The sequence below is a fragment of the Spinacia oleracea genome, chromosome 4 (genome assembly GCF_020520425.1).
Source record: "Spinacia oleracea cultivar Varoflay chromosome 4, BTI_SOV_V1, whole genome shotgun sequence".
Classification (NCBI taxonomy): domain Eukaryota; kingdom Viridiplantae; phylum Streptophyta; class Magnoliopsida; order Caryophyllales; family Amaranthaceae; genus Spinacia; species Spinacia oleracea.
Genome location: NC_079490.1, coordinates 22,654,828 through 22,726,916, shown reverse-complemented (window position 1 = coordinate 22,726,916; position 72,089 = coordinate 22,654,828). Strand labels below are relative to the sequence as shown.

General features: G+C 37.9%; 3 protein-coding genes across 3 annotated transcripts; 2 read left to right on the top strand and 1 right to left on the bottom strand.

Moving 5' to 3' along the window:
* The first annotated feature begins 43,689 nt into the window (after positions 1-43,689).
* Positions 43,690-44,758, top strand: LOC130471390 (uncharacterized). The gene is made up of 4 exons (XM_056841471.1): positions 43,690-43,767; positions 43,913-43,990; positions 44,145-44,198; positions 44,327-44,758. Exons 1-4 carry the CDS (start codon positions 43,690-43,692, stop codon positions 44,756-44,758), a joined length of 642 nt encoding a protein of 213 aa, XP_056697449.1.
* A 2,870-nt stretch (positions 44,759-47,628) lies between these two features.
* Positions 47,629-62,906, top strand: LOC110795699 (mitochondrial Rho GTPase 1). The gene is made up of 15 exons (XM_022000714.2): positions 47,629-47,802; positions 47,958-48,172; positions 48,567-48,699; positions 49,428-49,577; positions 50,416-50,592; positions 50,757-51,008; positions 51,616-51,684; positions 51,880-51,935; positions 52,034-52,115; positions 52,698-52,909; positions 53,112-53,181; positions 60,235-60,347; positions 60,457-60,607; positions 61,525-61,720; positions 62,463-62,906. The coding sequence occupies exons 2-15, from the start codon at positions 47,970-47,972 to the stop codon at positions 62,534-62,536; spliced, it is 1,938 nt and encodes a 645-aa protein (XP_021856406.1). The 5' UTR covers positions 47,629-47,802; positions 47,958-47,969; the 3' UTR covers positions 62,537-62,906.
* LOC110795700 (cyclin-P3-1) lies at positions 62,784-64,877 on the bottom strand. Its single transcript, XM_022000715.2, has 2 exons — positions 64,301-64,877; positions 62,784-63,414 (listed from the first exon to the last, which is right to left on the bottom strand). The coding sequence occupies exons 1-2, from the start codon at positions 64,705-64,707 to the stop codon at positions 63,216-63,218; spliced, it is 606 nt and encodes a 201-aa protein (XP_021856407.2). The 5' UTR covers positions 64,708-64,877; the 3' UTR covers positions 62,784-63,215.
* Between the last annotated feature and the right edge of the window lie 7,212 nt (positions 64,878-72,089).

Here is a 72,089-nt window from a genome sequence, read left to right as displayed (position 1 = left end):
GGAATACTCGACCCGGTTTGACCGGCACAGAGTTTAAGGGACTTGAATTGACTTATTTAATTTAATAGGTAGTAGTTGATAGTGGGGTATTATTTTAATGTAGTTAGTGGGAAATGTGTAAAGGGGTGGGGTTGGGGGAGAGTAGGGGTTGAATTTTTAATTATTTTTTGTATGGAGTAGGGGGTAGGTGGGTTAATAGGGGTGGAGTGAGAAATAATATAATATTGTTAGAATATTTTCATTTTTAGAAACAGGTCAAGTATTAAGGGACGGCCCGATAAGGAAAATAGGTCAAGTATTCCGGGACGGAGGGAGTAACTCTTTATAAGTTATAGTTACTCTACTATAAATATAGTTTCTCTTTTTAAGTTATAATTACTTTACAGTTAAAAAAGTTACTGTTTATATATAAAAGTTATTTTTTATTTAATATAGTTACTTGTTATATGTTATAGTTACTTTACTATAAATATAGTCTTCTTTACATGTTATAGTTACTCTACAGTTAAAATTGTTTGTGCTTATATGTAATAGTTACTCTTCATTTTATATAGTTAGTGTTTATATGTTATAGTTACTCTACAGTTACTATAAGTCCTGTGTATATGTGATAGTTACTCTACAGTAAATATAGTTCCTCTTTATATGTTATACTTACTGTACTTTAAATATAGTTTCTTTCTAATATAGTTTCTTCCTTTGTGTGATAGTTACTCTACAATTAATATTATTTACTTTTAAAAAGTTATAGTTGAAGGAAATAATTCCCTTGGTCCAAGTATGCATATAATGTTAAGTCTAATAAATGCGGTTCAGTATTAATTAACAAGATAATAATTCAGTGAGATCAAGTGAGCTGAATGCCTAGCTAGAGGCCGCTTCAGTTCAAGTGCAATTAATAATATTAATCCACAGCTTACTCTTGACTGAACCCGTAGGGTCACAACAATAGTACGTAAACGGATCAAGTATTTAATGGCATTAAATACTCCATCTATGGATATTCGGAATCGACGGATCTTGGTTTCAGTGGGAGCTAAGATCGTCAAAGGCAAGCAAATGAATACTCCGGAAAAGATGATATTGCCGGAAACGGAAATATGGATCGTATCTGAAATATAAATATTATCCAAGTCGTAGATGTTGCCGGAAACGGAAACATGGTACGTATCGGAAAATATTAATGGAAATAGAAATATTGCCGGAATCGGAAATATTGCCGGAAACGGAAATATTGTCAGAATCGGAAATATTATCGGAATCGGAAAATAATTCCGAAAACGGAAATATTAAATATTTGTTCGAAACGGAAATTAATTCCGGAATCGGAAATATTAAATATTGTTCGTATCGGAAATGAATTCCGGAATCGGGAATTTAATCGGAAAGCGTATCGTACGAATTAGCATCGGACGAGGCTTGCTAGACGAAGGCCCAGCACGAGGCTAAGCCAACGCCCAGCAAGCCACACGCCAAGTGCTCGACCGGGCCTAGCGCAAGGCCAGGCCCAGCCAAGCACTGGCAGGCGCGCACGAAGCTCATGGACTGCGAGGCCGCATGCGCTGTGCGCTCGGCGTGGTCCGCAAGGCCTGCGTACGGGCGTGCATGCGTGTGCGTGTGCTCGTGTTCGTAACGAATCCTAATCCTATCGAAATTCGTGCATTGATTAAATCCTAATCCTAAAAGATTAAATTTATTATTTAGAGTTCTATTAGGATTCTAATTAATAAATCCATATCCTAGTAGGATTATAATTCCTTTCCATAAACTCTATAAATAAGGGCCTAGGGTCACATATTTAACAGATGATTTTAAAGTATTCAAAGGTAAGATTTTTAAGCAAAAATCAGCCAAACACTTGCAACCCAAAATAGCCGAAAATCCTAAGTAACCTTAAGGGCGATTCTAGTTGGTCAAGCTTAAGGCGGATCTGGACGTGCTGTGGACTATCTACGAAGGGACGACACTTGGAGTCATAAAGACTTCTTCTTGTTCGGTTCAGGCGCAGCTAGGGAGGGCACGCTACAAAGTGTATGCATCTGAATTATGCTAAATGATTATGTGTAAATAATATGTTTCCTGGCTTTATGGTTTTTCCGCATGATTTATGTTTATTCATATGTATCATAACCTAACAGTGGTATCACGAGCCTCTTATTATTTTCATAATCTAAATTGCATGAACATGGTTAAATTTTACAAATTTGCAAAGAATTAAAGGGGTGATTAATTTTCGTAATTAATTGCAAATTGCGTTTATTTAATTATATGTACGCAGTTTTTCGGCAGTTTCTTCGTTACTCATCCAAATCGAGTGATTTTTATGTCAATTCCGCATGTAAAAGGCATTCTAAAATTTTGACAAAAATAATAATTTTCGGGCGAACCCAGAATTCCCAAATTCGAAGCCTAACTATGACTTTTCGGAGGTTTCAGTTTTTCGAACGCAAAAGTTTGTAAATTTAAGATGTTAAATTAAGTATTTGCGATTCTTGTTGATAAATCTTGAGTTTTTGATTGACCTACTATATATGTTTAACAATTATGAATGCCTAGACTTGTTAATTATACAACCTAATTTGTAATTATGATTAATTTGTTGAAATTCGAATAATTTAGAATTGATTTGTTTTTCATAATTAATTAATAATTTTAATTAGGTATCCATGATTAAAATCCACCATAAAAATTGTTAATTTATGTTAAATTTTTAATTTTTATGACCTAGATTTGAATTCATGTTAATCGGAAATTAATTTATTAATAAATTTTTGATTTTTCGCCCTAAAATTATGAAATTAATATGTTATATTAATTTGTAATTAATTTTAAATTAAAAATTTTAAATTTTTATGAAAACTCCCATAAATGTTGCACGCACATAAAAATTTTAAATTTTTATGAAAACTCCCATAAATGTTGCACGCACAAAGCAATGGAAGCTACGTGTTACCCTTAAGGGGTGTTGTATAGTGCGGGCACGAGACGACGAGCAAAGGAGCTCGTCGCCCGTGCGGTACGAATGCAGCGAGCAACGAGCGTGGCATGCGCAAGGCTGTGCGCCTAAGGGGCGTGTGCTACGCGTTTGGGCGATGGGGCAACGGGCGAGCAATTGCAGCGAGCAAGACAAGCACGCGTGGGCAGCGATGGATGCTGCGCCACACATGCGCTGCCTCGTTAAGCAGCACGCCAAGGCAGTAGCCAAGGCAGCGACAAGCGCAGCACAACGTGCACGCGGGCAGCGTTGGCTGGCCTGTCCAGCGAGCGTTGCCCAGCAGCGCGCCAAGGCGTTGGGCGAGTGGGCTGCGCGCAAGCGTGGCTCGCTGGGCCTGACGCATTGGTGCGTTGTTGCTTGGGCTTTGCGGTACGATCAATCGAGTGACAAGGGGTTTGTTGCTTGTTGGACTTGACGAGGTATGGGCGCAAGCCCATGGCCTTGTCTTGACCCGATTGGTTCGTTTTAAATTTTAATTTGAATTTTTCAGTTCGAAAATAATTTTAATTTACGTTAAAATTAATTAACTACAAAAAACCCCTTTGGAGTCGCCTCTTAAGCACCTATAGAGTCGCCTGAGGGGCGACTCCACAGGGGGCGACACTATAGGTACCCTCTTTACATGTCGCCTGTGACCCGACACCATATGGTGGTTTATGTGTCGCCTCTTATCTTGGACCCGACTCAAAAAGACAAAATTACATGTTTATATATTTTTTATGAGTCGCTTGCTTCTGTAGAGGCGACACGTATAGTAGTCTATGGTGTCGCCTTCTTCATATAGGCGACGCAGATAGTAGTCTATGGTGTCGCCTGTTTCTTTAGAGGCGACAAGTAAAGAAGTCTATGGTGTCCCCTACTTCTTTAGAGGCGACGCGTAAAGTAGTCTATGGTGTCGCCTGATTCCATAGAGGCGACTCCTAAAGTAGCCTATGGTGTCGCCTTATTCCTTAGAGGTGTCGCATAAAGTAGTGTACGACGTCGCCTTCTTTTTGAGGTGACACCTTTGCTATTTATTTTTATTTTTTACGGTAAAATAATTACAGCCTATGTAGGATTCGAACCTACATATATGTGCAATGGCACATTGCTCTACCAATTGAGCTAATAGGCTTTCAAAAATAATTGATGGTAGTAATACTTGAAATAGAACTATGACCAAATAAAAATTATTAGGCCTTTAAAGAGAAACAAGGAGCTGGAATAGAAAATAGGCCAGAAATTGTATAGTGTAAGACAATTCTCAAACACCAAATAATCACCAAGTATGTACTTCCACAGTTCAACTAGCAATTGCTAAAAATCACACATTTTTCATGCTCGGAATTATGAGAAGCTAACAAACAACTGGCCACATTGCAAGTAACCACTAAGTCCTTGCCTGATTAGACTACGGTCATCAAACATACTGTTTGGAGAGTAACAACCCAGCAAAAACTCCCAGACAGCACTACGGATCTATAGAGGGGTGGACACCCTATCACAAATAAAGATGTAAAGAACATAAACAACATTTAGTTTCAAAATGAGATATGAACAATTAATCTGCTACAAAATATAAGAGAAAGAAAACAGTATTAGTATAATTCACATTGCACAGTGAACAACCCAGTCAACAATAAACCAGTCTCAAATTACGCATAATCACCATAACATCCATGAAGAAAGACAACAACTAAAGTAGATAGAAGAAGCTTCCACACAAAATACCATTAGCAAAAGTAAAAGGGAGAAAAAAAGAAACCCTTTACTAACAAGGGAAGTCAACTGAACCAAAACAGGAAAAAGAACACATAAAAGATTTACCCCACATTCAATCTGTCTTGGTACTTTTGCAATAGAGAATGAAGCATGCCACCGGCCTCCTTGCGCTAAGAGTTTTTCCTGTATGTAGAATTGTATAATCAGATCATACTACCAGAGGATAAACACATCATCAGTCTTATACAAGACAAGATAGAGAAAATTACTGATACATTTAATCAATGTTAACCATAGTAAACTAAAAGCTCTCTACAGCTACGCATCATGCAAGTCTTATACCAAATAGAACATGAGATAGAAGTAGCCGTGCCATATCAATGCAGCTTACAAGCAAAGAAGACACCAATTGCAGATATTAATCGCTCAAAAGAAGTCAAATTAACTTTGGATTCTAACTCTCCTCAAGGAGAATTCTTAGCTCTTGATAAGAAAATGTAAAGTCACTGAAATTTATTGGACGGGTTCTTAAAATACAGAATCGTCTGAGCAGCACAACAATTGTATGAGGCTATGAGCTAACTCACTAGACTTTACTAGAGAGTCCACAACACAAGCTCCTAGCATTGAATTTCCATTAACCGGTCCTTTTTTTCCCGGGCATGGAAACCAAATTCATTTGTATTCATTGTCTTTTTACATGGAATACAAAGCTAAATACATACACAATACACTGGTTCAATTTAAATAATAGCAAATTTATTTTGTGACCATCACACCAAAGGTGTATAACTATTGTAAGTTAAGCCAATTGGACTTAAGAACAAAACAGAAGATCTATAGTTGTATAGCACCTTGTATACCTGGAATTAAAACGGTAAAACCTATGGATCGATGTTAAGTCGCTTTAGCGGTGGGTCTCTTAGTGAGAATCATATGAGCACACACGCAGTGCTCGGTTTACATTAGATTAAGTCCATGTGTTGATATATTGAGTTAAACATGCTGGTATGACAGATCAGAATAAGAACAATATCTGTCTAATGCAAAAATAGGATCAACAGATTGAGCTAAAGAGAAGAAAAGGAAAGAGAGGAGTTATACCTCCCCTGTAATTTGAGGTTCATTATTGTTCAACCTTGTCGCATACGTTGAGCTATCAAAACATCAACAATTAAGATCTCCCATAGTATAATACAAATGCTACTATAAAATAAAATAAAAAGCATACCAAATTAGCCAAAAAGATGAGGGAAAGTCATAAACTCATAAAAAAATATTCTAACCATATACCAGATGAATTATTCCCTCACCTAGCATCTTAGAACAACAAAAAAATGAAAAAGAGAGGCGTCAAAGATGAAAGCTTAATTGAAGAAACTACGGCAAGTGAAAGTCATGCTAATAACTTAAATACTTAAATGAAAATTACTGTTATTCTTCTTGTCTTTTCTCCATTCTGGTATCATTAACTAGAGAGATTAAAAACATGTGGAGGTTCAGAAATATATCTTCTAGACTTCTAGCAGCCACCAAAAGAGCATTCAACATACTGGAAGTAGTAACCCTCATTGTGTATCTGCCAAAGGAAATTATTATTCGAAATAAAGTTATCAAACGGTACAAACTTCAGAATTCACCATAATTTCCGGCCTTAGAACACCAATACCTTGAACAATTATAGACGCTTTCCAATTCAATAAACAAAAAATTTCAATCATCCAAACACTACTCTACCTATGTTTTGACTCTAGACAACAACCATTTTCAATCCACCAAACAATATTCGGTAGATTTTGTAACTCCAGAAAATAGCAATTAACAATGACACTAACAAAATTTCCATGGTGAAATACAAATTCAAATCACCAATACTCAGAAATCTTAGAATTGGCAAACAAGAAACAACCATATGTATCAACAATTAAGCTACAAAACATAGAAAAAATCCTACCCTCCACCATCTTTTCCTCCTGCAGTGCAGAACTTAATTTGATAAAAATTAAAAGTTCTGAACTTAATTTCATAGAAATACAAAATTAAAGCTCAATTTACAAGGACTAGATCATATCAATACAATGAAGTCTAGTAATTTTTATGGGGGGGGGGGGGGGGGGAATTGATGAGAGTGATACGAACGAAAGGGGAAGAAATTGTTAAAAATGTTGTTTACCTCCTCAATCTTCCTCGTGACGCTAATTTATTTGCAGAGCTGTTCTCCGACCTTCAATGCATAGCCAAACAAAAACGGTCAGATAATAAACACAGTCGCGAATTCGCAACTTTTTGAGCAGAAAAGTTAACATCATCGAGATCGAAATCTAATTAAAAAATTCACAATTTATATGGATTCTGGATTTTTAGATTGAACAAAAATTTTTTTTTTAAAAAATCATCATTCATTTTCATTTTCATTTTGGAAGGAAACCCTAACCTCCCTACTCTGGCCCTCGTTGCAGGACCTAAGGAACTTAGAGACGACATCGGAGGAGGTGGTACGACGTCGTAGAGAAGAGAGACGCATTGTCGCCGTGAAGAGAACTTCGCCATCTCTTTCCAGGAGATAGTATGAGGAGAAGGTGAGAGGGAGGGTTTGAGAATTCAGATGAAGATGTAAGCGAAAGAGTGAAGACGTCAAAAATCCAACCAATACCGGTAATTGATAGTCTTTGAATCTTTCGCTAGCGGTTTTGCAATTCATCAATTCGTCGGAGGGTTTCGATTTCCTGAGTATTAATGGAGGTTTCGTGGATTTTGTTGATGGTTCGCCGATTTCGTTGATGGAGTTTTAGGGTTAAGTTAGATTTTGATTAACGTTTTTTATTTTTATTTTTTAACAGTGTAGTTCTCATAAAATACTTTGATCAATTTCTACGGAGCATTTCATTATGGCCTTTTGTATTTTTTATAAATTTTTTTTGACAAGGGTATTTTTTATAATTATTGTTTTAACTAGGATCTCGATACTCTTTTTGATGCTAGTGTCGCGGCGCATATAAAAAAAAAGAAGCTATGGTGTCACCTGTAAACTAAAGGTGAAATATAAGGTCAACTCTATCGTGTCGGTTTTAATTTAACAGGCGACGTATACTAGGATCCCAAAACACTGTTTAAGATAGGGATATACGAATAAATTAAAAGAAACACCTAAGGTGTCGCCTATAAACTAAAGGAGACACATATACTTTATGGGTTGATTAAATACTCATAGGTGAAGTACAAGGTCAAATCTACAGTGTCGCCTATAATGTAAGAGGCGACACGTAAAGTATATACATCGCCTACTATGTAGCAGGCGACATGTAAAGTATACACATCCCCTTTTATATTACGGGGGACTCGTAAACTTTTACTTTCCGAGTCGCCTGCTCTATAAAAGGCGACTCTAAAAGCTTATGTGTCGCCTGATAAATTGCAGGTGATGTGTAAGCCTTTTGTTTGGTTTTCTATTTTGATTTATGAAGCCTTATGAGTCGCCTGCGCCATAAGAGGCGACTCTAAAAGCTTATGTGTCGCCTAATTTTTTGAGACGACTCGAAAAGTCCGACTCCGTAGGGTGTTTTTGTAGTAGTGGAGCAATTGCAGCGAGCAAGACAAGCACGTGTGGGCAGCGATGGATGCTGCGCCACACATGCGCTGCCTCGTTCAGCAGCACGCCAAGGCAGTAGCCAAGGCAGCGACAAGCGCAGCACAACGTGCACGCGGGCAGCGTTGGCTGGCCTGTCCAGCGAGCGTTGCCTAGCAGCGCGCCAAGGCGTTGGGCGAGTGGGCTGCGCGCAAGCGTGGCTCGCTGGGCCTGGCGCATTGGTGCGTTGTTGCTTGGGCTTTGCGGTACGATCAATCGAGTGACAAGGGGTTTGTTGCTTGTTGGACTTGACGAGGTATGGGCGCAAGCCCATGGCCTTGTCTTGACCCGATTGGTTCGTTTTAAATTTTAATTTGAATTTTTCAGTTCGGAAATAATTTTAATTAACGTTAAAATTAATAATTTAAATTGTTTTCTCGGGATTTAATTTTGATTATTATAATTATTATAAATTTTAATTTATACTAATTATTTTACTAAAATTAAACCTTGAATTAATTTAAATTCATTTAAATCAACTGAAAATAAATTAAATAAAATGGATTCAATTATAATTTTATATGAGCTTTAACTTTTAATTAAACTTGTATGTTTCCGGTTAGACTAGAAATACATTTTTATGTTTAAAATTAGTAAATCATATAAAGTTATTGGTTTAAGTGGGAGAAATTTTAGTCATAAACTCTTGATTAGGTCTACAAATCCTTTAAGGTTAAACAATTTGATTAGAATTAATAAGGAGTGAATAATTGGTAGATTATTAGTGCCCTTAATTAGTTTCTGCAAATATTTATGTGATGCATACAATGTGTTTTAACTAACCAATTATGTGGGCCATTCATGGTAATGAATGGATGAATGGTATGTATTGTATATGTACTATTTTGCAGGTTATGAAGTGACTAGTATGGCCCAAATAGGATAGAAAATATGGTTTGCATACCATTAATTTGAATGTAATTGGTCTAAAGCACCAAATTTATTTTTCAATTCAAATATGGTCTGCGTACCATCAAATAGTTGTAATTAGTTTAATTATAGCTTATCCTATTTGAAGAAAATGGCGCCTCCCACGGTGAAATTCAAGACGGAGTTTCCAAACCATTTTCAAGACGGACTTTGAAGTTGAAGCTTCAAGATGAAGTCGGGCCATACTAGATCACATTTATCTTATGCATGCTTTAAGTTATTTATTGCTTTTAAATATGTCTTAAATATGCATGAGATCGAAGCTTGATTATGTTGCATGATTAAGGATTTTAGTTCACTTAAAATCTAACCAACATAGTAAGAGCCTTAAGTTCCAAACTTAAAAATTGAGTTAAAAGGTGTCATGCCAAAATAACACTTACTTGGATATCCTTTACATCGATCTTAGTAATAGTTTTCCGCCATAGCGAGGTGTTACTTATCGACACTAAAGGGGTAAGGTACCCAAATAATTGTGAGTACATGTTAGTTTTGGTGAAACTCAACGATATAAGTAAGGAGTCCTTTTATGTCGTGGAAAAATCGATAGGTTTACCTAATAAGTTCTTAGACGTACCTATCAACCAAGAGTAGTTTCTAGACTATTAGCAAAAGGCTTTTGCTTACCTAAAAGATTTTAGAATTGAGTCTAAATACATAATGTGCTTAATTCTTCAATGGATTTTAGGATCTTGGAATCATTTTATTCACACCTGCCGGAACACATAACTTGAATAAAATGCTTAATGAACATTGAATTATGCATGTATGCTAGAATTTAAGTTTATTAAGAGAAACTGCGAATGATTATTTATTTGTTTATTCTTTTTCAATTGTAGGTTTAATTATGGCAAACAACAATTCATTCAACATTCGATCAATTCTCGAAAAGGAGAAGTTGAGCAGGAAAAACATCCTTGACTGGCAAAGGAACTTGCAAATAGTTCTTATGCAGGAAGAAAAGGAGTATGTCCTGGAAGAGGCGATGCCCGAAGCCGCAGGCGAAGGGGTCACTCAGGCAGCCCTCAATCGTTGGATTGATGCCAACAAGGATGTGAAATGTCTAATGCTTGCAACCATGAGTGCAGATCTACAGAAAACGTTCATCAACTCAGATGCTTTCACGATCATCAGTGAGTTAAAGAACATGTTCCAAGATCTGGCTCGGATCGAAAGATTCGAGACTCATAGGCAAATTCTTGAGACCAAGCTTAAGAAAGGCGAGCCCGTAAGTCCACATGTTCTCAAAATGATTGGACTCATTGAGAATATGAGTCGGTTGGATCAGCAGTTCTCTCAGGAAATGGCTGTAGACACCATCCTCCATTCTCATCATAAGGGGTATGATCAGTTCAAGCTGAACTACAGTATGAATAGTCAGGACAAAACGCTCACTGAGCTTCACGGTATGCTGAAGACCGCTGAAAAGACGCTCAAAAGTGATAAGCATGATGTGCTTATGGTGCGTGGGGGCAAGTTCAAGAAATCTGGAAAGAAGAGGAATGCTAAGAAAGGTGGCAAGAAGGCCAGCCCAACTAAGCAAACTGGCGCCAAGTCTGAAAAGAGGAAGGTCAGCCAACCCACTTCTGAATCTGAATGCTTCTACTGCAAGAAGAAGGGGCATTGGAAGAGAGATTGCTTGAAGCTAAAGGAAGATTAGAAGAACGGAACAGTCGTTCCATCTTCAGGGATTTTCGTTATAGACTGTATACTTGCTAATTCAACTTCTTGGGTATTAGATACAGGTTGTGGCTCACACTTATGTTTTAATTCTCAGGGACTAAGAAGAAGTATAAAGTTAAGCAAGGGTGAAGTCGACCTACGAGTGGGAAATGGAGCACGGATTGTTGCATTAGCTGTAGGAACTTATTATTTGTCGTTGCCCTCTGGGCTAGTTTTGGAACTGGAAGAGTGTATCCATGTTCCAAGTCTTACTAAAAACATCATTTCTGTTTCTTGCTTAGATGCTAAGGGATTTTCCTTTTTAATAAAAGACAATAGTTGTTCGTTTTATTTTAAAGAGATGTTTTATGGATCTGCTAGATTAGTCAATGGACTTTATTTATTAGATCACGACAAACAAGTTTATAACATAAATACCAAAAAGGCCAAAAAGGATGATTCAGATCTCACCTATCTGCGGCATTGTCGATTAGGCCATATTAACTTGAAACGCATGGAAAGACTTCAAAAGGAAGGAATTCTAGAACCATTTGACTTAGAGGATTATGGTAAGTGCGAATCATGTTTACTTGGCAAAATGACAAAGCAACCTTTCTCTAAAGTTGGAGAAAGAGCAACTGAACTATTGGGTTTAATCCATATAGATGTATGTGGACCAATGAGTACAAATGCTAGGGGTGGTTTCAGCTACTTTATCACTTTCACTGATGACTTCAGTAGATGTGGTTATGTATACCTAATGAAGCATAAGTCTGAATCCTTTGACAAATTCAAGGAATTTCAGAGTGAAGTAGAGAATCAATTAGGAAAGAAGATTAAGGCACTGCGGTCTGATAGAGGCGGTGAATATCCGAGCTATGAATTTGATGACCATCTGAAAGAATGTGGAATTCTATCAGAATTGACTCCTCCTGGAACACCACAATGGAACGGTGTGTCGGAACGGAGGAACAGAACCTTGCTAGACATGGTTAGATCAATGATGGGTGAGGCCGAACTTCCAATAGAATTTTGGGGACATGCACTAAATACAGCCGCACTCACTATAAATAGAGCTCCGTCTAAAGCTGTTGAAAAGACTCCATATGAGTTATGGTTTGGAAAGCCTCCAAAAGTGTCTTTTCTTAAGATTTGGGGATGTGAAGTATACGTCAAACGATTAATTTCAGACAAACTTCATCCAAAATCTGACAAATGTATCCTTGTGGGCTATCCAAAGGAAACAAAGGGGTATTACTTCTACAATACATCTGAGAACAAGGTGTTTGTTGCTCGAGATGGTATCTTTTTGGAAAAGAATCACATTTCCAAAATGACAAGTGGGAGAAAAGTAGACCTCGAAGAAATTCGAGTCGAACAACAAACTCTAGAGAATGCTCAAGATGACATTCAGAATGAAACTCAGAGATCTTTAGAAATTTCTGGTGAGAATCATGGACAATCTAGAGATGTAACCCCGCGTAGATCGCAGAGAAATAGATCTCAACCGGAAAGGTACTTAGGTATTTTGACGAACGAGAGCTATGATGTTCTATTACTTGAAAGTGATGAACCTGCGACTTACAAACAAGCTATGACGAGCCCTAGCTCCATGCAATGGCAAGAAGCCATGCAATCTGAATTAGACTCCATGTCTGAAAACCAAGTTTGGGATTTGGTCGATTTGCCAGATGGGTACCAAGCCATTGGAAGCAAATGGGTTTTCAAACTGAAAAAGGACAAGGATGGGAACCTTGAAGTTTTCAAAGCTAGATTGGTTGCAAAAGGTTACAGGCAAGTCCACGGTGTGGATTACGATGAAACCTTTTCACCAGTTGCAATGCTAAAGTCTATTCGGATAATGTTAGCAATCACTGCATATTACGATTACGAAATATGGCAGATGGATGTCAAAACCGCTTTCTTAAACGGCATTTTAACAGAAACTGTAATTATGACACAGCCTAAGGGTTTTGAGGATCCAAAGAATGCTAAAAGGTATGCAAGCTAAAGAAATCAATCTACGGATTGAAGCAGGCATCCAGGAGCTGGAATATACGTTTTGATGAAGCAGTCAGTGACTTTGGTTTCATCAAGAACGCAGACGAATCTTGTGTATACAAGAAGGTCAGTGGGAGCAAAATTGCTTTTCTAGTATTATATGTCGACGAATATTACTTATCGGAAATGACATTCGTATGTTGAACTCTGTCAAGATTTGGCTTGGGAAATGTTTTTCGATGAAGGATCTAGGAGAAGCACAGTACATATTGGGCATCAAGATTTACAGAGATAGATCTAAAAAGATGATTGGACATAGTCAAAGCACTTATATCAATTGAAGGAAATAGTGCACTTGGTCCAAGTATGCATATAATATTAAGTCTAATAAATGCGGTTCAGTATTAATTAACAAGTTAATAATTCAGTGAGATCAAGTGAGCTGAATGCCTAGCTAGAGGCCACTTCAGTTCAAGTGGAATTAATGATATTAATCCACAACTTACTCTTGACTGAACCCGTAGGGTCACACAAATAGTACGTAAACGGATCAAGTATTTAATGGCATTAAATACTCCATCTATGGATATTCGGAATCGACTGATCTTGGTTTCAGTGGGAGCTGAGATCGTCACAAGCAAGAAATGAATACTCCGAAAACGATGATATTACCGGAAACGGAAATATGGATCGTATCGGAAATATAAATATTATCCAAGTTGTAGATGTTGCCGAAAACGGAAACATGGTACGTATCGGAAAATATTATCGGAAATGGAAATAATTCCGGAAACGGAAATATTAAATATTTGTTCGAAACGGAAATTAATTCCGGAATCGGAAATATTAAATATTGTTCGTAACGGAAATAAATTCCGGAATCGGGAATTTAATCGGAAGCGTATCGTACGAATTAGCATCGGACGAGGCCTGCCAGACGAAGGCCCAGCATGAAGCCGGGCCATCGCCCAGCAAACCAGCGCGCCACAACGCACCAGCCAAGGCTGCGCCAGGCCCACCGCAAGGCAGGCCCAGCGCGCGCCAAGACTGCGGCAGCGTGTGGGCCTCGTGGCAATGGGCTGCGAGTGCTCGCGGGCTACGCGCGCGCGCATGGCGCCCCTCGTGGGCTGCTGTGCGTTCCTGTGTGTGTTTGTGTTCATATACGAATCCTAAAGCTATCAGGATTCGATATATGATTAAATTCCTAATCCTAAAAGGATAAATTAATTAAATAAAGAGTTCTACTAGGATTCTAGTTTAATTAATTCATATCCTAGTAGGATTCCAGTTCCTTTTCCATACCTCTATAAATAGGTGCCTAGGGTCATAATTTATAGACACAATTGAAGTATTCTAAAGGTAAGATTTTGAAGAAAAATCAGCCATACACTTGCACCTAAATAGCCGAAATTCCTAAGCAACCTTAAGGGCGATTCTAGTTGGTCAAGCTTAAGGCGGATCCGGACGTGCTGTGGACTATCTACGGAGGGACGACATTTGGAGTCCTAAACACTTGTTCTTGTTCGGTTCGGGCGCAGCTAGGGAGGGCACGCAACAAAGTGTATGCATCTAAACTATGCTAAATGATTATGTGTAAATAATATGCTTTCCTGGCTTTATGGTTTTTCCGCATGATTTATGTTTTGTCATATGAATCATAACCTAACAGTGGTATCAAGAGCCTCTTATTATTTTCATAATCTAAATTGCATAAACATGGTTAAATTTTACAAATTTTCAAAGAATTAAAAGGGGTGATTAATTTTCGTAATTGTTAATTAATTGCAAATTGCGTTTATTTAATTATATGTACGCAGTTTTTCGGCAGTTTCTTCGTTACTCATCCAAATCGAGTGATTTTTGTGTCAATTCCGCATGTAAAAGTCATTCTAAATTTTTGACAAAATAATGAATTTCGGCCGAACCCAGAATTCCCAAATTCGAAGCCTAAATATGACTTTTCGGAGGTTTTAGTTTTTCGAACGCAAAAGTTTGTAAATTTAAGATGTTAAATTAAATATTTGCGATTCTTGTTGATAAATCTTGAATTTTTTATTGACCTACAGTATATGTTTAACAAGTTTGAATGCCTAGCCTTGTTAATTATACAACCTAATTTGTAATTATGATTAATTTGTTTAAATTCGAATAATTTAGAATTAATTTGATTTTCATAATTAATTAATAATTTAATTAGGTATCCATGATTAAAATCCACCATAAAAATTGTTAATTTATGTTAAACTTTTAATTTTTATGACCTAGATTTGAATCCATGTTAATCGGAAATTAATTGATTAATAAATTTTCGATTTTTCGCCCTAAAATTATGAAATTAATATGTTTTATTAATTTATCATTAATTTTGAATTAAAAATTTTAATTTTTTTTGAAAACGCTCATTAATGTTGCACGCACAAAGCAATGGAAGCTACGTATTACCCTTAAGGGGTGATGTATAGTGCGGGCACGCGACGACGAGCAAGGGAGCTCGTCGCCCGTGCGGTACGAATGTAGCGAGCAACATGGCGCGCGCACGAGGCAAGGGAGCATGTGCATGTGTGCTGTGTGCTGTGGCGATGGGCGAAGGGCGAAGGCATGACACGAGCAGAGGCGCGCGCGCGCGCGAGGGCCAGAGCTGGTCGCCCAGCGATCGCTGCTCCGCGGACCAACATGCGTGGCCTCGAGGGCTTGCTTGCGCGCGAGCGAGCGAGCACTCCCATCGTGGCTGCTGCGATGCATGCGGGCGAGCAGGGTGCGCGCAAGCGTGGCTTGGTTTGCTGCATTTGCGCGTGGCTGCTGCTGCGATGAGCCATGGGCTAGCGATAAGTCGTGCACTCGACGGGGCTTGGGCGCAAGCCCAAGTGCTCGTCATGTTACGATTATCAAGTTTTAAATTTTAATTTGAGATTTTCAGTTCATATATTTTAATTAATTTTAAAATTAATAATTTAAATTATTTTCTTGGATTTTAATTTTGAATATTATATTTATTATAAATTTTAATTTATTCTAATTATTTTACTAAAAATAAAAACCTTGAATTAATTTAAATTCGACTGAAAATAAATTAAATAAGTGGATTCAATTATAAATTTATATGAGCTTTAAATTTTAATTAAATTTGTATGTTTCCGGTTAGACTAGAAATACATTTTTATGTTTAAAATTAGTAAAGCATATGAATTTATTGGTTTAAGTGGGAGCAATTTTAGTCATAAACTCTTGATTAGGTCTACAAATCCTTTAAGGTTAAACAACTTGATTAGAATTAATAAGGACTGAATAATTGGTAGATTATTGGTGCCCTTAATTAATTGCTGCAAATATTTATGTGATGCATAACGTGTTTTACTAACCAGCTATGTGGGCCATTCATGATAATGAATGGGTGAATGGTATATATTGTATATGTACTGTTTTGCAGGTTATGAAGTGACTAGTATGGCCCAAATAGGATAGAAAATATGGTCTGCGTACCATTAATTTGAATGTAATTGGTCTAAAGTACCAAAATTGTTTTTCAATTCAAATATGGTCTGCGTACCATCAAATAGTTGTAATTAGTTTTAATTATAGCTTATCCTATTTGAAGAAAATGGCGCCTCCCACGGAGATTTTCAAGACGGACTTTGAAGTTGAAGCTTCAAGATAAAGTCGGGCCATACTAGATCACATTTATCTTATGCATGTTTTAAGTTATTTATTGCTTTTAAATATGTCTTTAATATGCATGAGATCGAAGCTTGATTATGTTGCATGATTAAGGATTTTAGTTCACTTAAAATCTAACCAACATAGTAAGAGCCTTAAGTTCCAAACTTAAAAAATTGAGTTAAAAGGTGCCATGCCAAAATAACACTTACTTGGATATCCTTTTTTCATCGATCTTAGTAATAGTTTTCCGCCATAGCGAGGTGTTACTTATCGATACTAAAGGGGTAAGGTACACAAATAATTGTGAGTACATGTTAGTTTTGGTGAAACTCAACGATATAAGTAAGGAGTCCTTTTAGGTCGTGGCAAAATCGATAGATTTACCTAATAAGTTCTTAGACGTGCCTATCAACCAAGAGTAGTTTCTAGACTATTAGCAAAAGACTTTTGCTTACCTAAAATATTTTAGAATTGAGTCTAAATACATAATGTGCTTAATTCTTCAATGGATTTTAGGGTCTTGGAATCATTTTATTCACACCTGCCGGAACACATAACTTGAATAAAATGCTTAATGAACATTGAATTATGCATGTATGCTAGAATTTAAGTTTATTAAGAGAAACTGTGAATGGTTATTTATTTGTTTATTCTTTTTCAATTGTAGTTTTAATTATGGCAAACAACAATTCATTCAACATTCGATCAATTCTCGAAAAGGAGAAGTTGAGCGGGAAAAACTTCCTTGACTGGCAAAGGAACTTGCAAATAGTTCTTATGCAGGAAGAAAAGGAGTATGTCCTGGAAGAGGCGATGCCCGAAGCCGCAGGCGAAGGGGTCATTCAGGCAGCCCTCAATCGTTGGATTGATGCCAACAAGGATGTGAAATGTCTAATGCTTGCAACCATGAGTGCAGATCTACAGAAAACGTTCATCAACTCAGATGCTTTCACGATCATCAGTGAGTTAAAGAACATGTTCCAAGATCTGGCTCGAGTCGAAAGATTCGAGACTCATAGGCAAATTCTTGAGACCAAGCTCAAGAAAGGCGAGCCCGTAAGTCCACATATTCTCAAAATGATTGGACTCATTGAGAATATGAGTCGGCTGGATCAGCAATTCTCTCAGGAAATGGCTGTAGACACCATCCTCCATACTCTTCATAACGGGTATGATCAGTTCAAACTGAACTACAGTATGAATAGTCTGGAAAAAACGCTCACTGAGCTTCACGGTATGCTGAAGACCGCTGAAAAGAAGCTCAAAAGTGATAAGCAGGATGTGCTTATGGTGCGTGGGGGCAAGTTCAAGAAATCTGAAAAGAAGAGGAATGCTAAGAAAGGTGGCAACAAGGCCAGCCCAACTAAGCAAACTGGCGCCAAGTCTGAAAAGAGGAAGGTCAGTCAACCCACTTCTGAATCCGAATGCTTCCACTACAAGAAGAAGGGGCATTGGAAGAGAGATTGCTTGAAGCTAAAGGAAGATCAGAAGAACGGAACAGTCGTTCCATCTACAGGTACTTTCGTTATAGACTGTACACTTGTTAATTCAACTTCTTGGGTATTAGATACAGGTTGTGGCTCACACTTATGTTTTAATTCTCAGGGACTAAGAAGAAGTAGAAAGTTAAGCAAGGGTGAAGTCGACCTACGAGTGGGAAATGGAGCAAGGATTGCTGCATTAGCTGTAGGAACTTATTATTTGTCGTTGCCCTCTGGGCTAGTTTTGGAACTGGAAGAGTGTTTCCATCTTCCAAGTCTTATTAAAAACATTATTTCTGTTTCTTGCTTAGATGCTAAGGGATTTTCCTTTTTAATAAAAGACAATAGTTGTTCGTTTTATTTTAAAGAGATGTTTCATGGATCTACTAGATTATTCAATGGACTTTATTTATTAGATCACGACAAACAAGTTTATAACATAAATACCAAAAAGGCCAAAAAGGATGATTCAGATCTCACCTATCTGTGGCATTGTCGATTAGGCCATATTAACTTGAAACGCATGGAAAGACTTCAAACGGAAGGAATTCTAGAACCATTTGACTTAGAGGATTATGGTAAGTGCGAATCATGTTTACTTGGAAAAATGACGAAGCAACCTTTCTCTAAAGTTGGAGAAAGAGCAACTGAACTATTGGGTTTAATCCATACAGATGTATGTGGACCAATGAGTACAAATGCTAGGGGTGGTTTCAGCTACTTTATCACTTTCACTGATGACTTCAGTAGATATGGTTATGTCTACCTAATGAAGCATAAGTCTGAATCCTTTGAAAAATTCAAGGAATTTCAGAGTGAAGTAGAGAATAAATTAGGCAAGAAGATTAAAGCACTGCGGTCTGATAGAGGCGGTAAATATCTGAGCTATGAGTTTGATGACCATCTGAAAGAATGTGGAATACTAACAGAATTGACTCCTCCTGGAACACCACAATGGAACGGTGTGTCGGAACGGAGGAACAGAACCTTGCTAGACATGGTTAGGTCAATGATGGGTCAGGCCAAACTTCCAATAGAATTTTGGGGACATGCACTAAATACAGCTGCACTCACTATAAATAGAGCTCCGTCTAAAGCTGTTGAAAAGACTCCATATGAGTTATGGTTTGGAAAGCCTCCAAAGTGTCTTTTCTTAAGATTTGGGGATGTGAAGTATACGTCAAACGATTAATTTCAGACAAACTTCATCGAAAATCTGACAAATGTATCCTTGTGGGCTATCCAAAGGAAACAAAGGGGTATTACTTCTACAATACATCTGAGAACAAGGTGTTTGTTGCTCGAGATGGTATCTTTTTGGAAAAGGATCACATTTCCAAAATGACAAGTGGGAGAAAAGTAGACCTCGAAGAAATTCGAGTCGAACAACAAACTCTAGAGAATACTCAAGATGACATTCAAGATGAAACTCAGAGATCTTTAGAAGTATCTGGTGAGAATCATGGTCAATCTAGAGATGTAACCCCCCGTAGATCGCAGAGATATAGATCTCAACCGGAAAGGTACTTAGGTATTTTGACGAACGAGAGCTATGACGTTCTATTACTTGAAAGTGATGAACCTGCGACTTACAAACAAGCTATGACGAGCCCTAGCTCCATGCAATGACATGAAGCCATGCAATCTGAATTAGTCTCCATGTCTGAAAACCAAGTATGGGATTTGGTCGATTTGCCAGATGGCTACCAAGCCATTGGAAGCAAATGGGTTTTCAAACTGAAAAAGGACAAGGATGGGAAACTTGAAGTTTTCAAAGCTAGATTGGTTGCAAAAGGTTACATGCAAGTCCACGGTGTGGATTACGATGAAACCTTTTCACCAGTGGCAATGCTAAAGTCTATTCGGATAATGTTAGCAATCGCTGCATATTACGATTACGAAATATGGCAGATGGATGTCAAAATCGCTTTCTTAAAACGGCGTTTTAACAGAAACTGTGTTTATGACACAGCCTGAGGGTTTTGAGGATCCAAAGAATGCTAAAAAGGTATGCAAGCTAAAGAAATCAATCTACGGATTGAAGCAGGCATCCAGGAGCTGGAATATACGTTTTGATGAAGCAGTCAGTGACTTTGGTTTCATCAAAAACGCAGACGAATCTTGTGTATTCAAGAAGGTCAGTGGGAGCAAAATTTCTTTCCTAGTATTATATGTCGATGACATATTACTTATCGGAAATGACATTCCTATGTTGAACTCTGTCAAGGTTAAGCTTGGGAAATGTTTTTCGATGAAGGATCTAGGAGAAGCACAGTACATATTGGGCATCAAGATTTACAAAGATAGATCTAAAAGGATGATTGGACTTAGTCAAAGCACTTATATCAATAAGGTGCTTGATTGGTTCAAGATGGCAGACTCCAAGCGAGGCTACCTACCCATGTCTCATGGAATAACTCTAAGCAAGACTCAGTGCCCAAAAACATTTGATGAGCGTAAACGAATGAATGGGATTCCATATGCATCATTGATTGGTTTAATAATGTATGCTACGATATGTACACGCCCGGATGTTGCGTACGCACTCAGTGCTACGAGCAGATACCAGTCAGACCCAGGAGAGGCACATTGGACTGCTGCCAAGAATATTCTGAAGTACCCGAAAAGGCACAAAGATGACTTCCTGTTCTATGGTGGAGATGATGAATTAATTGTTAAAGGCTATACGGACGCAAGTTTCCAAACCGATAAAGATGATTTCAGATCACAGTCTGGGTTTGTCTTCTGCCTCAACGGAGGTGCAGTAAGCTGGAAAAGTGCTAAGCAAAGCACCATTGCGGATTCTACAACTGAAGCGGAGTACATTGTTGCACATGAAGCAGCAAAGGAAGCTATATGGCTAAGGAAGTTCATAGGAGAACTTGGTGTAGTCCCCTCCATTAAAGGACCAATAGCCCGGTATTGTGATAATAACGGAGCTATTGCACAGGCAAAGGAGCCTAGACACCACCAAAGAGTCAAGCATGTACTTCGTAGATTTCACCTTCTACGAGAGTTCGTTGAAAGAAAAGAAGTCGAGAAAAGCAAGATTGGAACTGATGATAACATCTCAGATCCATTGACTAAACCTCTGCCGCAGGCGAAGCACAACTTGCACACTGTAGCTATGGGAATCAAGCATATTGGAGAATGGCTTTGATGTCCTTATTTAATGTTTTAAAGTTTTAGAGTTTAATACTTTGTAAAACATTATTGGTTAATCATTCACAATAAATGAATAGAATTCATTTTCCATTTAATTTGTGGTTTATTAAATGATGAGTCCCTTCAATTTGACGAAATATTCAAGATAGACTGTCAGGACCAGTCCTGTGACTAAGAAATGTCTATCAAGTGAACTTGAATCTCAAAAGTTGAAAATGGTCCCTGGTCGGAGTTTTCTATAAAGATGGACGCATAGAAAACGTTAGACGACTAGAATGCAAGATGACTAGTAGTTCTGTTTCTTGAACTATGTGGACATGGCAATGTGATAATCATTTGCATAGATACTTACTTTGGGAAGACTAGTATCGGACAGACCTATGAAACTTTACTGTAAGAGATGAAAATCTGTCATAAGTAAATTTCATTAAAATTATTAGACACTAAATCCTCAATACCTGAGTGATTTGAGATTACTTGTTTGAGAACTGCTTACTTTGACGTTGACCAACCGTCGCACCGTAAAAGGAGGCTATAAAGGAAACACTCAGGTAATCACCTATCAAGCGAAGTCTAATCTCAAGATCGCAAGATTGGGATTGTCCTCCCATAAATCGGGATGAGATGCTTAAAAGTTGTACAAGGCCACTCGGAGAGCTAGAAACTGTAAAATGCATGGCCGTGCTCGGATGAATCATAGGATATGATTATCTGTTTATTTGATCAGTTGAACTCTGAAATCCAGAAACACCTCTGGACATAATAAGGATGACAACTCTTACCTTATGTTCAAGAGCAAGCATCGAGCGACAAAGGAATTAGAAAATGCACACTTTTCCCTAAGGACAAGTGGGAGACTGAAGGAAATAATGCCCTTGGTCCAAGTATGCATATAATGTTAAGTCTAATAAATGCGGTTCAATATTAATTAACAAGTTAATAATTCAGTGAGATCAAGTGAGCTGAATGCCTAGCTAGAGGCCACTTCAGTTCAAGTGGAATTAATAATATTAATCCACAGCTTACTCTTGACTGAACCCGTAGGGTCACACAAATAATACGTAAACGGATCAAGTATTTAATGGTATTAAATACTCCATCTATGGATATTCGGAATCGACGGATCTTGGTTTCAGTGGGATCTAAGATCGTCAAAGGCAAGCAAATGAATACTCCGGAAACGATGATAGTGCCGGAAACGGAAATATGGATCGTATCGGAAATATAAATATTATCCAAGTCGTAGATGTTGCCGGAAACGGAAACATGGTACGTATCGGAAAATATTAATGGAAATAGAAATATTGCCGGAATCGGAAATATTGCCGGAAACGGAAATATTGTCAGAATCGGAAATATTATCGGAATCGAAAAATAATTCCGGAAACGGAAATATTAAATATTTGTTCGAAACGGAAATTAATTCCGGAATCGGAAATATTAAATATTTTTCGTATCGGAAATGAATTCCGGAATCGGGAATTTAATCGGAAAGCGTATCGTACGAATTAGCATCGGACGAGGCTTGCTAGACGAAGCCCAGCACGAGGCTAGGCCATCGCCCAGCAAGCCACACGCCAAGTGCTCGACCAGGCCCAGCGCAAGGCCAGGACCAGCCAAGCACTGGCAGGCGCGCACGAAGCTCATGGGCTGCGAGGCCGCATGCGTTGTGCGCTCGGCGTGGGCCGCAAGGCCTACGTACGGGCGTGCATGCGTGTGCGTGTGCTCGTGTTCGTAACGAATCCTAATCCTATCGGAATTCGTGCATTGATTAAATCCTAATCCTAAAAGATTAAATTTATTATTTAGAGTTCTATTAGGATTCTAATTAATAAATCTATATCCTAGTAGGATTATAATTCCTTTCCATAAACTCTATAAATAAGGGCCTAGGGTCACATATTTAACAGATGATTTTGAAGTATTCAAAGGTAAGATTTTTAAGGAAAAATCAGCCAAACACTTGCAACCCAAAATAGCCGAAAATCCTAAGTAACCTTAAGGGCGATTCTAGTTGGTCAAGCTTAAGGCGGATCCGGACGTGCTGTGGACTATCTACGGAGGGACGACACTTGGAGTCCTAAAGACTTGTTCTTGTTCGGTTCGGGCGCAGCTAGGGAGGGCACGCTACAAAGTGTATGCATCTGAATTATGCTAAATGATTATGTGTAAATAATATGTTTCCTGGCTTTATGGTTTTTCCGCATGATTTATGTTTATTCATATGTATCATAACCTAACAATAGTTACTTTACTATAAATATAGTTCTCTTTATATGTTATAGTTACTCTGTACTAATATTGTTTGTGTTTATATGTGATAGTTACTCTTCATTTTATATAGTTAGTGTTTATATGTTATAGTTACTCTACAGTTAATATAACTCCTGTGTATATGTGATAGGTACTCTACAGTATACAGTTCCTCTTTATATGTTATAGTTACTGTACTATAAATATAGTTTCTCTTTATATGTTAGTTACACTACTGCAATTATAATATTTTAATGTGTGTACACTATTATAGCATCTATATTAAATAAGAGGATAACTATATTAACATAATAGTTACTATATTTTTATTAAGAGATACTATATCATACCTTCTTCAATACAATGATCTGCAACCATAACTTGCTGAGATGTGCCTTCATCTTCAACGTCGTATACTTCTCTATGATTCTCTAAAATAATAATAATTACGCAATCAGTATTAAAGTTATTATAATTCTTCGTAGTTACTAGGATTAGAATATTACCTTCATAATTATACAATTCTTCTTCTATTGCGCGATTTAAATCGATATTCAAATCGATTAAATCGTCCTCCATTGCTGAAGCTCGAAGAGAGAGAAGCTGTTGGAGGAGATATGTTTTAGGGTTTAGTTCAAAATTGGGGCGCGCTTTTTCTGTTTTTTTGGATCACGTGATATCAAACGATATCATCCTAATCAGCGCAGCCAAATTACCTAATTACCCTGGTCCATGCTAATCTTATGGTGGACCGGGTCCATGCAAGTGGAATTGCAATAAGTAAGGGTTGGCACGAGTGTATCACTTGTGATTTGTGTACAATAGATCATAGATTTGAGCTTCCATTTATAATTTGTACGTAGTATTTGTCATGTGGCTCATTTTTCACATACTTTTTTGAATAGTTTGTAGATTAATTTAACATGATCGACAAGTTAGCCCAATACAAATATTTTTCATATACACGTTCCGTTTGAATTGGTGTAAAGACTAAACCGTTACGTAAAGACTAAACCGAGTAACAAAAGAATCAAAATAAAGGACTAAATTAGTAATTTTTCATCCTTTTTGTAGGTAGAAAGAAATCTCGAATGATTCTCGAATTAATTAATTTTCAGAATTAAGATTTAAATAAAATCTACAACTATTAATACTAAACGATCGATATGTAAAGTAAATCTTACAGAAATTTATAATATTGTTATTAAAAATTTCTCATTACTTATTTGACTTTACTCGTGATTAATTTAACTATCACTTAAATTAGATAGACATGTACATGATATACATAGATTGGTTATGATATGGACATATCGATTCTAATTTGGATATATGATTTCTGATCTAGACATGATCTAAACAACTCAGCTATGATATGGACATGTCCTGCATATATTGGTTATGATCTGGGAAAGATATATTGGTTCTAATCTGGACATGATCTGTACATATCTGTCATAATCTCAACATATTGGTTTTGATCTGAATATATAGGTTCTGATCTGTACATGATTCAGACAGATCGATTTTGATCTTAATATTTGGCATCTGATATGGACATGATCTGGTTATATTAGTTCTGATCTGGTCATGATTTGGAAAGATTGGTTTTGTTTTGGACATGATCTAGACATATCGATTTTGATTTTGACATATGGGTTCTGGTCTGTACATGATCTAGACATATCAGTTCTAATCTAGGCATATCGGTTTTGATCTAGACATATTTGTTCTGATCTGGACATGATCTTCACAAATTGAATATGATTTGAACATAATCTGGAGACCTGGACATATCGGTTATGATCTGGACATGATTTGGACATATCAGTTCTTATGTGGGCTAGATCTAGACATATCGATTTTGATCCAAATATAAGGGTCCATCTAAACGAATCGATTAGACGTATCGGTTCTGATCTAGACATGATGTGGATAGATCTATTCTGATACGGGCATGAACTGGATAGATCAGTTCTGATCTGGACAAATCGATTCTGATTTAGACAGATCGGTTCTGATTTGGACAGATCAATTCTGATATGGACATATCGGTTCTGATCTGGACATGATTTAGATAAATCGATTTTAAGCTGGACATAATTTGGACAGATCGGCTCTAAACTGGACATGAACTAAACAACCCGATTTTGACATATCGGTTCTAACCTGGACATAATCTGAACAAATCAGTTCTAATTTAAAAATTTTGATTTTGATCTGAATGTGTGAGTCCTAATCTGGACGGGATCTTAAAAGATCGATTTTGATTTGGACATTTTCTACACAGGTCGGTGTAATAATAAATAATAAATAATAATAATAAATAATAATAATAATAATAATAATAATAAAAAAAAAATAATAATAATAATAGTAATAATAATAATAATAATAATAATAATAATAATAATAATAATAATAATAATAATAATAATAATAATAATGGCGACTTAGGGTGTAGGATAAGGTCGACTTCCTATCATGAGCCCCTTTAGCTATGGCAAGGAAGAAGAAGCAGAATAAACCAGAAACTAGAGATTCGAGTGAGGAATCTTCTCCTCAACCTCCTGTGCAATCCATGAGAACGATGAATCTGAAACAACCCAATAATGTCATACCCAGTGATTTTGGTGTTCGAACGTTGGATCTGAGTTCACCTGTTCCCCCTCACCCAAGGAACGGGCCACCTTCACCGGAACTAATGGAGGTTATCAAAGCTTATCATGACTCTGTTAGGCGAGCTCTTCTTCAACCTCATGAAGCATCCATGGTTCATACCCCATTGTTGATTGAAGATGCTATGGAGAAATTGCAGGGTGGACAACAAATGGAGGGAGATGCGATGTCCCGGATGAGAGAAGTAATACGAAGTGTGAATGTTGCGTTGGGTTTGGCTCGTAGTTCGGGTGATAACCATGGCCAGAATTCAAAAGTAATTGATTCAGAAACAGAGTATGAGGAAGTGGTGACTGGTGATTCTGGAAATCCACCCTCGCTACATAAGAATGACTTGGAACACAAGAAACCCTGTAGACACCTACTTTTGTCCCCATTCCCGAAAGGGAAGGTTCGATGATGAGAACATAAATCTCCACTTGACAACGCATCTCCTATAAAATAACGAATCTCAATTCCCCTTTTCATTTCACCCGAAACCTGCTATTTATGGAAACCTGCTAAAAATAGTAACTGCCGTAATGGGTAGTTGTTAAAATTGGCAAGTCATAAAAGATAGAAACCTGTCAGAATTAGGTGTTGCACACCAACATAAATCCTAAATGAGATAGAGATTATGAGAGAATCCTATTCCTAATATGATTCGAAAATAAGAGTCACGTATTAATTAAAATCCTAACGAGCCTAGAGTTCGTAACGGGCCCAGACGCATTCCGTCACAAGGTTAATACGCACTAAAAGACTCGATTAAGTCTCAAACACTCCGGATTCTAGGAATCCGAATCTGACTAAGAAAACAGCCCAGATCCTATTTTCAACGCCTGGCTCTGGGAGCCGAAATCTTCGGCGCCCAGGCCTGGGCGCTGAAATTACCTGGGACGTATTCTTTCCTAATTCCTCGTGGATCAGAGCTCTACAATTCTATCTTTCCATGAACTCTTTTCTATAAATATAGCCCAAGTTCGACGTGAAAAAAGACAACACACAATTATTATTCTGAGTATTGACTCTAAACCCCTAAGCCTAAGCCTCACGCTGCAAAACTGATCACGCGTTCTGTCGCAATCGATGCATAAATCGAACAGAACGTATCCTGTCCCATAACTTGAGATTCGTTAAATTAAAGGAGAAATAGCAAAGTCAAAGTGGTTAGTTTTCTGAGAACCGTGACGCACCTCTCAAGGGTGCGTCGTAATGTGTCCCTTTTCTATGATTTAATTGCTTTCCTCGCCCTTTTATGAACTGTTAAACTAATTAAAACTGATTGTTCGATCACGCCTAATAAAGATAATATGTTGGGAAATTGGATTATCATGCTAGGTCCCTTAAAACAATCTAAATCAGATAACCGCGATCGATCTAGTATTATATGTTGCATATTATTAAAATCAACTCAGATTAGTTTAATAGTTAACGCATGTCCCTTCAATTATTTATGCTGAGCTAGTAAGGATATCCTGCCTCAGGAGTTATCGAAGAGCGAGTACTCCTCTCGGTAGTTACAGTCCCCCGAACCCTCAATCTCTACCTTGCGGGTGTATGTTGAGAGATCCCCACACCAGGGATCACAAGGGAACCTACGGCCGTCGTGGTCAAACATAATTGCACTCCCTTTATGTCACGATAACCGGGTTTTGTCAGTTTTTCTCATTGTCGTTAAAAACTGAATGGCGACTCCTATATTACTAGTCAATTGGGTGTAAACTCACAGGAAATGCAATAACACTTGATTTGACAAAAAGAAACGTCACACCCACGAGGGACAAGGTCACGCATTAGCCTCGTGCTTTATTCGACCCCCTCACAGTGGCGACTCCACTGGGGATAGTGAAGGAAATACTCGTGCTTGTAGGTAATCAAAATAGCCGAAGGGTGAAACGATCCTACCCCGCGTTTTTTCCCCATCAAGTTGGGACGACCTGAAAATCAGCATATTAATGTGAACGGGCAAAACCGCATAACGAATCTTGGCTCCCTTAGATGTTTCATCTCGGGAGTTGGGACTAAGGATACCCATTGCCAACCGGGGGGTGCATACGCTTCGAATGTTGTCCACTCGGCACTTTTGCTAGTAGTACACTCGTCCCAAACCCAATCGCTCGCCCATTAGGTCCCTCTCATTGGTGCATGCCCCCTTGGCTTACATCGTGATTGGCCTCTTGGGCGAAATTCGTTTGTTGAAGACACTACCTCGACCGGGGCATGTGTTGGATCTGCGATAGGAGCGGTACCAAGCCAGGCGCAAAAACTACCCATAGAAGCATATCATAAACTACGTGACATATTATTATTGCTTCATGATGTAATGTTAGTTATGTGTAGCGAAATACGTGATTGTGTGTGACAAATAATGTTAGAAAACCAACGACCTTAAAATTGCCCAAACATTCAGAAACCAATTGGCCAAAGAGTTATACCAAAATACGTGTTCCGCGAACCCGAACGATCGCCACAAAAATAAGCGACGCTCGGGGTGGCCTGTAACGAATCCCACAAACGTTGCACAACGCGTAAAGGACGTTATAAGGCAAGCACGCAAAATTAAAGTCGCAAAAACAAAAGTAGACAAAAACTGAAAACGAGAACCAGCCAGAGACGCATTTTCAACGCCCCTGGCTGGGCGCCAATATTTCTCACGCCCACCGCTGGGCGCTGAAGTTGCTGCCTGGCCTTTTGGTCAGGCACAGCAGCCTCGGTGCCCGCGCATAAAAAATACGTAGCAAAAAAAACTATTCGTAAAGATTGCTGCAAGGGCGTATGAAAGGCACTCGATTCTAAAAGCGACTAAAAAAAATATATAAAATAAATAACAATAACTCTTTGTGTCGTTGTTAGGCCTCCCATGACGACAATGTTCGGCACCAAAACCGAGCATGCTAATGAAATAACCTTGAATGTCACATGGGAAAAGTATTCAAAAAATGATGTTTGAATAAAGTCTTCAAGAAAAAATAATGTTCAAATAAAAAAGTAAATAAATCCGAGTCTAGACTAGGCTATGCCAAAGTACAATCCAAATCCTAAGTTGTAGTTGTCTTATCCATAGAATCGGTCCTAATGCTTGGTGTCGTTCTGCAAGTTAAAAGGTTAAACCATATTGACTCTCCCTTTCTAACATTTAAATCAATAAGCACCCATATGTAATTGTCATCCCTTGCTAAGAATCCACGGCCTCAATACTCTCTCTCACCAATAAAAATAATATACTATAGTATTTGCAAAATGGAAACAGTCACATTCTGAAAATCATTCCCCCATAGTCGCACAACCCCCAAAGTGAGCCTAGGGTGTCAATACCATTAGCAAAATTAATGGCCTCAAGGCTTATGATCACATTAGGTCACGACTATCATAGTCCTCTCGAGCCACTCGCCCCTTGAAGTATTCCTAAGTACGGACTAAAAGATTTTCCATGAATGCAACATGACCAACCATGAAAATACCCAAATCGGCATACCATAAGGATACCATTGGGGTAAAGCAATACACACTAAGAGGGAAGCCGCACTAATGATTCTAGTCTTGCAAAAATAAAAATTCGATCTCCCCAACTAACTACCTTGCCAACATTAAGCAAAATGGCGCGTGACAAATGAACACCCAAGGGTTAAAATCTAAAGTGTCAACCAACGAAAGTTATGGTCCAATTAGCCTAAAGTCTGAAAGTCGCTTGGTCAAGCATTATAGGCTTACGCCACGTCATTATTTTGAGTCTAGGCCACCTCCTTATATTCCTACACGGGTTATAATTAGAAAAATTAATGAAAAGTTCGAGTCTAAATCACAACTTCCAATTTAATCCCGGAAACTGGAATCTGAAAAGAAGCAAAAAATTATTTTCGATGTAATTCTTTCGTTAAATTTCAATAAGGTAAAAACAACATTTTGAATCTACGCTATTTGCACATTTTAAGAAACGACTAAATACGCTTGCAAAGTAAGACAATTTAAAGGTCCACCCTAGGCCTACTAAAATTAAAGGTCCACCCTAGGCCTACTAAAGTTAAAAGTCCACTATAGGCCTACCAAACGAGGCTCACTCAGTCTCGCCTCGTGACTCAAAGACCACAACCATCTACCTTTTAGCCCAAATATAAAAAAATTTGAAGGATTTATGTTGGGGAGAAATCCCAAGCAAAAGAAACATAGAAAGAGAAAAGGGAGAGCGAAAAGAGCAAGCCATGAAATACTTAAAAAGAAAGAGAAAAGGGAGAGCGAAAAGAGCAAGCCATGAAATACTTAGCCCGTACCTCCCAAAGTGCGAAATTTACCCAAGTAAACGAAGGAAAAGAATTGAGTCAACCAATCCAAATCATAAAATTCTACGATGTCTACCATTTCCAATCCTTATGTTCTTAGACGCCTTCGCTCTGGGGGCCCTGTTCAGCTCATTTAACCCATCTATGTTCTCCTCGCCATAACCCAAGAAACCATTACCTCGACTCTTGTTCTTGAACTTGTTGTCAACCGCAAACCACGCACGGCCATTGACACGTGCGTCATACCCATTATTTCCAAAGCCCAAACCTGTTCTTACACCACCATTAGCATAATAACCATATAACTTGTTTGGATAAATCCTGTTGATATACCTTTGAGCCGTCCCCATGCTACTCATTGGCCTTGGTTGATGTAAACTCATGACACTAGTTTGAGGCTGCAACTTGTGAGTCCTAGCATATGTAATCCTCATGCTTGACCAATACCTATACAAATTATCCTATCGCATTCAACCCATCTTTCAAACCGTCTTGAGTCACGAATAAAAAAGAAGACAAATGAAAAGTACAAAAAATAATAAATAATAAAAAAAGCAAACTTTGCAAAGCGCCTTTAAAAGTTCGTCTAAAAAGAAAAAGAAGCATTTAGCGCACCAAAAAAGATCCGCCCAGAAATAATTTTCAGCGCCCACAGCTGGGCGCCGAAATCTTTAACGCCCCAGCCTGGGCGCTGAATCTCTCTGCTTGCCAAATTTTGTCCAGAAGTGCTCGTCATTTTATCCGCACATGCACGGAAAAATAACGAACACTTGGAGGGGTACAACACGTATTCAGATATACGTACCACCAAAAAATACATGTACTCAAAAAAAATAAAAAATAAAAAAAATTTGGCTTACGGCAAAGCAACAGATTAAAATAATAATAAACTTCACTTATTCTACCGTTTCAAATAATATGTTTCCATCTCAGAACATACTTATCGAATTCGGCATTCTAAGAAACCATTTTCTAGGCTAAGAACTACGCAAGACCTGATTCCAAATTAAATCTTTTAAGGCGGATACGTAGGCAATCCATGATTCGGTCCAACCAATTTGCAAAAATATTAAAGCCTACAGAATAACAAGAATAAAAAATAGAGTCCCTTATTGAAATTTAATTACTTGCAACCCAAGTCGAGAGAAAAATTTAAGTCAAAGGAAGAATCCAAGTCATCAAGATGCCAAAATTAATGAGCACACATCGAAAAATAATAAGGGCACGTACTCTTGCCAGAAGGAGCACTCACACTCCTAGGCACTTAGCCAAGACTCAAAAGATCGCTTTGCCTCAATTGAATGGGGGCTAGCGCAAGCGTCCATGACCTCTAAAGTACTCGACTTGACCCTCCCTAAAGCGGACTAACTCACTTAAAGACCTTCTTTCACCACTAAACATAGTCGTTCGCTTAAAGACCTTCTTTCACCACTAGACACACTCATGATCGCCAACAAGTAGTAAAGGCAGTAAGCTTGCAATGAAAAAGATTGTTCTACGGCATCGCCCCATCGTTCCTTCGAACTCAGGGCACCCGTTCATGGTAATTCGAATGCTTGCTAATCTCCTTTGAAAAAAAAATCAGACATTGTCAATAGGACTTGGCACTTAACCAAGGCTCACCCTACTCAGACATATGACACGGGCATCTAAAATCGAAATCTAAAAGCATCATTAATGGGAAGACATAATAGCAACTGGGGGCTAAAAAATTGAAATGAAAGAGCTAGGGAAAAGAACTAAGTATACCTTGACCTTTTGTGCAGACATACACCAAGTAAATCTAAGTCGATTTGAAAACGGTTTATATTCCCGCCATTCTGGAAAGATAGCCCTAAAAAGCCCAACGCATGTGCCACACGGGCACAAGTAATATCTTGACGCCTGCACCTTGGCTTCCAGCAAATCTTTAGACAGCATTCCAAAAATCGTAACAGTATTTTGATTCACTCATGTAATCCTGTACGAACCTTTCTATAAGTCAACTTACCTAGGACACCTCGGGTTGTACACAGTAGGACTCGGATTTTTAATAGATTTCAAATAATTTTCAAAGACTTCTTCGAACATAATAAAGTGTCGTTGGTTTAAGCTAAGTATGCATTTATCTCGATGTTGCAAGTGAGCCAAAAAGATTTCTAAATATGATTATGGGTAAAGAAAGGCACCGAGCTTTTGGCCAAGGCATACTACAACATGTGACTACCTTGACCATGGGGCAATGTCGCACAATACGACATTTACAAGAGAAGTAGAAAAATCACTACTCGAACGCACCTCGCACTAAACGAGTCTGGTTCAAACTATTCACGATCCATGTCACCATGAATGCATAAAAACGTATGCCAAGCATTATAGCACCAAGTCAATCCCGTAGCTACAGTTGGGGGCTTGAGAAAAACACTCCAAAAATGCTCGAAATGACGATTTTATCGCAAATTCTCGACGCTAATGCTATACACACGTCATAGGGGCACGATCCTAAGGTCTAATCATGTAAAACAAACCTCGGAATGGCTACAACCCCTCCCAAATTCTAAGCACTACTTAGAGTATATAAAGTCACCCCACTAACAAAGGGTAACTGAAAATCGCGAGTCACCAAAACTCCGATCAAACTACTGCCCATAACGCCCGCCCTACAAGCGCCCGTTACACAGTCTACGTCGTTCCAAAGCAAAAGCGAAAGAAAAATCAAGGATAAGAACTGTCAAAATATACCCAGAAATCATTTTCAACGCCCAGAGCTGGGCGCCGATATCTTTAACGCCCCAGCCTGGGCGCTGAATCTTTCTGCTAACCAAGTTTTGCCCAGATATAAAAATAAGAAAGAAACACCTATGAATCCTCGCATCGAACGAGGTAATAAGCCGTGCACACCCACGCAGAAGGTGCCACACTTATTCCAGCACCTGAACAAGGCATGATGAAGTACTCCAATGCAAATGATATCCCAACACCTGAAGGAATGTTCTAAGACACGCCGTTAGGCCACACAAGCCTACGTCGCACCATAAGTTCAACTGTCCCACGGTACAAGTCTAAAAAAAGAGTAAGGCATATTGCACTGATACGGGCACGACCAAAAGCATGTGTAAAAGAGGCAAAGACTACTTATCGCCCAAATTCAAAATGCAAGCAACACGAGTTCTACATTAAGGATTAAAGGTAGCGAAATATTACCTACCACGGAAGGGGTAGCTCGCACCTACACGAGCGGAACCCCAAGGCATCTTTCTCGAAAGAACCTACAAAAATCGTACGCCAAAAGGAAGCACCCCAACATGCATACTTGGGGGGTCCAAGCTACGAAACGACCATAGCAAAATTAAAAAAAAATCTCGAAGAAAACGTTTGAATGATCGTAAGGGCACGATGCTTGAGCCCACTTCATGAATGGGCCTGACCCCTATCAAACTTCTAAGCAAACTATTCAAAATCAGTCATAGCTCAAAAAAAAGGGATGATTCAAGCAAACTGATTAATGGACCGCACGCAACGGCCATTCTATGAACGCTCGTTCGCACATACATATCATCATTCACGAACGCATTCAAAAGAAAAAAATATACAAGAGCGATCAAAGTCTTACGCCTCAAGGTATGCTCCTCGGGCCATATAGACTCGCCAGCTATTGCAGTAACTGTACACCTTAAAGAGCGACAGTTCCTTTAAATAATCGCCGCAAAGCGACAAACACCGTAGTCCACCAATCGACTACGGCTTTTCAAGAAATCATCACGATCACTCAACTCATTCTACGTTCCAAAAAATAAAGAAAAAACAAAAAAGAAGAGAATACGTAGAATTTCCAAGTGAAGTAGACGAACGAACGAACAAGAGACCAACTGTGTCATCAAGAAACCTCGCCAGAAATTATTTTCAGCGCCTCGCGTTGGGCGCCGAAATCTTTAACGCCCAGGCATGGGCGCCGAAAACGATCCCAGACCCAAAAAGACTTCTATAGGGCCCTGCCATATCTGTTCGACTCGAAAATTACCGATTTCTTAAAGTCGCACTCCACGACTTCGTCAAAATAGCATACCACTATAAAGGTCACTCGCACATACGAGCATGACCCCAGACATGATTAAAAGACGTTATAAGCTACGTACCTCTCTTGGCAAAAAATGACCGACGAGCCCAATTGCTTGGGGGCTCGCGAGAAAATATATACTCCAACAAAGAGTGTGCAAGGTTAAAATCATGTTCCCAGACTACGCTATACACAGTCCCGTGTTTGGATAATCTCAAAAAAAAAAAAAAAAAAAAAAAAAAAAAAAAAAAGGTATTTTAAAAAGAAATATATCGTTAACAGAAATATACACAGTGTGGGCCCACTTATAGGACACACTTAATCAGGAAATATTGCGACCCACCAACAGGTTGTGAACACAAAAGCCCTTCTACATAGGCAAAATGAAAAGAAAGTAAGAAATTCAAAATGGGCTCGCCCACCTTCAACGGGCGGGGTCTGCGTCACTAGCCGCGCAGTTCCTCAGTTTTCCAAAAATAAAATTTTTAAAATTCAAAATGAAACAGGCTCGCCATCTTCAGCCGGCGGGGTCTACGGCGCAAACCATATAGGTCCTCATTTTCAAAAAATAAACACAAAACAAATTTCAAAATAGATTCGTCCACTTCTATCGGACGGGGTGTCCACCCTTAGCGGACAGGTTCGCCATCTTCAGCCGGCAGGGCCTACGTAGGTCCTTATTTTCAAATTTCAAAAACAGATTCGTCTACTTCTATCGGACGGGGTGTCCACCCTTAGCGGACAGGCTCGCCATCTTTAGCCGGCGGGGTCTACGTCACAAACCGCGTAGGTCCTTATTTTCAAAAAAAAAAAACAAACTTCAAAACAGATTCGTCCACTTCTACCGGACGGGGTGTCCACCCTTAGCGGACAGGCTCGCCACCTTTAGCCGGCGGGGTCTGCGCCACTAACCGCGCAGGTCCTTAGTCACTGCAGCGATAACTTTTTCTGGTTTTCCGTTTTTCCAAAAAGAACGATGTGAGTAGCTTTTGGTTTTCCGTTTTTTCCAAAAAAGAACGATGTGAGTAGCTTTTGGTTTTCCGTTTTTCCCAAAAAAGAACGATGTGAGTATCTTTTGGTTTTCCGTTTTTTCCAAAAAAAAAGAACGATGTGAGTAGCTTCGCCTTTTTCCAAAGATTGGTTTTCCGTTTTTTCCAAAAAAGGACGATGTGAGTAGTTTCCCTTTTTCCAAAGATTGGTTTTCCGTTTTTCCCAAAAAAGAACGATGTGAGTAGCTTCCCCTTTTTCCAAAGATTGGTTTTCCGTTTTTCCAAAAAAGAACGATGTGAGTAGCTTTCCCTTTTTTCCAAAATTTAAAAGAATGGTTTTCCGTTTTTTCCAAAAAAGAACGATGTGCTGTATTTTCCTTCGTTTTACGTCCCATAAAAACAAGGGGGTTTTCTCGTTTAGCTAACCCTGAAAATGAGAATCTTTAAAAACCATTTTTACCTCGTGATTGGGCTTGGCCAGGCCCAATTACACTTTATAGCTTTGATTTCGAAAACATCTGTAGCTACTCCCAATGACAAAGTGAGGGAGTTTCTACGCCTCTTTAGATACTTCCAATGACAAAGTGAGGGAGTATTCTATACTATCCGTTGACAAATCCCAATGACACGTGAGGGATATGTCGACATTTCAAGTGATGACCCTTAAGTCAAATGTTATCACTCGGGGGCTCGTGAGACCCTCGCAAAAACAGGTCACCATGGCTTGTGCGACGCACTCCGTCTAATACTTTGACCATCGTCTTACTCCAAGACTCAGTCAAAGTGGGGGCTAACTGTAGACACCTACTTTTGTCCCCATTCCCGAAAGGGAAGGTTCGATGATGAGAACATAAATCTCCACTTGACAACGCATCTCCTATAAAATAACGAATCTCAATTCCCCTTTTCATTTCACCCGAAACCTGCTATTTATGGAAACCTTCTAAAAATAGTAACTGCCGTAATGGGTAGTTGTTAAAAGTGGCAAGTCATAAAAGATAGAAACCTGTCAGAATTAGGTGTTGCACTCCAACCTAAATCCTAAATGAGATAGAGATTATGAGAGAATCCTATTCCTAATATGATTCGAAAATAAGAGTCACGTATTAATTAAAATCCTAACGAGCCTAGAGTTCGTAACGGGCCCAGACGCATTCCGTCACAAGGTTAATACGCACTAAAAGACTCGATTAAGTCTCAAACACTCCAGATTTCTAGGAATCCGAATCTGACTAAGAAAACAGCCCAGATCCTATTTTCAACGCCTGGCTCTGGGCGCCAAAATCTTCGGCGCCCAGGCCTGGGCGCTGAAATTACCTGGGACGTATTATTTCCTAATTCCTCGTGGATCAGAGCTCTACAATTCTATCTTTCCACGAACTCTTTTCTATAAATATAGCCCAAGTTCGACGTGAAAAAAGACAACACACAATTATTATTCTGAGTATTGACTCTAAACCCCTAAGCCTAAGCCTCACGCTGCAAAACTGATCACGCGTTCTGTCGCAATCGATCCATAAATCGAACAGAACGTATCCTGTCCCATAACTTGAGATTCGTTAAATAAAAGGAGAAATAGCAAAGTCAAAGTGGTTAGTTTTCTGAGAACCGTGACGCACCTCTCAAGGGTGCGTCGTAATGTGTCCCTTTTCTATGATTTAATTGCTTTCCTCGCCCTTTTATGAACTGTTAAACTAATTAAAACTGATTGTTCGATCACGCCTAATAAAGATAATATGTTGGGAAATTGGATTATCATGCTAGGTCCCTTAAAACAATCTAAATCAGATAACCGCGATCGATCTAGTATTATATGTTGCATATTATTAAAATCAACTCAGATTAGTTTAATAGTTAACGCATGTCCCTTCAATTATTTATGCTGAGCTAGTAAGGATATCCTACCTCTGGAGTTATCGAAGAGCGAGTACTCCTCTCGGTAGTTACAGTCCCCCGAACCCTCAATCTCTACCTTGCGGGTGTATGTTGAGAGATCCCCATACCAGGGATCACAAGGGAACCTACGGCCGTCGTGGTCAAACATAATTGCACTCCCTTTATGTCACGATAACCGGGTTTTGTCAGTTTTTCTCATTGTCGTTAAAAACTGAATGGCGACTCCTATATTACTAGTCAATTGGGTGTAAACTCACAGGAAATCCAATTACACTTGATTTGACAAAAAGAAACGTCACACCCACGAGGGACAAGGTCACGCATTAGCCTCGTGCTTTTTTCGACCCCCTCACAAGAACGCATAGCTATTATTAACAGTGTGGGGCTAGCTCAAGTGCATGATGATGTACCAGGGAGTGGTGGTGGTGGAAATGGAGGAGGTGACATGGGGATCATGCCCATATATGCAACATGAATATATCCTCCTGGAATGTAAGGGGGATGAATGATCCCTGAAAAGTAGTAGAAATAAAGAAGTACTTAAGAAATAATAATATTAGTATAATAGCTCTTGTTGAAACTAAAGTAAAAGAAAGTAATTGTGTCAAGGTGCAAAAGAAGTTTGGTGGTGCTTGGAGGTGGTAAGTCAACTACAGCTACTCCCCTAGGGGGAGGATTTGGGTAGGTTGGAAACATAGCATTATAACTTTCCAGCCTATCTTTCTTTCTGAAAAAATGATCCATGGTTATGTTACTGCTAAGAATGGCCAATTCACTGCAAATTTTTAGTTGTTTATGGTCTACACTATATTGAAAATAGGAGGTCTATGTGGGCTGATCTTTGTAAACTAAAGACTGCTATTACTGGACCATGGTTGGTAATGGGAGACTTTAATTATGTATTGCTTTCAAGTGATAGAACAAATGGTACTGATGTCACTAATACTGAAACTAAAGATTTTGAAGATTGTGTTAGTACTGCTAACCTCACTGAACTCAAGACCTTTGGTAATTTCTTCTCTTGGAGTAATAAAGGGCAAGAGAACATGAGGATTTGCTCAAGAATTGATAGGGCCTTTGGCAACCCAGAATGGCATTTTAGTTATACTGATTCAATGGTGGAATACTTGAACCCTGGCCTCTCTGATCATTCACCCCTTCTCATGAGGTACAAGGTCAATATGCAACAAGGGGGGAGACCTTTCAAGTCTTTCAATTACATGGCTGAACATGAAGATTTTCTGAAGATTGTTCAAGAAGCGTGGAAGGCTGATGTCCATGGTACTACTATGTTTAGAATTTGGTACAAACTGAAATGCATTAAAGCAGGTGCAGACACCTACTTTTGTCCCCATTCCCGAAAGGGAAGGTTCGATGATGAGAACATAAATCTCCACTTGGCGACGCATCTCCTATAAAATAACGAATCTCAATCACCCTTTTCATTTCAGCCAAAGCTACTATTTATAGAAACCTGCTAAGAATAGTAACTGCCGTAAAAGGTAGTTGTTAAAAGTGGCAAGTCATAAAAGATAGAAACCTGTCAGAATTAGGTGTTGCACTCCAACATAAATCCTAAAAGAGATAGAATTTGCATTCCTGGTATAATTCAAAAATAAGAGTTACGTATTAATTAAATTCCTAACGAACCTAGAGTTCGTAACGGGCCAGACGCATTCCGTCATAAGTTAATACGCACTAAAATACTCGGATAAATCTCAAAAGCTCCGTGTTCTAACAGTCCAAATCTGACAAAAAAACTCGGCCCAGATCCCATTTTCAACGCCTGGATCTGGGCGCCGGAATCTTCGGCGCCCAGCCCTGGGCGCTGAAAATGACTGGGGCCGTTTTACCTCCGGATTCTTTTTGGATTCGTATCTTCAAATCTATCTTTCCACACACTCTTTTCCTATAAATACAGCCTAAAACCGACGTGAAAAAAGACACACAATTGCATAACCTGAGTATTGACTCTAGCCTTAAGCCTAAGCCTCACGCTGCGAAATTGATCTGGCGTTCTGTCGCAATCGACCCAAAAGTCAAACAGAACGCATCCTGCCCCTTGTAGCTTGATGAATTAAGCCTAAATACTGGAACATTGCTTAGAAACCCGAGATTCGTTAAATAAAAGGAGAAATAGCAAAGCCAAGTGGTTAGTTTTCTGAGAACCACAACGCACCTCTCAAGGGTGCATTGTAATGTGTCCCTCATATGATTTAATCGCTTTCATCACCCTTTTATAAAATTGTTAAACTATTAATTTGATTGATCTATCACGCCTAATAAGATAATACCTTGGACAATTGAATTATCATGCTAGGTACCTTAAATCAATCTAAATAAGATAATCACGATCGATTTAGTGTTATGTGTTGCATATTGCTAAAATCAATTCAGAATAGTTTAATAGTTTAACGCATGTCCCTTCAATTATTTATGCTGAGCTAGTAAGGATAACCTGCCTCTGGAGTATTATCGATGAGCACTCCTCTCGGTAGCTACAGTCCCCCGAACTCTCAATCTCTGCCCTGCGGGTGTATGTTGAGCGATCCCCACACCAGGGATCACAAGGGAACCTATGGCCGTCGTGGTCGAACATAATTGCACTCCCTTTATGTCACGATAATCGGGTTTTGTCAGTTTTTCTCATTGTCGTTAAAAACTGAATGGAGACTCCTATATTACTAGTCAATTGGGTGTAAACTCACAGGAAATCCAATTACACTTCATCTGACAACGTCACGCCCACGAGGGACGAGGTCACGCATTAGCCTCGTGCTTTTTCGACCCCCTCACAGCAGACCTCAAAACTTTACATCATCAGGAATTTGTTGGATTAGAGGAGAGAATAGACACTTTGAGAATTGATTTAAACCTTATTCAAAGTCAATTGGTTGTGGATCACACTGATAGTCAGTTGGATAATGATGAAAAAGAGAGAGCACAAAACTGAAGAAGTTTCTCTTAATTCATGAGAGTGCATTCAAGCAGAAATCAAGAATACAATGGCTCAAAAAAGGGGACTCAAACTCCAAATTCTTCTTCAGTGCTATGAAGGAGAGGAATTCCAGAAACAGTATAGATGTGTTGTATGACAGTTCAGGTCAAAAGCTGATTACCAATAAGGAGATCACTGAAGAAATTAGGAGCTTTTACACAACCTTGATTGGTACTGCAGCTCCCTCTGTAGTTGGCATTGGTATTGAGGTGATCAGGAGAGGGAAACAACTGTCAGTTGCAGCTGCAGAAAGTTTGGTGAGACCAGTGTCAACAGATGAGATAAATCAAGCTCTAAAAGGGATAGATGTGAATAAGGCACCTAGATTGGATGGCTTGAATAACTTCTTTTTTAAGAAAGCTTGGGGGATCCTAAAAGAAGATATGTACAAAGCAATTCAGGAATTTTTTGAGAATGGAAGCATGCTAAAACAGGTGAACAACACTGCTGTCACTCTCATCCCTAAAGTTCTTAATGCCTCTAGTGTTAAAGATTACATGCCAATTGCATGTTGTTCAGTTGTTTACAAGCTTATTTCCAAGATACTCACAGACATGATGCATTCAGTCATTGGTGAAGTTGTGAATTCTACCTAATCAGGTTTTATACCTGGGAGGAATATTTCAGACAATATTTTGTTAGCCTCTGAGTTAATAAAATGTTGTTCTAGGAAGCATGTTTCTCCTAGATGCATGATTAAAGTTGATCTAAAGAAGGCATATGACTCAATTGAATGGCCTTTTATGCAGAGTATGATGTATGAGTTGGGTTTCCCAGATAAGTTTGTTAAGTGGATAATGAAATGCCTAACTACTGTTTCTTACTCCATTCTGATAAATGACTTCCCTCCCCCCCCCCCTATCCAAGCTAAAAAAAAGGTCTCAGGCAAGGGGATCCTATGTCACCTTTTCTGTTTGCTATTGGAATGGAATACCTCTCAAGGTGTCTCTCCAACCTTTGTCCTGATTTTAAACACCACCCAAAATGAAAAAGACTTGGGATCACCCACATGATGTTTGTAGATGATCTATTAATGTTTTCAAGAGCTGACAATCCCTCTGTCATGGCTATGTTTCATGCTTTCACTAAGTTCTCATCAGCTTCTGGTTTGGAGGCAAATATGCAGAAAAGTGAAGTGTACATTGCAGGTGTTTCAGATTCTTTTGCTGAGATGCTCTCTACTGAACTAGGTATTTTGAGGGATTCATTCCCTTTCAAATACCTGGGAGTTCCTCTTACCACAAGTAAGCTAAGTTATTCTGACTGTAAACCCCTAATTGAGAAGACTGTAGCAAGAATTCAAAGCTGGTCAGCTAAAATGCTTTCCTATGGTAGGCTCCAACTCAACAAGTTTGTTCTGTGTGGTATTCAGCTGTATTGGTGCCAAATTTTTGTCATGCCAAAAAAGGTGATGAAGGAGATTCAAAGGTTGTGTAGGTGTTTCCTCTAGTCAGGTGTTGATAGTGGATCTAGGAAAGCTCCTATCTCATGGGATCATGTTTGTCTTCCTAAAAGTTATGGTGGCTGGAACTTAAAGGATTTGACCATTTGGAATAAAGCTGTTGTTCTTAAGCATTGTTGGGCATTGGCTATGAAGCAAGATAGAATGTGGGTAAAATGGATGCATGAGTATTATATAAAAAACAATGACTTCTTTTCCATGGCTGTTCCTAATGGGCTAACCTGGTCTATGAGGAAGACATGGCACCAGAGAGAGATACTTGCTCAAGCTGGAGGTATTCATAGTTTTGTTCATGGTGGCAAATTCAGAATCTGCAAAGTTTATAAGTTCCTTAAACTTGAAGCTATTACAGTAAGCTGGAAAAGAATCATCTGCAATAGTCGAGCTATCCCTAAAAGCACCTTTGTTGTGTGGCTTGCTATCCAAAACAGGCTAGCCACAAAGGATAGATTGTTGAGTTGGAACTTGAACATAGATGGGACTTGTGTTCTGTGTTAGAAATGTCCAGAGAAGGTGGCTCACCTCTTCTTTGACTGTGAGTATTCTGCTGAAATTTGGGATAAGGTGATGCAAACTTGTGGTGTTCATAGAGGTACTCAGAACTGGTTTGAGATCATTGAGTGGGTTGCTAAAAAGAATAGAAGCACCAAGCTAGCTGATGCCTATAGAAGTATTCTATTCATTGAATCAGTGTATGCAATATGGATTCAAAGAAACTCCAAAATATTTAACAACAAGCTAGATTCTTATAATACTGTGGTTAATAGAGTCTTGTTTAGAGCTGCCTGCAGGCATGATAGTTGATTTTTGGGCGTAAAGCTTAGGGGTTGTCCTGAGTTGTTTCCTTATGCTTTGTTGTTTGGTTGTATCATCCTCTTTGGTTAATAAAATCTTTATTTTCCAAATAATAATAATAATAATAATAATAATAATAATAATAACAACAACAACAACAATAACAATAATAATAATAATAATAATAATAATAATAATAATACAATAATAATAAACACCGGCATAATGTGTTGGCATTGTGGGTATTAAACATCGGTATAATGTGGTTCGGGATACCCTTGTTGATGTTTGTTATCGATATGGGATTTCGGTGCGGAAAGAGGTTGATATTGGTCTATCTGGATGGAACGACGGAGCTCTCCGACCTGCAGACGTGTTGCTCTACTCTTGGGATTGGGCTGTGATGTGTGTGTTGACTTGACGGGATCTTCTCCTTTGACACAATCTGGGTTGTCTGGATTTGTCCCGGGCCAGGTTGTGACTGATGCGGCTATTCGGAAGCAGGTCAAGTACGAAGCACGTTGTCGGGCAATTGGTTATGGCTTTCTTCCGCTCTCTTTCATCTCTTTTGGGGAGCTGGATAAGGATGTTGTTGGGTTATGGGTTATGGGTTTAGAAGTTCTCTAGGACTCAGGACATTGGGGCTCGTGTTGCTGCTCATATTTTCACCAGGATAGGTTTTGCTATAGCTAGAGGAGTGGGTGCCCAGATTGTATCTCGGCTTCCCACTAATTATTGTAAAATGTTTGAATTTGTTAGCAATAATAATAATAATAATAATAATAATAATAATAATAAATAATAATAATAATAATAATAATAATAATAATAATTTTTACTGCTTCAGAGCTGGGGTTCGGTGACTGGCAATGGCGGCTAGCCACTCTCCCAATCAGGTTGAACGGTCTTGGCATTTTTCTGCAGGGGATACAATCCGTTACGCTTTTCTTGCTTCTCGTCTTCAAATGAGCACACTACAAGCCAAGATTCTGCCGAACAGGGGTATTGTCTCCTATGGCTCTTTCAGGAGGCTCTTGATGATTTTAGTGCTTTCTGCAACGTCGATGCTCTCCCTCTCACTGTTGGATCTTCTGCCCCCTAAATGATGAAAACCCTGGAAATGTGTTACGTTGGTGTAATTGAGAAAAATCTCGTTGTTAGGTACATGTTTAGCCCAAGACAGGTTGATGTTCTTAGTTGTATTCGTGCCCCGCACGCACAAGGTTTTCTGTTTACCATCCCTATTGATGGCTTGGGACAGAGGATGAACCATCGTCTATTCCACTATGTGTTGTGCTATAGGCTCACAATACCTCTGTTCTCTGAAGGTAGTCTCTACCCAAGCTGCAATACTTCCAGGATGGACCAATGGGGAGATCATGTTGTCCACTGCCCTAGGGAATTGGGTGTGAAATTAAGGCATAATATGGTGTATGATATTCTTGTTTATATTTGCTCCAAAGTCGGGATCGTGGTGCATAAAGAGGCTCTCATGGGTTTCCTTTTAGAGGCTGGAAGGATCTTAGGCCTACAGACCTTTTACTATTTAATTTGTTCCAGGGTAAAGATGCATGTTTGGATGTGACCGGCATCTCTCCTTTTGTTGGTATGGGTGTGAGTTCTTAGGCTCTAGGGGTGGTCTTGCACGATGCCGTGGAGAAGAAAGAGAATAAGTATGCGTCCAAATGTGAGGAGAACGGTTTATCCCATTTGCTTTCACTACATTCGCGGAATTACATAAGGAGGTTTTGGACACGCTTTCACGTATCAAGTCTCTCTCTATTAGTCACTCTAGTAGTGGTAGTGGTAGTGGTAGTGGTAGTGGTAGTGGTAGTGGTAGTGGTAGTGGTAGTGGTAGTGGTAGTGGTAGTGGTGGTGGTGGTGGTGGTAGTAGTGGTGGTAGTAGTGGTAGTGGTAGTGGTAGTAGTAGTGGTACGTACGTAGTGGTGGTAGTGGTACGTAGTGGTGGTAGTGGTAGTGGCAGTAGCAGTAGCAGGCGTAGGAGCAGTAGCAGTAGCAGGCATAGGAGCAGTAGCAGTAGCAGTAGCAGTAGCAGTAGCAATAGCAATAGTAGTAGCAGAAGTAGCAGCAGTAGCAATAGCAGTAGCAGCAGCAATAACAGCAGCAGTGGTAGTGGTAGTAGCAGCAGTAGTAGCAAACTCTCTTTAAACTAGAACATTTTCAACATTTGGACCATAACAAAGTTAGGATTTTCATGCTTGAATCATCATTTCTTTCGAACATTAAGCCTCCTAATTTCAAGTTTAATATTCATGTTCTAATTTCAAGTTCAATTTCGAACTCCAATTACGAATTTCAAGTTCAAAAATCGACACCAGTTCTTAAATGAACTTGGTCCACACTAAATTTATTGTGGACCATGTCTTAAAATAAAGTCTAACAACTTATGCCTAATTTATTTTGGCATTTTATTATGATTATTATGGAAAAAATATATCAAATTAGTGTCGTTGATGCATGTTATGTTTAAATAATGTGATTTTAAGTCACAATTCACTTTTAAAAACATAGGGTTACTATGCTCTAAAAAATGGTTACTATGTCTAAGAATTTTGGTGTTTAATTTATTATAGTTACTATATGAACAATAAAGGTCACTATGAGTGTAAAAAAAGTGCTACAAAAAACTATTGATTTTGGGTCCACACTAATTTTATTGTGGACCAGGTCCACGCAAGAATAATCAATCAATACTTTTTAGCGAGCAACCTCACTTTAAAGTTAGATTCCTTAAATTTTGGTAGCATTCAAGGGAAAACATGTTGTACTTCTTCCGTTCCGGAAATATCGCACCATGGTTGACTTTTACTCCTTTAACCATTACTCTGACTCTTAATATCTCAAATCTGTCTATGTAAAAATTATAAAAAATTAATATTTAGAAAATATATATCGATACGAATCTAACGTGACCCCACATGAATAAAATTTCATTATGTACAAATCACAAAAAATGGTCAAAGTCGTAGTGTGAATAGTGTAAAAAAAACATGGTGCGGTATTACCGGAACGAAGGAAGTACTTGAACATTATTTTTCCCTTAGAATTCCAAGTCTCCAAACATGAAAATTTCAATTTCTAATGCAATTCAGATTATTTATGACATAGCTTTCTTATTTAATCGTTTTATACACCCTTACAATTCATTCAATTGTTACACCTAGTCCTTCCAGGTGGTGTATATTTTCATTTATGCACCATTATGTTGTGTGATTTGCTTTTCTTGTTTATTGCTTTCATCACCTCACATGCTAAATACAACAATCTACAAAAGTAGATCACGTTTAACAAGATAATTTTTGGACAAACCGGCCTAGGTTCCCATTAATTTTATTAAATTGAAGCGATCACCAACTTAGAAAATTCGATGTTCTAAATGCATGCAAACCCCCCAAAAGTAGTATCATGCTTGGATTTTCTACACGAAACGATCTTTGTATTGAGTATTACCATGCTAAAATCATTTCTACATAAGTGTCTCGTTCCCGAATCCGGATCTCTATTCGGTTTTCGATTCCATGCCTTATCCAAAGAGTCATGGTATTTCAAAATCGACCCTTAAATATTTGGTGGCGACTCCATCGAAATTCAATGTTCAAAGCCGTTGGGGAATCATTCCCTTGAATTTCGATTTTCTAATGTTCAAAAACCAATTAATGTCACTAGCAGGATTCTTGTAATTGGCCCCCCTTTGGGGTTGGATTGCCAAAAATCAAGTCAAAAATCTTGCCCATCGTGTTTTGGTCCAAGTTTGATGCGTTTAGTGATTTTCAAACGAATTTCATTAAACCATTAAAATTTACATTACAAAAAAGATCTTTTCTCCCAAGTCCGAAAGCTACAACAGGGAAAATGGATGTCTGTTTTTTAGCCCCCTACAGAAGGGAACGCTTTTGTAATACAACCGCCACACAAATCAGGTAAGTAACAATTGACTACCATCAATTATACTTTTCAATGGCACAAGATAACACAAGAACATATAACAATGTGACATATGAGTGTAAGCAAGCAAGAGAGAAAAGTGGTCAAAATAATGCTGCACTTACCACTTTAGGACTATTTTATATTTTTCATACTACCACTAGTGAAAAGGTTTCTATTTGTAACACCCTATTTGTAACAGGCGTACTTTATACCGTTTAAATAATGCATTCATAACGGCAAAATTGTTGTTCTTAACAAATAAGGTTGGATTTGTAACGGAAAAAGTAATACCCATTATGATTAATTGGTTAGACCATCTTTGGCCAATTTATTTGTACGTTTATGGTATTGCCCATTATGAAAGCATTGCGCCTATTAAAAAATAATGAGTAATTAAGTACTGGTTTTGCCTTCCTCACTAAAGTACACCTTATTTTGCTCTCTCTCTCTCTCTCTCTCTCTCTCTCTCTCTCTTTTCACATCTCTCTTCTTGTTTCGAGATAACCTAACCATTTTCCTCCCCCTCAAGCTCAATTCGTCTCAAAGAATGAAGGCGGTAACCAAATTTACACCCAAAATTCTCCACAATTCGATTCAACCCTTTCAATATCCCTCCCAACTCTCTTATTTCTCTATCCTCCCATTTCCTCTTCCTTCAAAAACCCAACTTTCTCTCTCTAAAACCCAAAAACACATTCAACCTCTTGCAAGAAAATAAAATCGATTTAGACCACAAGAAGGTTCCAGATCTATTTTTTCGATCAAATCATCGACATTTTAAATTTATCTTAAAGTAATTTTAAATCAATTTTATACTTTATGCGTTCCTTTATACCATAGTTTTACATTTTTTTAATTAACGTTATTCAATAAATTAATGTAATTATTATTATTAATATCTATATTTACTTTTTGATATAATTATAAAAACTTGATATTATGTAATTGTAAGTATATAAAAATAGGATATTTTAATCCTAGACCGAACTAATCTTACTTTATCCAGAAAAAGTTCATCCTAAACCGAACTAATCTTACTATATCCAAAAAAAAATCAGCCAAAAACCCGAATCGGCTCTCACCTCACCTCTCCCATTTTCACCCTCAAGATTCCTCACCCCCTCCCTCTCTTTCTTCTTGTTCTCCAAGACAAAACTCATCAAAATAGCCAACAAATTGAAAAAACAATTAGGGTTCTTCCCATTTCTAATTTTCTCTCTGCAAATCTCCCGGCACGTTTTTCTTCAGTCTCCAGCTCCCTTACCCAACCGTAAGCATCTCACCCCCCCTCCCCTCCCCTAAAAATTCTCACCCCTTCTCTTTCCTCCTTCTACTTCGTCATTTGTCAGCAAATTTACGCCATGTTTCTGTAATTTCCATGTGTGGATTTTTTTTATATTTTATAATTTTGTGGGTTGTATTCAGGTTTTTTTATAGATGGCGAAATCTTCGACTGGTAACAAAAATGGTATCAGAATCGTGGTTGCCGGAGACAAAGCTACCGGAAAATCTAGCTTAATAATAACAGCTGTTTCCGATAATTTTCCGACCAATGTTCCACCGGTAATGCCGCCGTCTCGCCTCCCTGACGATATGTACCCTGATCGTGTTCCTATCACCATTATCGATACTTCTTCAAGGTGAATCCTCTTTTATTTTCACTCATTAACTTTTGGTTTCATTGGTTGTACAAAAACATTTGTAGGTTTTTTCTTGGAATTTATTCAATTTTTGATTTTTTATCGATTTTTTGTGATTTGTTGTGCGGGGTTTGTTGAGTTTGTTCTATTTTATCTGCGTTTTTGTTATCCATCTTATTGCATTATACTTTGATTGATGGGTGCTATTTACTGTGATTTTAGTGACTTGTTTATTTTTTTATTCTCTGCTTTGAGCGTTGATGTGTGTACTCTACCGGTTAGCCCTTTAATATGCTGCTGTTTGAATGTGGTTTTTATTTGGAATTGCAATCTAATGTGCATCTATTTTATTTGATCTTTATGAGTAGTTGTTTTCTTGTGTTGTATTGATTAGTGTTGAGCAGAGGAATAAAGTTGGGGAAGAGATGAGGCGTGCTGATGCTGTTGTGCTTACTTATGCGTGTGATCGTCCCGAGACTCTAGATCGTTTGAGCACATATTGGCTTCCTGAGCTTCGTCGATTGGAGGTATTGTTCACACTTGGGCTACTGTGTGCCTCTTTTATGTGATGATTGGCTTGCTTTGCTTCTTCTAGGTCGTTGTTTCCACATTGTTTCCACATTTTAATAGCTTTTTGAGAAAAGGACTGAACATTTGGTTTGGTGGATTTGAGCTGTTTTCTTCTCACTAGCATCCTGTTTTGACATGTTTTTTGTGGCTACCTCTCTCGGAATATAATTTTAGATTAGCATAGCTAGCAAGCTCCGTAATTGACTCATAATATCACCTGCTGGGCCATGTATTCTGCGACTACAAAGTCTTTGCCTGTAGATACAGAAGGGGTCCGTCCCTTGGACATAAAATTGTGTCAAGAGTGTCACCTTCTCAAGTGCCTGTAGCGCAGGGCAAGTGGCTATCCCATGTGCCAAATCATCCCGTTCTTTGGTTGAATTAAATGTAATGTATGAGTTTCTCAGATAACTTTCAGCATAACTCTGTCTCTCTCTTAAAAATATCCCCTGTGAGGGTGGAAGGGTAATAGGTAGATTACTTGATTAGGGGGGGGGGGGGACAATACTATAGAGGAGTGTGCTCTATATACTAAAATAAGTGACATATTTTTGTGACATGGGTAATATGTATTCTGTAAGATTAGGGAAGTTTGTGCTTTTTCTTGCTGGGTGTCATATTGTTTACGTGTAATTGTCAAATGAAATTATTTTCAACTTGATATCAGTGTTATACTTGATGGCAGGTGAAAGTCCCTGTTATTGTTGTTGGCTGTAAGTTGGATTTGAGGGATGAGCAACAGCAAGTCAGTCTGGAGCAGGTGATGTCTCCAATTATGCAGCAATTTCGTGAGATTGAAACTTGCATAGAATGCTCTGCATCCAGACAAATACAGGTAACCCATTTGTCACCTTTTTCTGTCTGTCAATCTATTTCTATCCATCTTCAACTTTATTTCTGTTGACTTCCCAAATTTGAATACGATTGACAATATACAGACCAGAGAAAAGGGATTTTAGGCTATGTCCTCTTCACCTGAAACAATGTGACCCTGTCCTCTCTATGGTCTACATCTTTGTGGACTTGTCTGGTTTAATCGGAACTTTGACTGTACTTTTTCACTAATGTATTAGAAAAAACATTATTGTGTTGGGTCTTGTTAGATTTGCTTCAATGTGTATATTTATAATATCAACTTACCATAAATTTTTATCAATGCAATTGAAGAAATGTATGGTGATAAGTTTGGGTTGGTCTGAATATTTCTTGTTTGATGTGGTCTGAATATTTCTTGTTTGGTGTGGTCTGAATATTTCTTGTTTGGTGTGGTCTGAATATTTCTTGTTTGGTGTGGTCTGAATCTTTTGGTATGATCCGGCACTCTGAAGTGATTCGACCAAGAATAAGTAATGAGATTAAAGTGAACAGAACAGAGCCTGACCCGGCAGAAGACTGAATTTTTTTCATCTCTTTGCTTTACTTCTCAGAAAATAATTGCTTCATTTCCCTGCACTCTTTTCTGGATGTGAGTTGAAACTTTTGTGTTATGAATACAAGTTTTTCTTAAACTCTACTCTGACTTGAAAGCCTGGACTCTGGTGTTCTGTCTTTTTGTCCTTCTGTGTCTTGATGGAGGAGGTTGAACAGTTTATTTAATATAGAGGTATATGTTTCATGTCGAACTGTTGACTGATCTTTATATTGATTTTTTTTACGGCCATGACTTGTTGCAGATCCCAGAGGTTTTTTACTATGCCCAAAAAGCTGTTCTTCACCCTACAGCACCATTATTTGATCAGGAGACTCAAACATTGCGGCCTCAATGTGTCAGGGCGCTGAAACGCATATTTATTTTGTGTGACCATGACAAGGATGGTGCACTAAGTGATGCAGAGTTGAATGACTTCCAGGTTTGTGGATACAGTTACTATTGCGTCATAAATCTCTCGACTGTAGTAATTCATCTCAACTTTTAATTACACACGGTCTTTTTTAATTTTTTTTACAATATAATATACAAGTGTTTTGATGAGTACCAGGTGTTCTGTGACACTCACTATTTGTATGTAAACAGGTCAAGTGCTTCAATGCTCCTCTCCAACCTTCTGAAATAATAGGCGTCAAGAGGGTTGTAGAAGAAAAGTTGTCTGAAGGAGTCAATGAGCGTGGTCTCACATTGAGAGGATTTCTGTTCCTTCATGCACTTTTCATAGAGAAAGGGAGGCTGGAGACAACATGGACTGTCCTGCGGAAGTTTGGATATAATAATGAAATTAGGCTCGATGATGATTTTCTTCCACCTTCATTCAAACGAGCGCCAGACCAGGTCAGCTCACCTTCTTTGTGTGGGCCGAATAAAACCCGCAATTTCATTTTGGCAAGCTGTATCAGCAGCTTTTTGTATCATGCTATAATGTTAGAACTATGTGGATAAATTAATGGTGCATGGAATGCTAAATCCCACTTGAAAGGAATTCATGTTGTTTTTATTTTGACATGCAGAATATTTGGAATTTCTTTGGTAAACTAGTTGAGTTTAAATTGTTCACGGCCTGAGTATGCCTGCATATCAGAAAATTCTACTGTCAGCAACTTTTACTGCCTTTCCTTGCTGTAACTTTGAGGTTGTCTATGTGTTGGGAAGATGAGAACTATGGAGAATTTATAGGAAAGGCCAAAGTGAGAAATTATTGAGACTTTTCCCTCTTTTATACAAGAGAATACCCAGTATTGAATCTGCCTTACAATTCTTGCACCATATATGATGTCTATCTCACTATACTTTCTTGTTTCGTTGATTAGATTAGCTATAAACGTGCTGTTTTACACCATCAATTTGCTTTCATTTGTGTATTTTAATTTAACCCATATCCATATATGGGTTGATGTTTTTCTCTGTTCTTGTGGTTATCATTGATTGTTAAAATATGCAGAGTGTGGAGATGACAAACGATGCTGTAGAAGCCTTGAAAGGAATCTTCACTATGTATGACACTGATAATGTAAGTCCATTTGCTTCTTTTCACAAATGGATTAAGTTAACCAATTTGCATTCGGCTATTTCATTGCCATAAAAGTACTTGTTTCATTGATCATGTTGTGGTAGTTTGTTTTTTTATCCTTGTCTTCTTTCCAATTTACTCATTTCGTGCACACATTTTTGACTGGGTAGGTGATTTTTATGGTTCTTTTTGTAGGATGGTGCTATTCGCCCTCCAGATGTGGATGATCTGTTTTCTACAGCACCAGATTGGTACTACTTACTTACCTATATCTTTTTTTTTTTTTAATAGTTTCTGTATGTTTTTTATGATGTTTATTTACGTGTTTTTGGTCTGTCTAATGATGTAGTCCTTGGAGTGAAGGTCCATACAAGGATGCTGCACCTACAACTGCATTGGGAGGTTTAACAATGGATGGATTTCTGTCGGAGGTACGTCTACTTAAGTGTTCCCATGGCTTCCGCCTTAGGTTGAATAATTTATTGACTGGCACACACTTATCTGTGGCATTAACGGAATCATTTGAGAGAGTTGATTTGTTAAAGTATCATACCTGCTCGAGGTTCTAATATTCCTTTTTCTGTGATATTTATTAGAACTATGAAAGATTTTTTTTCCCTAATGAACTGCTGGTATACATTGTCATTTTTAACTTGGTGTATATATTTTATAATCATTGATGCTGTTTTCATTTAATTAGCTTCATTGACAGTTTTCTGGTGGCAATAATTTTGAGCCCAGTTTTCCCAATCTTCTGCTTGCTCCAATCTTTTTGAGTGTTTCTCCCAAGGAGAAAGGTACAGCTACAAGGATCATAGTGTAGATGTACTTTTCTCTTACCACGGGATAGTGTCTTTTTTTTTTTTAATTCTGTTACAGCACCCTGCAATGTGGTGGTTGGTATGGAATGCATTGGCATTCATTATTCTCTGCTGGGTTTGGCAGTGTGGCTGTAGAAAGCTAGGTTTTTAAACATGATGCCTAATAGCTCATACGATCGATGTAATATGCAGTGGGCTCTTATGACTCTTCTGGAACCAGCTAAGAGTGTGGAGTACTTGAAGTACATTATGTATGGTGGAGATGCTGCTTCTGCCATTCGTCTAACTAGGAGGCGGCGTATAGATCGCAAGAAGCGGCAATCTGAAAGAAATGTTTACCAATGCTATGTCTTTGGACCAAGGAACGCTGGCAAATCGGCATTGTTGGATGCTTTTCTGGGAAGGTTTGTTTTGTTATATGTACTTGTGTATATGTTATGTTTACATGATATTGAGGGGTTAGAGTGCTTTCTCTTTGATTTGTTACTCTATTGGTTATCAGATAAACTCTTATATGTTTTTGTTTGTGTTATGTGCGATTTAAAATCTTTATAGAGGTTTGAAGGTGTAGTGATTTTCTCACTCTTATCTATTTTTCAAATGCAGGCCATTCTCTGAGAGTAATGGCGCAAACACTGAGGAGCGTTATGCTGTAAATGTTGTTGAAGGGTCCTCGGTGAGTACCTTTAATATACTGGTCCCTTTGCAGTAGAAGTCCACTTATGTTCCTATCATTGGCTATACAATTACCTTATTTCGAGTAAAGAGCGCTCAGATGCAAGTATTATTTCTGTTTAATGTCAAAAGAAGCTTCTTCAGCCTAACTGTTGCAGTAGCTGAATTGGATCCTTGATAAGTCGTTTAATATAATGTATCATTTGTTGTATCTTATAAATAATGGAGATAATGCGCTTCTTTCCTCCTCGTTATGATGTTCATATACATACACTTAGTGTGTTTAATTGTCACCATTGCTGAAATTGCTTCACCCTGAGATATTGGAACCATTATTTCTTCATTTAGTTTCTAACCTATGATTTATACTCTGTCTTCTATAGTTTATCTAGGTGAATATTGGGTGGAAATGATGAATAGAGTGATTTGATGGAGCAAATACATGGTGATGCTGGGAAATCTTCTTTAGTTTTAGTCTTGGTGAATTGGTATGGAAATCAGGAATAGAGTGCTTTGATGGAACAAATACATGACGTTGCTAGTAATTGTGAAATCTATTTTGGTTTGTTCTCGAGCAAACGCTTTAGCGTGGTTAGTGGCTTGATATTTGGTGCACCACATATTCCTTTTATTTCTTAGAATTCCAGAGCTCGTTAGGATCACGTCATTTGAGGAAGCTATTTTGCTAGAAGTGTTGTATTGATGGTGGTACTTTTTTTTTTCATATCTAACTATATTTGGATTTGCTAATAATAGAAGGAAGGTGCCTTTTGAAGTAAGGAGACTTATTTTCGAACTTAAAAGGGATACTTTTCTTGTTTGACAACATTACAATGGGAAGCTTATGTTTAAGAAAATGTAAACTTAAATGAAGGGGTTTAAAGTTATGAGTTACCTCTCCAACCATTTGGCATTTCGAGATTTGAGGGTCCTTTTGATGCGTGTTGTCTGTATTTTTTATCAGGCTGCTACGTGGGAGGTTTCCTCTAAAGGATTGGCTTATTTCAATAATCTTGCTAGTAGGTAATGCTCCAGTGAAGAGTATGTAAAAACAGCTGCTCATCTCTTCCTTGTAAACTTTTAGAAGCTGATTGTGCTACTAGCCTTTTATGGCGCATGTGAAAGGAAAGAGTCAGATAGAAAATCAAGGGGAAACTTTACTTTTGTTAGGCTCTTATATGGCTAGACTGCTTGAGTGCTGGACGCTTGAGGCAATTTGTCTTGTGTCAGTTGTGTAAAAGATCATGATTGATTTAGAAGCTTGGGGCCTGATTGGTTTTGCCTTTTAGTCTCTATTCGTCTATTGCATAGTTGGATATTTTGATTGAGGAGCTGATGGATCTTGTCCACTATTTTCTTTTTGTTTTGGAAGGAACCCTCAACTACCGTACTAAGTTTTAAGAACACCCTCTATGACTTATTGAATAAAAGTCGCTATAAAGACGAATTGTTTGTTTGAAGTTTTGTTATTTTTGTTTTCTGTTTTCTCTTCTCAAATGCATTTCTCTTGGCTATCCTTTATTTCAAAACAGCGTAAGATATTTATTTTATGGAAATAAAATTTCTTTGTAGGGTATACTTCGAAGAAAAGAATGTGCTAAGTAAATCAGCATTTTCGGTTCTTTTCTCCAAATGTATTTGCTTTATTTTTCACTTTTAATCAGAAGTTCAAAATTACCTTTTGCATATAAAGAAAAGTAATATTTTAACTAATTCTTTGAGAGAACTTCATATCAGTTACAAGAATTGTTTATATTTAACAATGTCCCTTTGGGTGAATGATTTTGCACTTTTGTTTTGGAATCAATTCCTAGCACCCTTTGTATCTCAGTATTCCTCGTGCTATTTAAAAGTTGGATGAGTTTACTGAGTGGTTAGAGCTAGAATTTTCACAACAGAATTCACCATACAACTCTATTCTTTACCTGTTTTGATTCCTATTTATATTCATGTCGAACTATTACCATATTATTTTTTGACTTAAATGGTCCCTCGTTTTGGTGGGTGGTGAGTGAGGATTGGTGATTTATAGATGGTGAGCAGTTTTAGGTTTTAGGACCTTTGCTTAGAGAGAGTTGTTCCATGAGTTAAAGTCATGCAGAGTCTGGTTGATTTTGTGCTTTTGTAGATGATGAGGTAACAAGCTACTATTAGAGTTTCCAGGAATATAGATTCATGGATTAGCCAATATGGAAACTTGTATGAGCTGGTATAGGGAGGAGAAGTCCTCGGGATGCAGCTATGACAGTACCATTCTCTAGATTCTGAAATCAAGTGTATTTGTTCGAACATTTGTGTGAAGGGTACTCACCTTCAAAAAGTAAATTAGATTTATGGTTAGATGGTAATTAAGTTGTGGTCATTTAGTCTGTCTGACTCATATATTTAGTTAGAATTACGCTGTCCATTAATTAATATAATTATCCTAATGGAATCAGTAAGCTGACTCTGGACTCGTGTAAAAAACTCAAAGAACTTGCCGCAATGGTGAAAATGAATTCCTGACAACCATCTTTTGTGGTTTATCTTTTGGCTTCAATTTTAGCTGGAATATTTAAGATGATTTTGCAGACCTTGTTAGGTGGTAGTATTTGATTCCCTGTGGAAAATTGTTGTCACTGGCCTCACTGCCAAACTTGCGATCACTTGCTATGGTTATCATTTTGTCTTTGCAATTTCTATGAAAATATATTCGTGCCAAGCTCACTTCTGATACTATATGTATTTGTTTGTTAAGTACAATTAACAATTGACAATTGAATTCGTGGAGGGGAGTCCCTGACTCCTTGCTTAGCTTTCAGTGGATTGCAGAAAATTTGTACTTTTTGCTTGACTCCTTGCTTGACTCCTTTCAATTGAATTCGTGGAGGGGAGTCCTTGACTCCTTGCTTGACTCCTTGCTTAGCTTTCTGTGGATTGCAGAAAATTTGCTTAGCTTTCAGTGTAACAGGTAATTTTGGTGCCCGGCAAAATTACCTGTTAGACTTTGATGCCCGGCAATTTTGGATAGTTTTGTGGTAAAGTTGTGGTAATTTATATTTGAATGGAAGAGTGCAAAGATAGTGGTAATTTAGTGGTTAAGTTTAGACCAAATTCTCAATGGTTTTAGCAGTCCTAGTAAGTGATATGTAGAACTGGAGCATTTAGACTCGTGTGGGAGTAGCATGTTTTTTCAGCACAAGGAAAATGTACCAAGTTTGGCATATGTTTTAAAAGTAATATTAGAACCTATGCGAAATTACGATATACTGGCTTTCTTGTTTAATTGGCTGCTCTTTGTGAAGATAGAATAATCTTGTAGGAATATTATATCTGCTAGATTAATTCATATTTGGATTTAAGGAGGAGGAAATAAGGTTTATGAGATTGGACTATTGGAGATACGAACAAGCCTTCAGTATTATTTTCTGACAGTGGATTATACGGGATAATAGGGTTTGGGTTTGAATCTTGTCTATCCTCTTTGGGCTTTGTTAGTTTACCTAAAGTGGTAAAGTTGGGGTAATAGTCTCATATAGGATTTGTTCATAGGATATAAGAGGATATCGTACATTACGAGCTTTGAGGTAGCTTTTAGTCCAATTATCTAGATGTTTGATGCTTAGCTTGATTGGAGTTCAGTAATTCGCTGGTGGTTTTATCTTTTTCTCAGTAATGTATTGGAATTCTTTCAGTTAGCAAATTCATCTCTTTTCTAACAATTTCTCTTTATTTGTAAGATTGAGATTGTTTGAAATCACAGGTTTACTTATGTGGCCAAAAGTGCATCAGACATTTGGGCTGGGACCAAGTCGGTAAATAGAATAAACATGGCATGTAACGAGGACATAATGCAATATGTGCGTTGGGGATTGTATGAACCATGTTACCTGGAGTACTTATGGTGATACTAAATATGATCTATGATGTGCTTACCCCCCCCTAAAATGATACAACGTACTTGGATATTGCAAGCATACCAAAAATGGATGGAATTGATAACGACTAGCGAGTTCTGGCCTGTTGATGTGTATCTATGCCAGATTCTTGTTTCTGTGTCTTGCCGGTGTACATTAGTAGCGTACTTTTAAGGAGGAAGAAAATGAAAGATGCTCATGCTAGAGAAGATGGCTGATGGGTTGGAAGCTTTTGTCTAGGCTTCCTTGTGTGTCTCTCTCTCTCTCTCTTTTTTTTTTCCTTCTGCGTACCCTTTCTTGTTCTGGAGAATGGTCTTTGATTTCTTTTCATTGAGGATTCCTTCCCTTAGATTACACGGCTTCATAGGTAAATGTTTATCCTTTCTCTGTTACTTTTTCCGGGGATGGTTACACTCATCTCTGTAGGAGTTGGTGGGCTAGATGTAGGCAATAAGTACAATTTGTAGCGGGTAAGATCACATATGAATTGCTTCTCTAGTTTTGTCCTTTCATGGTCAAACATAATTCTTGTCTTTAATTGTTGGATACCAGGTGATTAAATGAGAAATATGTTCTATCCATTGTTGATATAATTGATGCAGACAAAATGTTGCAAAGGCATTATCCTAAATCTTTTACAAACTTTGTAATCAATATTAATCTTTCTTTTCCTTTTTCTTATTGAGTTGAGAAATTGACTGATTGGAGCAAATAGGAGCAGTAAAACCTTGTAGTCTGCCAGATCATTTGAAAGGTGTGGTACTTGTGAGATGCCTCTTAGTTTCACCATATCTGTCTCATGGGATTACCATCTCGTGTGGCATATAATTTAGATGAAATCACTGAAGTAGAAGGGGCGTTTGGTTTAAATTAAATAGAGAGAATGAAATCAAGAAAGGGATAGAGGGAGAATGGCATGAAAGACACCCAATTTCCACTTGTTTGTTTACCAAGAAGAAAGAGAAGCAAAAAAAACAAATCCTTCTCTCTCCTCCAAAAAACCACCACCACCCCGCTCCATGGATCCACCCCAACCCACCTATATCTCGACCTCGCACCAGTGCTCCACGCCACGACCAGGACTGCCTCACTCTACCTGCGCGCACCGTCGCTGCACTCCCACCGCAGGGCAGTGCCCTTCCTTTTTCTCTTTCTCAATTATGGATAATTTCAGATCTGGTGGTTGGGACTTGGGAGTGAATTTTGAGTTGGTGGGGTTTGATTTCATGGGGGTTTTGGCAAATTTAGTGATTGTTGGGTGGATTTTCATGGGGTCGGATGGTTTTTCGTGGTTGGAGATGGAGGGTTGTGGTGTTTTTCGGTGCTAGTGGTGGTCACTGTTGGTCAAGGAAGATGAGTGTAGAAGAGTTTGGGGGAATGGTGATTCCTTTTGGGTGAGGAGGGGGGGGGGGGATCATGGTAGAGGGAAGTTGGGGAGTGAGAGGGGTAAAGGCTATGAAGCACGGGGACGGCTGGGTACACCCGTTTCCCGTACCGGGTACGGGTACGGTACGGGTACGGGACGGGTACGCCCAGGAAACGTCCCCAAAACGAATCTGAATTCTGGGTACGTGGGCCGAAAATGGGTATGGCTGGGTACGGGGTGGGTACGCGGGTGGGTACGTATTTGGACAAAAACCAAGTACCCAACAACCATTAAGACCCAAATTCAAATTTTTAGGGTTTTTTCCCAAATCCCAAATTTCTCTAACCTGTCTTCGACTCTTCTTCCGTTCTTCGACGCTGGTCTTCTTCTTGTTCCCTCGCCGCCGGTGTTCATCCTTGCCGGCCAGGCGGCGGCGAACTTCTGGTGCGAAGTCACCTACAACTAAGTGCGAGTGTGCGACAGCGATTCAGCGAAGGAGCAAACAACGACGAGGAAGTGCGATAATACTTGGGATCCACCACAAATATGGATGAATTGTTTGTTCTCTTGAATTGTACCTGTCGTGGTTTTGGTGTTGTACTACTAGGAGTCTAGCTGTCAACCAATTTGTCCACTTTATAGTACCAAGTATTATTTATTTCTTTATTTTTGAATTTCTTATAAAGGATTAGTTGTCAATATTAATTTGTCCACTCTTTTACTCTGTAGGACACTTGTATTTATTTATTTATTTTTTTTTTTTTTTGAGTTTTGATTAAAGCTTAAATATGTACCTTTTTTTCTCAATTTAAATGAAATTGTATTATGTTATCCAAAATCGGATTTTAAAATTACTCAAAACGTATTTGTAATATATATTATTTAATTTTTTTTTGCCGAATCCAAGCCGTACCCGTTTTTAGAAATTTTGGTTTTGTCGTTTTCCGTCCCCGTACCCGTCCCCGTATCCGTTCCCGTATCCGTATCGGTGCTACCTAGGGTAAAGGAAATGATTAAAATGGGTAAACAAACTACAAAAAAGGGAATGAAGGGTACTCATTCTCTATCCCTTTCTTGAAGACCCAAAACAAATGCCCCCTAAGTCCTTTGCTTTTGTATGGTATAATGTTCAACTCCTCCTAAAATTTGCAAAAATTTTAGTAGTCCTCGAGGTCTATACTAGACCTGGTTATCGGGCGGGTCGGGTCAGGGTCGAGGCGGGTCAAAAGAGGGTCGGGTATTGAAAGGGTCATTTTTAGCCGGTCGATAATGGGCGGGTCGCGGGTCAATAGCAGGTCATTAGTGGGCGGGTCAATAAACGAGCAATGAAAAATGAAAAATAAAATAGCCATGTGCAAGTACAAGTGAATACGAAGCTATACACGTAATTTTTTGTATCATTACTATTTTAATTTTCAAAATAATTGTAGTATAAGTTTGACCCTATAATGACTCTGTCCAATAAAGGCCCTGTCCAATAAGAGCCCTGACCAATAAAAGCCCTATTAACTTGACCCTAACCCTATATCCATTGGACTACCCTGTCCAATAACCAGGTCTAGTCTATACGTTCTATATTTTTTCCCTATTATTTTGCTGACTTGTTATGTAACTTTTTTTTCTCCCGGGAGGTGATGTGGACCTTTACTCTTTCAAATACTTTGACTGAAAGATAGTTAGATGACAGACATTTACTGCAGGGGGGGGGGGGAACTAAGTTAAAAAGAGGACAGGGAGGTGATGTGGACCTTTAAACAAATTCATCTTGATAATTTTTTCCTTTTCCTGCCAGGGAAGCAAGAAGTTCCTTGTTTTGAGAGAGATACCTGAAGATAAAGTTAAGAAAATACTTTCTTCCAAAGATTCTCTAGCTGCTTGCGACATAGCAATTTTTGTATATGACAGGTAATCACACATTTTATTTTGAAGGAACATTGTTGCTTCTTTTAGCATACAAGTTACTTAATTTTGTAACTTTTGTTGGGTTTTGCTGACTTGAGGCATTTTGTCACAGTTCCGATGAATTGTCATGGAAAAAGACAGCTGAATTGCTGGTAGAGGTTGCTGGCCATGCAGAAGATATTGGTTATGAGGTGCCTTCCCTTATTGTGGCCGCTAAAGATGATCTGGATGCATATCCTATGGCTATCCAAGATTCTACTCGGGTAGTTCTCTCTCTATGGATCATATCAATTGTTTCTTTGAATTCATTTTTTTTTATTAATGTAGGTTGGACACTGTCAAGTATTAATTTCTTTAAACTTTGCTGCTTTTTTCTCACCTTGCTCTCACATGATTACATTTGTCCTCTATAATTTTTTTTTCTGGAAATGGTTTTTGGGTTGAAAATCTATTTCTTGTTGAGGCAACCACCTTTGTTTCCCTTAAACTTTGAAAATGATATTTAAGCTGAGTGTATCTTTCCCTCCCTCCTGTCTATATGATGCAAAAGTCTTTGATTTCCTGTGTGTATGCTTACGTATCTGCTAGGAAACTAGTAGTAACATATCAGCTGCGATGGACAGGATGAAAGTAAATAGGATAAGGGTGTATTCATGCAAACTACATGTTTCCCTTAAACTTTGCTATTCTCATTTCGCTGAATTATTTAGAGCAGCATTGATAGAATTATAGCGGAACTCAATGTTTCCTTTAATGAAGGCAAATCTATTTGAGGAACTGGTTTTTCAAACCCATGTGATGTTGCCCTAGCAGAGACAAATCTAAATTACTTAATAATGACTTAAGGTGCACTTAACAATGTCAGTACTTTCAGCTTTTGAATCCTTGAGCTTTTATAGTGACTTTTGCAGCACTTAGTCAGTGGAAATTTTACTCCATATGTTTTAATCCAATAGGAAGTAACCTTAATTTGAGTTGATTAGGTGACTAGGCATAGTATGAAACAAGCAGCTTTTGTTGTTATTGGCATCACCTGCAAAACCTTCTAAAAATTGTGATTAGGATTCAGAAACACTGCATAGTTTTACGTTCTTGTACAATATTGAAAAGCAGGAATGTTTATCTACTTTTAACCAGGATATTGGAAAATATTTATTTAAAATTTTCGTTTTCTTTACAGGTTAGCCAAGATATGGGTGTTGAAGCCCCAGTGCCTATCAGTGCCAAATTGGAGGACTTCAATAACATATTCTGTAGAATTGTAAGTTCAGCTGAGCGTCCTCATTTGAGCATTCCTGAGACTGAAGCTGGAAGAAGCCGAAAGCAATACCACCGTCTTGTAAAAAACTCTGCTCTTTCTGTTGGAGTTCTTGGAGGTATTTTTTAATAGCCTTGAATTTTTTCTGCATTGTCATGGCCCTCATGGGACTTTTATTGCTTACCCAGACTATTTTTTAATTCAAAAAAAAAGGTTGCTTGAAAAACCCTCTTGCTCACCACTCATTCTAAATGGTATTAGGTGGTGGTCGTATCACCTTATTTCGATTTACGTAGTGAATCTAGTACATTATTTTCCCATAGTTCTCCTAGGATCAGTATAGAACATATAAAAAGGAATGTGACTTCTCTGTGTAGCTAATAAATGAATAATGCATTAGGAAGGAACTTTTTATTATGATATCTTTTCCGGCCATGCAGCTTCTGTAATCAAATATATTGCTCTATTTTATAAAATTTCCTGAAAGGGAGCCCTGAAAAAATGTCTAGTAAATCTTCACATTTTCCAACCAAACATGTCATTATGCTGTCTTCTTAGATTCTCCAAATATGAAACATTAGATCTTGAATGAGCTTGAGATAATGGAAATGTCACGTCATTCCTCTGGTTCACCATGTCCTGAATGTGTCTATGTATCAGTTCAACAGATTTACTTTCATGTAATGACATTTTAACTCAGCATCTTGAAATTGATGGCTAGTGCCTGAGCAAACTTGTGTTTGGGATGGTGGGTGTTTGATTCCCGGGGATAATCCTCGATGAATTTGTTGCTGTGTGTTTCAATTGCACAGGTTATACTTGTTTACTGAACCTGGTTTATATGATTTTTACTTTTACAGTTGGAGTAGCTGTTGTTTTCGCCGGATTGGCGGTTTATCGTACTTATGCAGCAAGGAGAAACAGCTCCAACTGAGAAAATTATAGAGAAGTCCATGTGGGAGTTGTTTTTCCTCCTCGCTACCCTCTTGGGGCCTAGAAATGGGTTACTCAACGCCAGACATTTATAGACCCACACCCATTGTTCTGTTGTAGCTCATCAAATCTTTGATAAGGGTTCAGGATTTGAATCTTGGATGCAAGGGTTTTCTGGTAGTGTATAGTGATTTAAATTTAGTGTTTTTGTGCACAATATGTGCAATAAATTAAAATTATTAGTAAGATACTTGAAAAATTGTTTGCACTGTCCAGTAGCAGTGTGTTGTATTGTCGTAGCAATATAGATTTGTATTCATCGGACGCAATCTTCACTCAAAATAACATTTAACTTTAAGGGTCTCCTTCAATGACAGAGATCACTTGATAGATTCTCTTTAGACCTGACAACCAGATTAACTGATCGGAATTTCATGACTGAGAACATGAACAAATTTTGTCAAAAAGACTGGAAGGAAGACCTATTGTAAATTTGGTTTTGAAGAAATAGACAACTGTTTGTTTGTCTGTGTAGATTAAGATCTTCAAGATCCCCATACTTAGAGGGATATTAGTATGTAGGAGTGGTTTAACTATATGGCTCCGCAGGTATATCCTGCAAATTTCGGAGCACATTTAGACTCATCTTTCTTCAGCCAGCTACCTTTTAAGCCACAGGTTTACGTTGCCCGTTCTTTATGGAAACTTCTCTCATTCCAAGATCCTGCTGTCTTCTCCAACTGTTGACAATACTGATCAAACGTCTCTACTGTGACGTGCAGCCTGTAGTTGAGGCTGCGTAAAAGCTTCAACTCTAGCTTGTTCATTTCTGCTATGCTAACTCCTCCAACTTTGGCATAATATGAATTGTTGTATGTCCTGCATTTTTGGTTAAGTATTATCAGTACTTCAGGTAAAGGCAAAAATCAACGACACTACTACTATAATTGGTTGTAAAATCATGTCGATGTCCTTAATGGGGAATGTAACATTAATTCCCGGTTGGATGAAGTTAGTTAAAGATTGAGAGTTTAGAAGAGTTGTTTTCATAAGCTCAGCAACACCATAACACTGAATAATTACCTCCAACCATTACTGATGTTTGGAGTAGAACCATTAATTCTAACATAAGGACGTTCATCTGTTGGAAGAGATGATAGGGCCAACTAGGCCAGAGTGAAGGAAGCTACAAGGCGTTACATTCCATGTCAGATTTTCAAAAATCGGCACAGCCATTGTTTATCGTACTTTTCACTTATTTTCGGAAAAGTAAGTTCAGATAACATAAGTTCAGGAAAAATAAGGGTGGATTATGCAGTTAAGTATAATTTATAACTAAATAAATTTTGATAAGGGTCTAGGAAAAATATGTGAAATTCAGTGAATAGAACACACTCGTATTGTGTTCCTGCTCAATCTCTTGCCACCTATAGAGTGGCATGTGAAGAGAAACTTTTCAAAACAGTTGGTCAGGTTGTTTTTGGGTCTGGTGAATTCAGTTTCTGACATAGGTAGATTTCCGAGTTGTTTTCTGATCAACTCGAAATATGAAATAGAAAGTGTTTCAAATCTAAAGTCGATCATTTTCTGGTTAGTAAAGCAAAAGCTGTTTACAGAACCTATTAAAGAACAGATTAACATAATCTGACACTAAAATTGGCATAAAAAACAGCATAATCTAGCAAAATAACATGCCATTATTAGAAGGGAAACTAAAACAGAAAGAGTATCAGAAAATAGAAGTTAGAGTGGTAGTTTGACTTACACGTCTTCAATAAATTTGGTAGCAACCATAACAGAAGCAATGAAAAGGCGGTGAGCGTTGAGGGAAGTAAGATAACAAGTTGTAGCTCGAATAAACTTATCCATGTAAATGTACGCAACAACAAAGCAAGACGGGCTGCATTTCGAGTACTTGAATACTCGTTCAATATATTGCCGGATGTTCAACGTAGGCGCTTTGGAGCCGTGAAATATAGTCACCCCGTCTTTTGTTTTCGACTTCTTCAACAACTTGTCATTCTTTTGAATGTTCTTTTCAAGAACATATGCTATTAGTAACACAACTTGAGGAGGTTTTTCTGATTCTTCTTCTTCAAGTGGTAACTTATCTAATAATCCTAGAGTAGAATAAAGCTCTGAATTTCTAAGTTTGGTGTTGAAATTTGCCATATAAACAAGCCTAATTAAGCTATGTTTTAGATTAAAAACACCCAAAGTTTGGATTAATTTTTTTGATTCTTGAAGTGATTCAAAGGGCTAGCAGTTATTTGAGGTTGGGGTATAAAGGCAAAGTCGTGGATTTGGTTTTTGTTTCAAAAATTGAAATGCCATCTTATGATTCTTATCTTTCATTTATTTTATTTTATTATTTATATTTTAAATTTTTGCTTTTCCTTAAAGATAAAAAGGGAATATCATGGTATAATGACAAATGATTATTCCTCCTTCCTTTGGACTTTTTCTTGGTCATGACCAACAATAGTAAATGTTTTTTGGAATTTTTTTTATGCTCCTAATGGTGGGAGAGAGAGAAGGCCAAAAAAGCATAAGCAAAAGTTATTTTCTTGATATACGAGAAAAAATGATTGTGCCATTGATTTTATTGTTTACACTTTTTTCACCGGAAATCTAATTAATATATATATATATATATATATATATATATATATATATATATATATATAAGGTTTAGGCTCACGTGAGAAGTACAAGTTAGGTGAGAAGTATGAGAAGCATTTTGAGCCATCGGATCAACTAAATTCGATGGACGAGAAAGCATCGGCGTCATTAATAGAAGTGTTGTAATGTAAGCACACTAATTTCTAAACCCAGCATATCTCCCCACGTGCCCAACTAATTCAATCAAAAATCAATTTTTTCTTTCCTTTCTCTTTCTTCTTCTTCTCTCTTTCCTAGGATTCTTCTACAACAGTGGTAATGGCGTTGGGCAAAGTGGCAAACACAGGAGGTCAACAATCCATTCCATAAACTCTCTCTCAATTGTAATTTTTTGTGCTAATTATTTTTTTATGGGTAAAATTAATTAAAAAATAATGATTATTACTCTGTCTTATTAGAATCAAGCTCATATCACTTTTATAACTTACAAGTATTAAAACCCCTGATTTATTTATACGATGTATCTGAGAGGGAGTTATGATGTATCTCCAATCGTTTTTTGATGTACCTCTAATATAAAACTGATGTATCTTTTACAGATTTCTCTGTTTTTTTATTGATGTATCTCAAATACACCATTGTTGTACCTTTGGTGTATTACTGATGTATCTCTTTTACATTGTTGATGTATCTCCAATTTATTGTTAATATATCACAATACACGCTTGATGTATTTCATATTTTCCTCATTTAATTTAATCTAATTTAAAAATTCAATCTATCCAAATTAATTATAATGAGTGGTATTTCGATCTTTACTGATTTTGAACTGCGTTAATTAAGAGATTGAATTGATCGAGTTTCTTGGCAATGTTGATGGTTATAGCGTGATAAATATCAGCAATGGCTGACTGGTTCATGAGGAGATATAAATGGAGCGGAGAAATAGAGAAAGTGAGAAATAGTGTGGGAAGAGAGAGAGATGGAAGTTAATTTGTGTGACCTTGTATCCTCGTCGCCATTTTTAATCAAGCACTTAAACTCACTGAAAGTTGGGAGGAAGAAGAAGATGACGCAAAAAGTAAAAGGAAACCCAAACCTGATCTCCGCCGTCAATTTCTTAATCCAAGGGACATCATTACTTCTCACGTTTCTCATGGTAAAGGTACTTCTCACCGGATCCTAACCCTATATATATATATATATATATATATATATATATATATATATATATATATATATATATATAATTGGATAAGCATTAATGTAAATACTCCATCCGTTCCATAATGATGTTCCAATTTTTATTTTTCATGTTTTGCAATACCCATTTTGGATCATTTTTATCTTCAATTATACATTAGTAAAAATTATAATTTTGATATTCTTAATGTACTAATTGAGTAGAATCAAGCAAGACTCTGCATGAATATGTTTTTTTTCTTCTTATCCATTAGATAGAATTTAGACGGTTTAATTATTTTCGCATATGAATAGTATCAAATTTCTAAATTGGAACATTAAAAAGAGGAAGTACGTAATATTCCGTAATATTATTGGAGGAAAGTTGAATCTATATTATATTTTCCTTTATGATTTGATTTTATTTCTTTATTGTTATCGAGGGCGGAACCTCTGTTGTTGACGGGAGTAACGGCGGGGTCATGGTGGGCGAATTCCGCGGCAATTTTGGAGGGAGAAGTTCAGGTTTTGAGAGCGGTTTGATCTTGTTCTTCTTGTGGTTGTTGTTGGTGGAGGGGGAGGTGATTGAGCTTGGGTATTATTACTGGCTTACTTACTGGCTGCATTGTGAATTTAGAAGAGCTTTCCTAGACTTTCAAATGTATATGGCAATGCCAATCAGAGTTTTCGTAAAGCTTATGCAAAATAATCAGCTTTTTATGGAATATAATCCCTTTTTATTTCTGGAAATTTGTTGCAAACTGCTCTACTTTATTGCTAGGAAAATTAGAAATACAAACTAGCCGTTACGTTCAAATTCTGCGGCTTAAAAGCCGTTTGGGTATTTGGTGCAAATAAGTTTACAAATAGGTGTATATTGTACAAATTTTTTATAAATAGGTGCATTTGGTGAATTATAAACATGACTTAACGGAGGACTAACGGAAAGTCAAAATAGGGGTATTTGGAGAACATTAAGAAAAAAAATAGGGGTATATTATGTGATTTGAAACACGCAAGGGTATTTGGTGAATTTCGTGAAATCTTAGGGGTATTTGGTGAAAAACCCGTAAAAATCATGTATGTGATACCTAATTAGATCAAAATCCAACTATACAAGGAAGGAAAGTATGGAATAGTACACTATTAATTAACATTCCCTAATGTGAATACTATTAGCATCATTAGTGATTTGTTTTATACTTATTATTATTTAAAAATTATGTATGTGGTACCTAATTAGACCACAATCTATCTATACAAGGAAGGAAAATATGGAATAGTACACTATTATTAACGTTCTCTAATGTGAACACTATTAGCATAATCAGTGATTTATTTTACATTCAATGTTCCCTTCAAAAAAAGTGTCACGCCTAAACCTCACTATAAATAATAAAGCATTGAAATTAGATCCCAAACAACTTCTGTTAGTTCAAATCATTACTTCAGAAAACATTCAAAATATTTCGTAAAAGTAATAATTATTTCAGAAACATTCAAAATAATGGTCGTTAATCGATGGGTGTTGTGTTTTCTTCTTCTCCTTACATTAGGTATATTATACCATAACTTGGCTTTCTTTATTTTTGTTCATATTATCATCTGTAGATTTTGATTAGCAAAATAAGTCAACATTTTCAAATTTTTACTTGACACTGTAATTTTAAGTGAAGTTCTAATTTGAAGGTATATTTTACTATAACTTGGTTTTTCTTTATTTTTATTCTTATTACCGTCTGTAGATTTTGATTAGACAGAAAGTAAAAATTATCAAATTTTTACTTGACACTATATTATTAAGTAAATTTTTATTTTGAATTGGAGCACTCATGTTATCCAATCCAACAATTTCTCATGAATTATTTAATTTATACTATGTATGATTTATTTAAAGCTACTAATATACTTCAGCTTATACCAATGAGGTATTGGCCTATAGTGATATAAATATGATAGATTATTGGTTCTAACCTCCCCTCCCCGAAATCCCTAACCTGTTCCCTTAATTGTGATGTGATCTACCCTTGAGGATACTTTCTTATTGAGTGATATAGAAATACAACGGTGAAATAAAAATATATAAAGTATATAACATACATGATGTAACCGAAATCCACGTACAATTAAATATCTTACAATTCCATTTATTCAATAAAAGACTACAATAACAACGCTTTATAATTCAAAATTATATACTTAGTGAGTCCATTTAATTAATTGTCTAAAAGTATTATTTTCTTCATTAAAATACGTACGCATTATGCAACAGACTATGCATATTACTTAATTTTATTTGCTAACATATTATTTCCTAAAAAAGTGCCTACATTTTTTTAATGCTTAACTTTGTTAAAACTTGCTTTGAAGCTGGGCATATGATAGGAAAAACAGAGGCATTTTTATGCATAGGAAAGTTGAAAGTAGAGTGTAGCAATTGTATTTCGAGTTGTCAAGCGACATACAACCCCAGGGCTCTAGGGGCTTGTAGCGCCTCGGCTGGGGAGTGTAGATGCTACTGGACATGCCCTCCACCTAATCAGAGGAAGCTCGTTAGATCAAGGCCCGCAGTTGCTCGATCACCCGTCGTGATTGGTTGATCAATTATTTTGGATTTTGGAAGGCTTTTGATGTAAAAGTATGCTACATTAACATGCCATCTTTGTAAAAGCTTTTTTTCATTCGCGATGATTGGTGAATAAAAGTTTAGGTATATGAAACGTTACAAATAGATTTATACGAATAAAATTTCCATTAACGTTTTTTGGCCTTTTCATTAAGTGAAAAGAAGAAAATAGCGATTATAATTCGATTTTCTTTAAATAATTACAACTTTTTTAGAAGGAAAACCCAGTTCTAACTTCATTTTTTCAAATTATAATGAACTAAAGACGGGCCAATTGACCAAATTGGCAACTAAAACGGGTGTGGTTAGGACTTTGGATAATTTGGTTATAAAAAATTAATTAAGGAGATAATTTGATGATGATAAATAAATCATGTTATAATAAGACCACAATTTGGTTGAGTTTGCAAAAACGTAGCGTCTTGACTAAGTGAAAACACTACTCGCTACCTCAAACGCTATCGCCGAACACGCCCTTACCATAATCATTTGAACATTATCTTTTTCTCCTCTTGATGTTTTTATTAACATTGATTTGCTAAACGGTGAATCCAACATGAAAAATAAACATACAAACAAATCTGATCCGATTGGCTTGTCCAATATATACAAAAATTACGGGTATCCATGAAATAAAATTATGTTTTTTTATGAAATGCCCCAAATACTCTCAACTTTTCCAACATACACCAAATACCCTTGAGGTTTGAAATAATATCAAAATATACCCTCAAGGCTAACAGGCGTTAAGTCCCCTTTATCATATGCTTACTCTTTTACCCTTCATTTTCTTTCTAGCACATTATATTAACAAAAATAAAAAAAAATATTACAATATCCTCTCCACCACTATCCCCCATCTTTCCCGGTCAAGTAGTCTCCCTCCCTTTAATATAGTTAATCTAATTTACATTGTCGTCCTCATGCATGTCGCCTTAAGTAGGCAAGGTTGTCGAGTTATCTTGCGTACTTATATGCAAATTGTCGTGTCCGCGTCGAGTCCAGTATAGTAGAGTTCCAGTCATCTTAAGTGTAAATAGTCCTAGTCCTAACAAAGGGAATAGCTCCTTCTAATCCAACACCGTGGGCATGGACATGCAAGCTTCACGAGCACAGCTCGACGCTCGCATCGTCTAAACATTCGCTCACCCCACACAAGTGCTATCTCGCTAGAAACGCCTACAAGGCCAAACACACCATCTTAGTAGTCGTCCATGTGCACCGCTTGCCCAAACAATCTCCTAACATGGAACTCGCCAACCCTCTTAACGGGCGAACCGTGCACATCACTCTCCATACTTAAAAACATATATTTTTTTCTCTTTTATGGTTAATGATTGCTAAATTTTTTTATATACTAATTCGTATTTTCTTGCTCATTTACTTGTTTACCTGCGTGAGCTCTAAACAAAAGGAAGGCTCAAATGAGCAATACAATATTATAATATTATAAGGGAATTACTATTTGAAAGGGGGTCAAAAAATACAGGATGGGCATTAAGAATATGGCCGAAACGACTTTCCCCTCTAGATGTGGCAATCGTATTAAGTAAATAGGAACTAACTGTGGGTGTTAGCCTCTTTTCACTAGTCTTTAGTAGTCGCCATTCAATTTAACAACTACATCGAAGAAAACTACAAAACCCAATTATCGCGATATGCATGGAGTGCAAACATATTCGATTCACAACGGCCATAGGTTCCCTTGTGATCCCTGTTATGAATATCTCTTAATGTACATCTAGCGGAGTAGATATTGAGAGTTCGGCGGACGTTTACTGCAGGGGAATACAGTTAAATACATATTAACATGTGCGGAACAATCCACAAAAGCCAGGAAGCATGTATAAAGCACATATTAAGCAAACTTACATTCGAAGCGTGTTTTCCCTAGTTTATCGATTCACGAACACGAACAAAGAACTCTAATTTTTGTTCCTCTATTTGGTTCACCGACACGTTCAGATCCGTCTTGAGATTTGTAGCTTAGACGTCACTCAAGAGTTTGTGCTTTTGGAAAGAACAAATCCATGGAGGCTAAGAGAGAATTAGGTTTCTCTCTCCTCCTTAGGGTTTGATGTAAACTGAATGGTATTTTTTTGGAAAAACATGTGTTTTTGGTTATTAGAATAACCTAAACATTTAAGCTAGCTAACCGACCAAGGCCTAAGGTCATTGGCCGGCCAGCAAGCCCACGAGGGGCATTATGCGCGCACAACAAGATGGGCCACGGGCCACGAGCTACTTCTTTCCTTGTGCCTTGTCCGCGCGCGCCACAAAGCAGCGAGGCCTATGGGCAAGCGCTGCATTGCCATGCACGCTGCGCCCATGGGCCTTGTGAAGGAAATAATGCCCTTGGTCCAAGTATGCATTCTATGTTAAGTCTAATAAATGCGGTTCAGTATTAATTAAACAAGTTAATAATTCAGTGAGATCAAGTGAGCTGAATGCCTAGCTAGAGGCCGCTTCAGTTCAAGTAAAATTAATGATATTAATCCACAGCTTACTCTTGACTGAACCCGTAGGGTCACACAAATAGTACGTAAACGGATCAAGTATTTAATGGCATTAGATACTCCATCTATGGATATTCGGAATCGACGGATCTTGGTTTCAGTGGGAGCTGAGATCGTCATAGGCAAGAAATGAATACTCCGGAAACGATGATATTGCCGGAAACGGAAATATGGATCGTATCGGAAATATAAATATTATCCAAGTCGTAGATGTTGCCGGAAACGGAAACATGGTACGTATCGGAAAATATTATCGGAAATGGAAATATTGCCAGAATCGGAAATATTGCCGGAAACGGAAATATTGTCAGAATCGGAAATATTATCGGAATCGGAAAATAATTCCGGAAACGGAAATATTAAATATTTGTTCGAAACGGAAATTAATTCCGGAATCGGAAATATTAAATATTGTTTGTATCGGAAATGAATTCCGGAATCGGGAATTTAATCGGAAGCGTATCGTACGAATTAGCATCGGACGAGGCCCGCTAGACGAAGGCCCAGCACGAAGGCAGGCCGTCGCCCAGCGAGCCAACGCACACCAGCGCACGCCAAGCCTCGACCAGGCCCAGCGCAAGGCCAGGCCCAGCCAAGGCCTTGGGCGC

Excerpts from the sequence above, each read along its gene's own strand:
- LOC130471390 (XM_056841471.1), top strand. The coding sequence starts at position 43,690 with ATGAAAACCCTGGAAATGTGTTACGTTGGTGTAATTGAGAAAAATCTC. Across the intron at positions 43,991-44,144 it reads CCACTGCCCTAGGGAATTGG|GGTAAAGATGCATGTTTGGA; the intron begins GTGTGAAATTAA and ends AATTTGTTCCAG. Across the intron at positions 44,199-44,326 it reads CTCCTTTTGTTGGTATGGGT|GAGGTTTTGGACACGCTTTC; the intron begins GTGAGTTCTTAG and ends GAATTACATAAG.
- LOC110795699 (XM_022000714.2), top strand. The coding sequence starts at position 47,970 with ATGGCGAAATCTTCGACTGGTAACAAAAATGGTATCAGAATCGTGGTT. Across the intron at positions 48,700-49,427 it reads CTGAGCTTCGTCGATTGGAG|GTGAAAGTCCCTGTTATTGT; the intron begins GTATTGTTCACA and ends ACTTGATGGCAG. Across the intron at positions 61,721-62,462 it reads TTCTGTTGGAGTTCTTGGAG|TTGGAGTAGCTGTTGTTTTC; the intron begins GTATTTTTTAAT and ends TTACTTTTACAG.
- LOC110795700 (XM_022000715.2), bottom strand. The coding sequence starts at position 64,707 with ATGGCAAATTTCAACACCAAACTTAGAAATTCAGAGCTTTATTCTACT. Across the intron at positions 63,415-64,300 it reads ACCAAATTTATTGAAGACGT|GACATACAACAATTCATATT; the intron begins GTAAGTCAAACT and ends CCAAAAATGCAG.